We start from the raw sequence: 70,537 nt of genomic DNA, 5'->3' as shown, positions 1-70,537 counted from the left end.
GCTTTATGTGGATTGGGTATGGAGATACACTATTCATGATTATTCTGTTATTATCTTGCTATTATTACTGTTCATGTTAAGATCATTAAATTAATGGGAACATGGAGCGACCACCCGGGAAAACAGTGCTACCACAAGGGTATAATGGGACGCCCTTGGCTGACTAATTAGGAAAGCTAGTGGAAGACTACCTTACCCGAAAGGGGCAAGAGCAGTAGGGGAGAGGTCAGTGCGGGGAGGTCCCTGGTTGATTTTGCTGCGATGGCTATCAGCCAGGAACCCTTTACTGGATCTTCCCATAAACTGTAGCGGGTTTTCGGAAGCTAGTGGAACTTTGTAAAGGCCTCGTAGTGGATCCCTAGCCATTCACCTCGGTAGTGTCTAAGGGCCTTGCAAACCCAGGCGACATGGGATACACGACTTGTGGGTAAAGATGCGCAACCTCTGCAGAGTGTAAAACTAGTATACTAGCCGTGCTCACGGTCAAGAGCGGCTCGGACCCTCACATGATTAATTATGGAACTTAAATTCAATTTGACATTTGCATCGCATTTGGGATTATTTTACTATTATTGTTCTTTATTATTATTAAGGTTTGGTATTTACTTACACTTAGTAATTGCTAATAAAATTTTGACCAACTTATAAAAGCAATGCTCAGCCTCAGCCTTTATTTCATTGATCAGCCTTACACTACATGAACTCCCACCTTTGGTGAGTTCATGCCACATTATTCCCCACAACTTGTTGAGCGATGAACGTATGTGAGCTCACTCTTGCTGTCTCACACCCCCCCCCACAGGAGAAGAACAGGTGGTCGAAGAGGAGCCGCCTAACACTGAGGAGTTCGATCTGATCTAGGTGGCGTTTCTCAGTCGACATTGGCGCCGACGATCCTTAGTTCGTTTTATATTTATCTTTATTTTGTAATAAGACTTCCGCTATGTAATAAATACTCTGATGTATTATGACATTTATCTCTATACACTCTGTTATTATATATGTTGTCTTCTTGGCGCATGTATGAGATGCACCCGGCTTTGTCCTTTAAAACCGGGTGTTACAGCTGCTGCCTAGCCCGGGTGCAGCATTCCATCCTCTGTCCGGACGATGGTCACACCGCGTACGGGCCGGCCATGTCCAGGTCTTCCTCGCGCCGACAGCTGTGCCAGAGGGTTGCCCAGCACGTCGTGCGCCGCGAGGGCGGTGCTCATGTTCTGGGGCGGCCTCGGCGAGGGCGGGAGTGAGGACCTGCCGGTGCGCTTTGGGGCGCCCGGCGCCCGCTGGTGCGGTGTTGAGGTGGTGGCAGCCGGAGAAGGTTTCTCTGCCGACGAGATTGCCAACTCCGCCTTGAAAGGGAAATGTGCCCTTGGGCCATTTCTAAGTATTTTGGTGATTGAGTGTCAACACAAGTGCTTAAATGTGAATCAATGCCCATGGATGAACAAAGTGCAAACCTAGAGCAAAGGTATGTTTCTAAGTCTTAGTACATTGGTTTTGTGTACTAATATACTTGTCTAAGTATCAGAAACAGGAAGAAGAAGAAAAGAGGAGAGTTGGCTATGTATAGCCAAAAGGCTGTTTCGGTCTGGGGCACCGGACTGTCCGGTGGTGCACCGGACAGTGTCCGGTGCGCCAGGCTGCCTCGGGTGAACTGGCCGCTCTCGGGAGTTGACTGGCGACGTACGACTAAAATTCACCGGACTGTCCGGTGTGCAGCGGACTGTCTGGTGAGCCAACGGTCGGCCGGGCCAACGGTCGGCCGCGCGATCTGCGCGGGACACGTGGCCTAGCCAACGGTCGGAAGGGGGCACCGGACTGTCCGGTGTGCACCGGACATGTCCGGTGCGCCAACGGCTCCCAGATCTCCAACGGTCGACTGTGCTGTTTAAGGAAGGAAATCGGGCACCGGACAGTGTCCGGTGTGCACCGGACTGTCCGGTGCGCCCAACGACAGAAGGCAAGGATGGCCTTCTGGATTTGTTCTCAACGGCTCCTAGCTGCCTTGGGGCTATAAAAGGGACCCCTAGGCGCATGGAAGAGTACACCAAGCATTCCTACAACATCCCTAAGCACCAAGACATCGATTCCACGCATTTGGTTCATTGTGATAGCATCTAGAGCTCTTGTTGAGTTGTGAACTCATTGAGTTGTGTTGCGAGCTCTTGTTGCGACTTGTGTGCGTGGTGTTGCTCTGATTTTGAGTCTTGTGTGCGTTGCTAGTTCTCCCTTACTCCGTATTTCTTTGTGAATCTTAAGTGTAAGGGCGAGAGGCTCCAAGTTGTGGAGATTCCTCGCAAACGGGATATTGAAAGGCAAAGCAAAACACCGTGGTATTCAAGTTGGTCTTTGGACCACTTGAGAGGGGTTGATTGCAACCCTCGTCCGTTGGGACGCCACAACGTGGAGTAGGCAAGCGTTGGTCTTGGCCGAACCACGGGATAAACCACTGTGTCATCTCTGTGTTTGATCTCTTGTGGTATTGTGTTTTGTTGTGACTCCTCTCTAGCCACTTGGCAATTATTGCGCTAACACTTAACTAGTTTTTGTGGCTATAAGTTTAAGTTTTCACAGGATCACCTATTCACCCCCCCCCCTCTAGGTGCTCTCAATTGGTATCGGAGCCGTTCTCTTCAAGAAAGGGACTAACCGCCCGAAGAGATGGATCCTAAGGGGAAGGGAATCGTGATCAACGACAAGGAAAAGGAGTCCTTCGTCAACGAGCCAAAAGATGACAAATCCAACGACTCTGGCTCGGGCCACAGACGTAAAGATGGGAAGAAGAAGAAGACAAGACGTATCAAGGAGATCGTCTACTACGACAGCGACGAGTCTACTTCTTCCCACAAGGACGACGACTACGACAAACAAAAGACGGTTAACTCAAACTTTTCTTTTGATTATTCGCGCATTCCGCACAGCTCAAATGCTCATTTGCTCCCCATTCCACTTGGCAAGCCTCCTCACTTTGATGGAGAGGACTACAGATTTTGGAGTCACAAAATGCGTACACACCTATTTTCTCTCCATCCAAGCATTTGGGAGATTGTGAAAAGTGGAATGAAATTTGATAGCTCGGATAGTCCTTCGTTTATTAATGAACAGATCCATAAAAATGCACAAGCTACTACTGTGTTGCTAGCCTCTTTGTGCAGGGACGAGTATCACAAGGTGAGCGGCTTGGACAATGCCAAGCAGATTTGGGACACCCTCAAGATCTCTCATGAGGGGAATGATGTCACCTTACTCACCAAGATAGAGTTGGTGGAGGGCGAGCTCGGACGATTCGCGATGATAAGGGGCGAGGAGCCGACGCAAACATACAACCGGCTCAAGATCCTTATCAACAAAATAAGGAGCTACGGGAGCACGCGATGGACGGATCACGACGTCGTCCGCCTAATGCTAAGGTCATTTACCGTTCTTGATCCTCATCTCGTGAACAATATTCGTGAGAATCCCAGGTACACGAAGATGACGCCCGAGGAGGTACTCGGAAAATTTGTAAGCGGGCGGATGATGATCAAGGAGGCAAGATACGTGGACGACGCCTTGAATGGACCGATCAACGAGCCTCAACCCCTTGCTCTCAAGGCAACAAGAAACAAGGAGGCGCTACCTAGCAGGGTGGCACAAATTGAGGCGGCCGGACTTAATGATGAAGAGATGGCCCTCATCATCAAAAGATTCAAGACGGCGCTTAAAGGTCGCAAGGGACAGCCAAGCAAGACCAAAGCCAAGGGGAAGCGTTCGTGCTTCAAATGCGGTAAGCTTGGTCATTTTATTGCTAACTGTCCCGACAATGATAGTGATCAGGACCAAGGGAACAAGAGGGAGAAGAAGAAGAATTATAAGAAGGCAAAGGGCGAGGCTCATCTTGGCAAGGAGTGGGATTCGGACTGCTCCTCGTCTGACTCCGACAATGAGGGACTCGCCGCCACTGCATTCAACAAGGCATCCCTCTTCCCCAACGAGCGTCACACTTGCCTCATGGCAAGAGAGAAGAAGGTAATCACTCGTAATGATGTCACTTATGATTCTTCTAGTGACGATGAGTCTAGTGATGATGAAATAGATTACTCTAGTTTGTTCAAGGGATTGGATAGAAATAAAATTGATAAAATCAATGAATTGATTGATGCCTTGAATGAAAAGGATAGGCTTTTAGAAAAGCAAGAGGATTTGTTGTATGATGAACATGATAAGTTTGTAGAGGCACAAAAATCCTATGCTTTAGAAGTTAAAAGAAATGAAGTGCTTTCTAGTGAATTATCTTCTTGTCGTGAAAACATTGCTACTTTAAAGAGTGTTAATGATGACTTAAATGCTAAACTAGAAGTAGCTAGTAAATCAACATCTTATGTAGAAATTGTTGAAACGTGCACTAGGTGTAAAGATCTTAATGTTGATGCTAGTAGTAAACATCTAGTTTCAATTTCTAAATTGAATGATGAAGTGGTTAGTCTTAATGCTCAACTTAAGGCTAGCAAAAGCGAATTTGATAAGCTGAAATTTGCAAGGGATGCCTACACGATTGGTAGACATCCCTCAATTAAGGATGGACTTGGCTTCAAAAGGGAAGCCAAGAACTTAACAAGCCATAAGGCTCCCATTCCCGCTAAGGAGAAAGGGAAGGCCCCTGTGGCTACTAGTGCTAAAAGGAACCATGCCTTTTTGTATCATGATAGGAAAAATTCTAGAAATGCTTTTAGAAGTTATGATGCTTTTGATTCACATGCTTATGATTCTTGTACTATGACTGCTTCTAGTTCTCATGTTATGCATGATAGAAAGGTTGGTAGAAGAAATGTTATTCACAATATGCCTAGGAGAAATGTTGTTAATGCTCATAGGAAAGTTCATGAACCTTCTACAATTTATCATGCCCTAAATGCTTCCTTTGCTATTTGTAGAAAGGATAGGAAGATAGTTGCTAGGAAGTTAGGGGCAAAATGCAAGGGAGACAAAACTTGCATTTGGGTCCCTAAGGATATTTGCACTAACCTTGTAGGACCCAACAAGAGTTGGGTACCTAAGTCCCAAGCCTAAATTTACCTTGCAGGTTTATGCATCCGGGGGTTCAAGCTGGATTATTGATAGCGGATGCACAAACCATATGACGGGGGAGAAGAAGATGTTCACCTCCTACGTCAAGAATAAAGATTCCCAAGATTCAATTATATTCGGTGATGGGAATCAAGGCAAGGTAAAAGGGTTAGTTAAAATTGCAATTTCTAATGAGCACTCTATCTCTAATGTGTTTTTAGTAGAGTCTCTTGGATATAATTTGCTATCTGTTAGTCAATTATGCAACATGGGGTATAACTGTCTATTTACAAATGTAGATGTGTCTGTCTTTAGAAGAAGTGATGGTTCACTAGCATTTAAGGGTGTATTAGACGGCAAACTTTATTTAGTTGATTTTGCAAAAGAGGAGGCCGGTCTAGATGCATGCTTAATAGCTAAGACTAGCATGGGCTGGCTGTGGCATCGCCGCTTAGCACATGTGGGGATGAAGAACCTTCACAAGCTTCTAAAGGGAGAACACGTGATAGGTTTGACTAACGTACAATTCGAAAAAGATAGACCTTGTGCAGCTTGTCAAGCAGGTAAACAAGTGGGAGGAGCACATCACAGCAAGAATGTGATGACCACATCAAGACCCCTGGAGCTGCTACACATGGACCTCTTCGGACCCGTCGCCTATCTGAGCATAGGAGGAAGTAAGTATGGTCTAGTTATTGTTGATGACTTTTCCCGCTTTACTTGGGTGTTCTTTTTGCAGGATAAGTCTGAAACCCAAGGGACCCTCAAGCGCTTCCTCAGGAGAGCTCAAAATGAGTTTGAGCTCAAGGTGAAGAAGATAAGGAGCGACAACGGGTTGGAATTCAAGAACCTTCAAGTGGAGGAGTTCCTTGAGGAGGAAGGGATCAAGCACGAGTTCTCCGCTCCCTACACACCACAGCAAAATGGTGTGGTAGAGAGGAAGAACAGGACGCTAATCGACATGGCGAGGACTATGCTTGGAGAATTCAAGACCCCCGAGCGTTTTTGGTCGGAAGCCGTGAACACGGCTTGCCACGCCATCAACAGGGTCTACCTTCACCGCCTCCTCAAGAAGACGTCATATGAGCTTCTAACCGGTAACAAACCCAATGTATCGTACTTTCGTGCATTTGGGAGCAAGTGCTACATTCTAGTGAAGAAGGGTAGAAATTCTAAATTTGCTCCCAAAGCAGTAGAAGGGTTTTTGTTAGGTTATGACTCAAATACAAAGGCGTATAGAGTCTTCAACAAATCATCGGGTTTGGTTGAAGTCTCTAGCGACGTTGTATTTGATGAGACTAATGGCTCTCCAGGAGAGCAAGTTGTTGATCTTGATGATGTAGATGAAGAAGACGTTCCAACGGCCGCTATGCGCACCATGGCGATTGGTGATGTGCGACCACAGGAACAATTGGAGCAAGATCAACCTTCTTCCTCAACTATGGTGCAACCCCCAACTCAAGACAATGAACAGGTTCATCAACAGGAGGCGTGTGATCAAGGGGGAGCACAAGATGATCATGTGATGGAGGAAGATGCGCAACCGGCACCTCCAACCCAAGTCCGAGCAGTGATTCAAAGGGATCATCCTGTCGACCAAATTTTGGGTGACATTAGCAAGGGAGTAACTACTCGATCTCGATTAGTTAATTTTTGTGAGCATTACTCCTTTGTCTCTTCTATTGAGCCTTTCAGGGTAGAGGAGGCCTTGCTAGATCCGGACTGGGTGTTGGCCATGCAGGAGGAGCTCAACAACTTCAAGCGCAATGAAGTTTGGACACTGGTGCCTCGTCCAAAGCAAAATGTTGTGGGAACCAAGTGGGTATTCCGCAACAAACAGGACGAGCACGGGGTGGTGACGAGGAACAAGGCTCGACTTGTGGCAAAAGGTTATGCCCAAGTCACAGGTTTAGACTTTGAGGAGACGTTTGCTCCTGTGGCTAGGCTAGAATCAATTCGTATCTTGCTAGCATATGCCGCTCACCATTCTTTCAGGTTGTTCCAAATGGATGTGAAGAGCGCTTTCCTCAACGGGCCAATCAAGGAGGAGGTGTACGTAGAGCAACCCCCTGGCTTCGAGGATGAACGGTACCCCGACCACGTGTGTAAGCTCTCTAAGGCCCTCTATGGACTTAAGCAAGCCCCAAGAGCATGGTATGAATGCCTTAGAGACTTTTTACTTGCTAATGCTTTCAAGGTTGGGAAAGCCGATCCAACTCTGTTCACTAAGACATGTGATGGTGATTTGTTTGTGTGCCAAATTTATGTCGATGACATAATATTTGGTTCTACTAACCAAAAGTCTTGTGAAGAGTTTAGCAGGGTAATGACTCAGAAATTCGATATGTCGATGATGGGCGAGTTGAACTACTTCCTTGGGTTCCAAGTGAAGCAACTCAAGGACGGCACCTTCATCTCCCAAACGAAGTACACGCAAGATCTGCTAAAGCGGTTTGGGATGAAGGACGCCAAGCCCGCAAAGACTCCGATGGGGACCGATGGACACACCGACCTCAAGAAAGGAGGTAAGTCCGTTGATCAAAAAGCATACCGGTCAATGATAGGGTCTTTACTTTATTTATGTGCTAGTAGACCGGATATTATGCTTAGCGTATGTATGTGTGCTAGATTTCAATCCGATCCTAAGGAGTGTCACTTAGTGGCGGTGAAGCGAATTCTTAGATATTTGGTTGCTATGCCTTGCTTCGGGCTCTGGTATCCAAAGGGGTCTACCTTTGACTTAGTTGGATACTCAGACTCCGACTATGCTGGATGTAAGGTCGATAGGAAGAGTACATTGGGGACGTGCCAATTCTTAGGAAGGTCCCTGGTGTCATGGAACTCTAAGAAACAAACTTCCGTTGCCTATCCACCGCTGAGGCCGAGTACGTTGCCGCAGGACAGTGTTGCGCGCAACTGCTTTGGATGAGGCAAACCCTCCGGGACTTTGGCTACAATCTGAGCAAAGTCCCACTCCTATGTGATAATGAGAGTGCTATCCGCATGGTGGAGAATCCTGTTGAACACAGCCGCACAAAGCACATAGACATCCGGCATCACTTTTTGAGAGACCACCAGCAAAAGGGAGATATCGAAGTGTTTCATGTTAGCACCGAGAACCAGCTAGCCGATATCTTCACTAAGCCTCTAGATGAGAAGACCTTTTGCAGGTTGCGTAGTGAGCTAAATGTCTTAGATTTGCGAAACTTGGATTGAATTGTAGCATACTTGTATTTATGCTTTTGATCATGTTCCTTTTTGCATTTTGTTGCTTATTATGGTGCTCAAGTTGTACAAACACTCCCTGGACCTCACAAGTCCGTTGCAAAGTGATGCACATGTTTAGGGGGAGATGTGTTACAACTTGACCCTTTGAGACTAACCATGTGCTTGAGTTTGATGATTTAGTCTCAAAGAAGGATTGAAAGGGAAAAGGTGGACTTGGACCATGAAAGACTTCCACTGCACTCCGATGAGAGGGTAACTTATTCCAAGTTCATCTCATGAACTCTTATTGCCATTTGATCTTAATTGAAGACTTTGGTGAGGCAATGGGGTTATAGGGCCAAGATTGATCCCGTTTTGGTGCTTGATGCCAAAGGGGGAGAAAATAAAGGCCAAAGCGATAAATGGATCAGCTACCACTTAAGAGATTTTGAAAATAGTAGAATAGAGCGTTTTGTTTTGACAAAACTCTTTTATTGTTTCTCTTGTCAAAAGTTGGCCTCTTGTGGGGAGAAGTGTTGATTATGGGAAATAGGGGGAGTTTTTGAAATCTTTGATCAATCTCTTTTGGAATGACTCTCTTTATGCTTCAACATGTGTGTTTGACTTAGAGATAGAGATTTGAGTTATATTTGCAAAAACAAACCAAGTGGTGGCAAAGGATGATCCATATATGCCAAAATTGAATCAAAATAAACTTAAGTTTTATTTGAAGTGATATTGCACTTGTTCTAGTTGCTTTATGTTGTGTTGGCATAAATCACCAAAAAGGGGGAGATTGAAAGGGAAATGTGCCCTTGGGCCATTTCTAAGTATTTTGGTGATTGAGTGTCAACACAAGTGCTTAAATGTGAATCAATGCCCATGGATGAACAAAGTGCAAACCTAGAGCAAAGGTATGTTTCTAAGTCTTAGTACATTGGTTTTGTGTACTAATATACTTGTCTAAGTATCAGAAACAGGAAGAAGAAGAAAAGAGGAGAGTTGGCTGTGTATAGCCAAAAGGCTGTTTCGGTCTGGTGCACCGGACAGTGTCCGGTGGTGCACCGGACAGTGTCCGGTGCGCCAGGCTGCCTCGGGTGAACTGGCCGCTCTCGGGAGTTGACTGGCGACGTACGGCTAAAATTCACCGGACTGTCCGGTGTGCACCGGACTGTCCGGTGAGCCAACGGTCGGCCGGGCCAACGGTCGGCCGCACGATCTGCGCGGGACACGTGGCCTAGCCAACGGTCGGAAGGGGGCACCGGACTGTCCGGTGTGCACCGGACATGTCCGGTGCGCCAACGGCTCCCAGATCTCCAACGGTCGACTGCGCTGTTTAAGGAAGGAAATCGGGCACCGGACAATGTCCGGTGTGCACCGGACTGTCCGGTGCGCCCGACGACAGAAGGCAAGGATGGCCTTCTGGATTTGTTCTCAACGGCTCCTAGCTGCCTTGGGGCTATAAAAGGGACCCCTAGGCGCATGGAAGAGTACACCAAGCATTCCTACAACATCCCTAAGCACCAAGACATCGATTCCACGCATTTGGTTCATTGTGATAGCATCTAGAGCTCTTGTTGAGTTGTGAACTCATTGAGTTGTGTTGCGAGCTCTTGTTGCGACTTGTGTGCGTGGTGTTGCTCTGATTTTGAGTCTTGTGTGCGTTGCTAGTTCTCCCTTACTCCGTATTTCTTTGTGAATCTTAAGTGTAAGGGCGAGAGGCTCCAAGTTGTGGAGATTCCTCGCAAACGGGATATTGAAAGGCAAAGCAAAACACCGTGGTATTCAAGTTGGTCTTTGGACCACTTGAGAGGGGTTGATTGCAACCCTCGTCCGTTGGGACGCCACAACGTGGAGTAGGCAAGCGTTGATCTTGGCCGAACCACGGGATAAACCACTGTGTCATCTCTGTGTTTGATCTCTTGTGGTATTGTGTTTTGTTGTGACTCCTCTCTAGCCACTTGGCAATTATTGCGCTAACACTTAACTAGTTTTTGTGGCTATAAGTTTAAGTTTTCACAGGATCACCTATTCACCCCCCCTCTAGGTGCTCTCACGCCTGCACCCCTGGACCTTCGTCTCCCTGGCTTGAATGGCTGGTTCTCGTCCTTTGTGGGCGAGAGCTTTTCTGCCGCAGCGTTTGCCCGGAAGCCGTTGCTGCTGCTGTCTTGCCGCCCGGGACGGAGGTCGTTGCCGCTGTTGTCGGAGCGGGCGGCGGTGAGCCGCTTGGAGTTCGTCGTCCCGCAGGCCTCCTGGTATGGAGGTTGTTCATACCCGCGGGAACAGAACTGGAGTCCCGTTTGTAATGGCCTCTTGAGTGCCGGCGTATGTTCATTATGGCTATCGGGGCCTGAACATTTGTGTATTTGGGCGTAAAGTCGTGTTTCTTCCCCATTTCGTGCACCAGGACTCGCCTGTCGGCTAGCTGGACCGCTTAACCAAGTGTGAGTTGCCCTGTGCGGAAGGTGACGAGTGAGGTATCCGTATCCCGAAGGCGTAGGAGTCCCTCGGCTCGATCGGCCTTGCCGCTCAAGGCTTCTCTTGCTTAGTGAAGGAACCATCGGCTGCTCTGCGATGAGCCGAAGCCGGAGGCAGCGGTGCCAGCACGGACAGAGGCGGAGTTGGCTGGAAAAGAAACTTCATCGGCCTAGGAGTAGGGGACTTCCTAGGTCGTCGAGGCGTTGCAGTAGCGGCTGGGACCTGGCCAGGTCGTCCACTAGCGGGACCAACCCTAGAGTCGGGCTGCCGAGGCCATGAGCCGGGCTGGTGTCCTCGGGGGACAGCTGGCTGAGGCTACGGAGCAGTCGGTCCGGCCGTCTGCTTGGGCCGGGTTCCTGGAGGAGACCCTGGTGATGATGGCCCAGGCGCGGTGCTGACATCTTCCTTCGAGTTGGAGATCCTCCGACCATGTTGCTGTCCGAGGCCGGGTCGGATTCCGCCGAAGGTGGAGTCGATGCCGAGGGTGCTGCTGCTCCCCCTGCTGACGTCTAAACCTGTAGGAACCGTTTGTCTGTAGCGTGCGTATGTTTTTTGCGGCCGCTGAGGCCAAAACATACCGTCGTCGTGTTGTAAAGCTGCGTTTCTTTTCCCCTTGTTTCGAGTATCAGGACTTGTTCGTCGATAACAGAATCATTCATCCGAGCGTGAGTTACTTATCGCAGAAGGTGATGAGTGAGGTATCCGTATCCCGGAGGCGTAGGAGTCCCTCGGCTCGGTCGGCCTTGCCTGCTTACGTGTACTCTTACTCGTCCGTAGGATCCTATTATCGATATAGTCGAGATGGCACGAAAAATCGTTTCGATCGAAAAAGTTTTCGAGCGTTAAGACTTGTTCGGACGGCGGAATCCTTTATCCGAGCGTGAGTTACTTATCGCAGAAGGTGATGAGTGAGGTATCCGTATCCCGAAGGCGTAGGAGTCCCTCGGCTCGGTCGGCCTTGCCTGCTTACGTGTACTCCGTCGTTTTTAGGACTCCACTATCGAAGTAGTCGAAAAGCACGAAAGATGTTCTGGCAGAAAGACTTTTTCCGAGGAAAATTCTGACGCAGAGGGGGTTCCCCCCTTCTAGCCCCCGAGGGAGGGTCGGGCTTTGCCGAGGCAAGGCTGACCCTTCCTTAAAGGTTAGACTTTGCTTGTGTATGTAAACGAGGTACATAAACGACTTGAAAACATCTTAAGGGTAGAAGCGACGTAGCTGTCGGATGTTCCAAGCGTTGCTGTAGACCTCGCCTTGACTGTTGGCCAGCTTGTATGTTCTGGGCTTCAGAATCTTGGCGATGATGAACGGCCCTTCCCAGGGAGGCGTGAGCTTGTGGCACCCTCGGGCATCTTGTCGTAGCCGAAGCACCAAGTCACCCACCTGGAGGTCTCGGGACCGAACCCCTCGGGCGTGGTAGCGTCACTGGGACTGCTGATACCGCGCCGAGTGTAGCAAGGCCATGTCCCGAGCCTCTTCCAGCTGGTCAAGTGAATCTTCTCGGTTTGTCTGGTTGCTTCGGGCGTCGTATACCCTCGTCCTCGGGGAGCCGTATTCTAAGTCTGTGGGCAAGATAGCCTCGGCCCTATAGACTAGAAAAAACGGCGTGAAGCCCATGGCTCGGCTTGGCGTCGTCCTCAGACTCCAGACCACCGAGGGGAGTTCCTTCATCCACCGCCTACCGAACTTGTTGAGGTCGTTGTAGATCCTCGGCTTGAGTCCCTGTAGAATCATGCCATTGGCACGCTCTACCTGCCCATTCGTCATGGGGTGAGCTACGGCGGCCTAGTCCACCCGGATGTGGTGGTCCTCGCAGAAGTCCAGGAACTTTCTGCCAGTGAACTGGGTGCCGTTGTCGGTGATGATGGATTTCGGGACCCCAAAGCGATGGATGATGTTGGTGAAGAACGCCACCGCCTGTTCGGACCTGATGCTGTTTAGGGGTCGGATCTCGATCCACTTGGAGAATTTGTCGATGGCGACCAGCAGGTGCGTGAAGCCCCCGGGTGCCTTCTGCAAGGGACCAACAAGGTCCAGACCCCACACAGCAAATGACCAGGTGATGGGTATTGTTTGCAGAGCCTAAGCGGGCAGGTGGGTCTGCCTTGCGTAGAATTGACACCCTTGGCAGGTGCGTACAATTCTAGTGGCGTCGGCCACCGCGGTCGGCCAGTAGAAACCTTGTCGGAAGGCGTTTCCCACGAGGGCTCGAGGTGTTGCGTGGTGACCGCAAGCCCCCGAGTGTATTTCTTGCAATAACTCCTGAACTTCGGCGATGGATATGCATCACTGGAGGATGCTTGAGGGGCTGCGGTGGTAGAGCTCCTTTCCGTCACCCAGCAAGACGAACGACTTGGCGCGCCGCGCCAGTCGCCGAGCTTCAGCTTTGTCGAGGGGTAGCTCTCCTCGATGGAGATATTGCAGGTATGGGGTCTGCCAGTTTCGATTAGGCGTGGCCCCATTCCGCTCTTCCTCGACGCGCAGTGCCTCATCCTCAGGGGCCGAGGGTGCCTCAGGAGGGGCCGAGGCTGCCTCGGGCTGAGCTGAGGGTGCCTCGGGCTGGGCCGAGGGCGCCTCGGGCAGAGCCGAGGCCTTCTCGGGCTCGGGCGTGTCGTTGGTCTTGACGGAGGGTTGATGTAGGTCTTGGGAGAAGACGTCCAGAGGAACCGTTGTTCGCCCCGAGGCTATCTTAGCCAGCTCGTCTGCAGTCTCGTTGTATCGTCGGGCAACGTGGTTGAGCTCGAGCCCGTAGAACTTGTCCTCCAGGTGCCGAACCTCGTTGCAGTAGGCTTCCATCTTCGGGTCGCGGCAGTGGGAGTTCTTCATGACTTGGTCGATGACAAGTTGCGAGTCGCCACGAGCGTTGAGGCGCCGAACCCCTAGCTCGGTGGCAATGCGTAACCGATTAACCAGAGCCTCATACTCGGCCACGTTGTTGGACGCTGGGAAATGGAGGCGCAACACGTAGCAGAGGTGATTCCCGAGGGGTGAGATGAAGAGCAGGCCCGCGCCCGCTCCTGTTTTCATCAGCGCCCCGTCGAAAAACATGGTCCAGAGTTTCGGTTGGATCAGAGCTATTGGAAGCTGGGTGTCGACCCATTCAGCCACAAAGTCTGCCAAGACTTAGGACTTGATGGCCTTCCGAGGGGCGAACGAGATTGTCTCGCCCATGATCTCCACCGCCCACTTTGCAATCCTACCCGAGGCCTCTCGGCACTAGATGATCTCCCCCAGGGAGAAGGATGACACCACAGTCACCGGATGAGACTCGAAGTAGTGACGCAACTTTCGTCGTGTCAGAATTACCGCGTACAACAGCTTCTGAATTTGCGGGTAGCGGATTTTGGTCTCGGACAGTACCTCACTGATGAAGTAGACCGGCCTCTGGACGGGCAATGCATGCCCTTCTTCTCGTCTCTCGACCACGATCGTGGTGCTGACCACCTGAGTGGTAGCGGCGACGTAGATCAAGAGGGCTTCTCCGGCAGCAGGGGGCACCAGGATGGGCGCGCTTGTAAGGAGCGCCTTCAAGTTCCCGAGGGCTTCCTCGGCCTTAGGGGTCCAAGTGAAGCGCTCGGTCTTCCTTAAGAGGCGATACAGGGGCAGGCCTCTTTCGCCGAGGCGCGAGATGAAGCGGCTCAGAGCCGCAAGGCATCCCATGACCCTCTGTACTCCTTTCAAGTCCTTGATGGGCCCCATGTTGGTGATGGCCGCGATTTTCTCCGGGTTGGCCTCGATGCCCCGCTCGGAGACGATGAACCCCAGGAGCATGCCTCGGGGGACTCCAAAGACACTTCTCGGGATTGAGTTTTACACCTTTCGCCTTGAGACACTTGAATGTCGTTTCAAGGTCAGAGAGGAGGTCAGAGGCTTTCCTCGTCTTAACTATGATGTCATCGATGTAAGCCTCGACCGTTCGACCAATGTGCTCCCCGAACACGTGGTTCATGCACCTTTGGTATGTCGCACCCGCATTCCTCAAACCGAATGGCATAGTAATGTAGCAGTACATGCCAAAAGGTGTGATGAAAGAAGTCGTGAGCTGGTCGGACTCTTTCATCCTGATTTGGTGATACCCTGAGTAGGCGTCGAGGAACGACAGGGTTTCGCACCCAGCAGTGGAATCCACGATTTGATCGATGCGAGGCAGAGGGTAGGGAACCTTCGGACATGGTTTGCTTAGACCAGTGTAGTCTACACACATCCGCCATTTCCCACCTTTCTTTTTCACAAGCATAGGGTTGGCGAGCCATTCGGGATGGAATACCTCTTTGATGAACCCAGCAGCCATCAGCTTGTGGATCTCCTCGCCTGTGGCTCTGCGCTTTTCTTCGTCGAATCGGCGCAGAGGCTGCTTCACGGGTCGGGCTCCAGCTCGGATATCCAGTGAGTGCTCGGCGACATCCCTCGGTATGCTAGGCATGTCCAAGGGACTGCAAGCAAAAACCTCGGCGTTTGCACGGAGAAAGTCGATGAGCACTGCTTCCTATTTGGGGTCGAGCTCGGAGCCGATCCAGATCTGCTTGGAGGCATCGTTGCTGGGGTCGAGATGGACAGACTTAACCGCCTCTGCTGGTTCGAAGTTGCTGGCGTGGCGCTTCGCATCTGGAACCTCCTTGGGGAGGCTCTCCATGTCGGCGATGAGGGCCTCGGATTCGGCGAGGGCCTCGGCGTACTCCATGCACTCCACGTCGCATTCGTACGCGTGTCGGTACGTGGGGCCGATGGTGATGACCCCGTTGGGGCCCGACATCTTGAGCTTGAGGTAGGTGTAGTTGGGGACGACCATGAACTTGGCGTAGCATGGTCTCCCCAGCACTGCGTGGTAGGTTCCTCGGAACCCGACCACCTCAAACGTGAGGGTTTCCTTTCGGAAGTTGGAGGGAGCCCCAAAGCAAACGGGCAGATCGAGTTGTCCAAGGGGCTAGACGCGCTTCCCGGGAATGATCCCGTGAAAGGGCGCCGCACCGGCCCGGATCGAGGACAGATCGATCTGCAGGAGCCCGAGGGTGTCGGCGTAGATGATGTTGAGGCTTCTGCCTCCGTCCATAAGGACCTTGGTAAGCCTGCCGTTGCCGATGACGAGATCAACAACGAGCGGATACTTCCCCGGGCTCGGCACGCGGTCGGGGTGGTCGCCTTGGTCGAAGGTGATGGGCTTGTCGGACCAGTCTAGGTAGACTGGCACCGCCACCTTCACCGAGCAGACCTCCCGGCGCTCTTGCTTGCGGTGCCGAGCCGAGGCGTTCGCCACTTGCCCACCGTAGATCGTGAAGCAGTCATGGACCTCGGGGAACTCTGCCTTGTGAGCTTCCTTCTTGTCGTTGTCGGGGGCCCTGCCACCTTCCTCCGCTGGCCCGGCCTTGTGGAAGTAGCGCCGAAGCATGACGCACTCCTCAAGGGTGTGCTTGACAGGACCCTAATGATAGGGGCACGACTCCTTGAGCATCTTGTCGAACAAGTTGGCGCCTCCGGGAGGCTTCCGAGGGTTCTTGTGCTCGGCGGCGATGACAAGGTCTGCGTCGGCGGCGTCGTGTTTCACTTGCGACTTCTTCTTGCCCTTCTTCTTTGCGCCGCGCTGAGCAGACGCCTCGGGGACGTCGTCCGGCTGGCGCCCCCTGAGGCTGCTTGTCCTTCCGGAAGATGGCCTCGACCGCCTCCTGGCCGGAGGCGAACTTGGTGGCGATGTCCATCAGCTTGCTCGCCCTGGTGGGAGTCTTGCGACCCAGCTTGCTCACCAGGTCGCGGCAAGTGGTGCCGACGAGGAAGTGCCGATGACATCTGAGTCGGTGATGTTGGGCAGCTCGGTGCGCTGCTTCGAGAATCGCTGGATGTAATCCCGCAGGGATTCTCCCGGCTGCTGGCGGCAGCTTCGGAGATCCCAGGAGTTCCCAGGGCGCACGTATGTGCCCTAGAAGTTGCTAGCGAAGGCTTTGACCAGGTTGTCCCAGTTGGAAAACTGCGCAGGATACAGATGCTCCAGCCAGGCTCGGGCGACGTCGGTGAGGAACAGGGGGAGGTTGCGGATGATGAGGTTGTCATCGTCCGTTCCACCCAGCTGCAGGCCAGCCGGTAGTCCGCGAGCCACAGTTCCGGCCTCGTCTCCCCCGATTACTTGGTGATGGTAGTCGGGGCCCGGAACCGGGTCGGGAACGGCGCCCGTCGTATGGCCCGGCTAAAAGCTTGCGGACCGGGTGGTTCGGGCGAAGGGCTCCGATCCTCCTCGCTGTCATAGCGTCCCCCATGCCTGGGGTGGTAGCCTCGGCACACCCTCTCGTCGAGGTGGGCTCGACGGTCGCGGCGATGGTGCTCGTTGCCGAGACTGCCCGGGGCCGCAGGCGCTGTGTCCCGCGTGCACCCGGTGTGGACCGAGGCTTCCCGCGTGAATCGGGAAGTCGCAGCGCGATGCTCTGGGGGGCATCCCTGCCTTCGGGAGGCAGAGCTTTCGGTCCGTCGGACCGCGACATCCTCCAGGAGATTCTTGAGTTCTCCCTGGATACGCCGTCCCTCGGTGGTGGATGGTTCCGGCATCGCTCGGAGTAGGATTGCTGCTGCAGCCAGGTTCTGGCCGACCCCACTGGAAACCGGGGGCAGCCTTGCCCTGGCATTGTCGGCGATGCGGTGCCGGACGTCCTGGGCCAGATGACGTGTTTCTCCGGCTGGTGCTCGGCCTGCCCGCTCCTGCCCGATGTTCTGCCGGAGCTGCACAAGTTGTCCTGCTTCCTCGTCGAGCTTGGCCTGCATCTCGCGGATTTGATCGAGCTGTGTGTCCTGACCCCCCGTAGGGACTCGGACCACAACTAGCTCCCGAAGGATGTCAACGTGAGGCGCAGGCCTAGAGGGATCACCGTCCTCTGGCATACCAAGGTGGTTGCCTTCGTCGAGACCCTCTAGATCGACGTGGAAACATTCGCGACTTGGGCCACAGTCCTCGTCGCCGAGGCTGTGGCTATCATCGGAGCAACTGGAGAGGCAGTAGTCACATGTGGTCATGAAGTCCCGCATGGCACTAGAGTTACCGAGCCCAGAGAAGTCCCAACCGGAGTCGGGCTCGTCGTCTTCCTTAGAACCCGGGGGCCCGTAGGTCGAGACGGCCATCAATCAGTCCCAGGTTGACCACATATGGTACCCCGGAAGGTTTGGATATGCCTTTATGAAAGCGTCCACCGAAGCGGGATCGCTTGGTGGGTCGAAGCTGAATCTAAAAGGCACAGGATGAGAAACTGTCGGAACCTCTTGATCGACGGACGGTGACGAAGTTGCGTCGGGTACGGACTACACCGTTATCTCAGGTAGGAGGCTAACACCCAGCAAGTCCTTCGCGAGCGTGCTGGCGTCGTTCGTCTGCTTGGGGTTGGCGCATCGCGGGGAAACGACGCTCGTCTTCGTCTCAGACACGAGGTCAACGCCCGACGTGTCCCCCGCTGAGGCGCCGGTGTCGTCGACTCGCTCGACAGCCGACGAGGCGCCGCCTTATGCTTGGCGATGATTGCCCCGCCTCCTCCCCTGTCGACGAGGAAGGTGACGGGACAGACCCGGATGCTGCTCTTCCGCCAAGTGGGGAAGGCGTCGTCGATTCCGCCGCCGGTGGGCGGGCTGACGGCCGCCATTGTTGTTGCCACGCGGCGGAGGAAGGAGTATCATGTCATAGCTGCCGTCGAGGGACATGAACTCGAGACTCCCGAAATGGAGCTTCGTCCCGGGTTGGAGAGGTCGCTGGAGACTCCCCATCTGGAGCTTGACGGGAAGCTGTTCGTCGACACGCAGTGTCGGCGTTCCGAGACCGGGGGGTCCCTGAGCCGACGAGTGAAGTGTCGCTGCGTGCCCCAGCCTAGATGGGTCGACGCGAGGCCGAGCGCGAAGGGGGGAAAGCGAGGTGGCCGGAGATGGGCGCGAGAGAGGTGGAAATCCCGCGGCCTTCGTGTTCGTCCCACGCCTAGGTCGGGTGCGCTTGCAGTAGGGGGTTACAAGCGTCCACACGGGGGAAGGAGCGAGTGGCCTCACGCGAGCGCCCGTCTCGTCCTCGTCCCCGCGCGGCCAACCCTCTCTAAGAGGGCCCTGGTCCTTCCTTTTATAGGCGTAAGGGGAGGATCCAGGTGTACAATGGGAGGTGTAGCAGAGTGCTACGTGTCTAGCGGAGGAGAGCTAGCGCCCTAAGTACACGCCATCGTGGCGGCCGGAGAGATTTTGGCACCCGGTTTGTGTGATGTCGTGGCCGTCGGAGGAGCGTTGGAGCCTGGCGGAGGGACAGCTGTCGGGGCCGTCGAGTCCTTGCTGACGTCCTCTTGCTTTCGTAAGGGGGCCGAGAGCCGCCATCGTCAGGGAGCGTGCGGGGCGCCATCATCGCCTATCTGGCGGAGCGAGCCAGACGGGACGCCGGTCTTGTTCCCCGTAGCCTGAATCAGCTTGGAGTAGGGTAATGATGGCGCCTCCTGTTGACGTGGCTGGTCCGCGCCCTAGGTGAGGCGATGTGGAAGCTCCTCCGAGGTCGAGGCCGAGTCCGAGCCTCTAGGTCGGGCGAGGCGGAGGCTGTTGGCTGAGGCCAGGGCGGAATTTGAGTCCTGGAGTCGAGCGAAGCGGAGTTCGTCGTCTTCTAGGGCCGAGCCCAAGTCCGAGCCCTGGGTCGGGTGGAGCGGAGTTCGCTGTCTTCCGGGGCTTTGCCCGAGTCCGAGCCCTGGGTCGGGCGGAGCGGAGTTCACCGTCTTCCGGGGCTTAGCCCGAGTCCGAGCCCTAGGTCGGGCGGAGCGGAGTTCGCCGTCTTCCGGGGCTTAGCCCGAGTCCGAGCCCTGGGTCGGGCGGAGCGGAGTTCGCCGTCTTCTGGGGCTTAGCCCGAGTCCGAGCCCTGGGTCGGGCGGAGCGGAGTTCGCCGTCTTCCGGGGCTTAGCCCGAGTCCGAGCCCTGGGTCGGGCGGAGCGGAGTTCGCCGTCTTCTGGGGCCGAGCCCAAGTCCGAGCCCTGGGTCGGGCAGAGCGGAGTTTCCTATGGTGTGCGGTCGGGCCTGACTGCCTGTCAGCCTCACTCTGTCAAGTGGCACCGCAGTCGGAGCGGCGCAGGCGGCACTGTCTTTCTGTCAGACCAGTCAGTGGAGCGGCGAAGTGACGGCGGTCACTTCAGCTCTGTCAGCTAAGGGGCACGCGTCAGGATAAAGGTGTCAGGCCACCTTTGCATTAAATGCTCCTGCGATTTGGTCAGGGTTGCTTCTTGGCGAAGACAGGGCCTCGAGCAAGCCGGGAACGTGTCCGCCGCTGGAGGGGGGCCTCGGGCGAGGCGGAGATCCTCCGGGGTCGGCTACCCTTGTCCGAGGCTAGGCTCGGGCGCGGCGTGATCGAGTCCCTCGAATGGACTGATCTCTGACTTGATCGCACCCATCAGGCCTTTGCAGCTTTGTGCTGATGGGGGTTACCAGCTGAGAATTAGGAGCCTTGAGGGTACCCCTAATTATGGTCCCCGACAGTAGCCCCCGAGCCTCGAAGGGAGTGTTAGCACTCGCTTGGAGGCTTTCGTCGCACTTTTTTGCAAGGGGGCCAGTCTTTCTCGGTTGCGTTTTGTTCCGGTGGGTGCGCGCGAGCGCACCCGCCGGGTGTAGCCCCCGAGGCCTCAGAGGAGTGGTTTGACTCCTCCGAGGTCTTAATGTCGTGCGCAATGCTTCGGCTGGTCTGGTCGTTCCCTCATGCGAGCTGGTCGTAGCCCGGGTGTACGGTCGGGTCCCAAGTTCTCGGGCTGGTATGTTGACGCTGTCAACGGTTTGGCCGGAGCCGGGTTTGCGAGAGCAGCCCCCGAGCCTCTGCACAGGGCGAGAGGGCGATCAGGGACAGACTCGACTTTTTTACATGCGCCCCTGCGTCGCCTTTCCGCAAGGAGGAGGGGGGGAGAGCGCCATGTTGCCCTCGGTGGGTGCCGAACAAGGTGTCTCTGGTGAGCTGCAGGCGGGTGATCCGAGCGGACGTCCGTGCCCCATTCGTTAGGGGTCGGCTAGGGGCCCAGAGGCGCGTCCAAAAGTACCTGCGGGTGATCTGTCGGACCCGGTCCCCTGGCGACGGGGTCCGAGGGCTCGATGCCTCCCTCTGATGGGATTCCGTTACAAGATCGTTCCCGCTGGTCTCGGAAATGTCCTAGGGTACCTCGGGAGCGCAGCCCGAGCCTTGGTTATGTATCGAAAGTACCCATGGTCATCCCTCGCTCTGTGTCTGAGGCGACTGTGAACCCTTCGGGGGCCAGCCTTCGAACCCCTGATCAGTAGGGGGCGCGGAGACCGAGTAGCCTGAGGCGGCCGTTGAACCCTTCCGAGGGGCCGGCCTTCGAACCTCTGACCAGTAGTGGGTGTGGAGCCCACGTGCTCTAAGGCGGCTGTTGAACCCTTCCGAGGGGCCAGCCTTCGAACCTCTAATCAGTAGGGAGGCTCGGAGCCTGGTTCCTTCACAGGGAAGGATCCTTTTCGGGGTATCCCTTTTCCTGGTCGCTGTTGCAAGAGAGAGGAAGAGGAAAAAAGGAAAAGGATACGAAATCGAACGACGCGGGGTACCTTTTTTGACGCGGTCATTATGGCGAAGGCGAAGCGTCGCTCGCTTCTCCTGCCAGAGGCGCCGCCTGTCCTGCCGTGGAGTTAATGCGACGGGGCAAGTGGTTCACGGGGTAGCCGTTGCGCGTGCGCGAGCCGTTCGAGGAACGGTCGCTTCGCTTCGTGTTTTTGAATCCTGCGGCCGGTCCGGGCGGAACGTTGAACCAGTCTCGCCTTGGCCTTTATATACTCGGGGGAGAGTCTGGCGATGGTTCTTTGCTCCGCTTCCTGCTTCCCTCTTAAGTTTTCGCAACCCGAGAGACTTAGCCAGAGAAAAGGAAACCGCCCACCCTGTCCTTCGCGCCGCCACCCCTTCTGCTCGGTGATGGCCGACCGGGTGACCATCATCTCGCCGCGTGACCCATGGCCTTTCTCCACAGTGACGGCAGGCGATCTGGAGGATCTTATTGCTGAGGGTTTGCTTCGCCCTCTCTCTGATGAGAGGCGACCGGAATGGATCCCCCCCGTGAGCGGAGCCGCTCCGTCCCCACCGCCGGGGTACATCGTGAGCTTCGTCTCCTTCCACGAGCGGGGATTTGGTGTGCCGGCGAGCCGCTTTATGCGGGCGATCCTGCACCACTACGGGGTGGAGTTGCACAACCTCAGCCCCAACTCCATCTCGCAGGCCGCCATCTTCGTAGCGGTGTGCGAGGGGTACTTGGGGATCACCCCCCACTGGGACTTGTGGACTCATCTCTTTTTCGCAGAGCTTTTCGCTTCGCCGACGGGGGAGAGAAAGGTCCGCGCGGCAGTGTGGGCCGGCGGCTGCATCCTTCAGCTGAGGCAGTCGCGGGCCTTGCTGTACATTCCTGCCACCCTTGCGTCCTCGAACAAAGGGTGGCAGCGCCGGTGGTTCTACCTCCGGAATGACGGTGAGTTGCTCCCGCCGTTTTCCCAGCGGGTAATCACCGTCGCCGCCGATGCTTGGTGCCACAGGACCCCGCACGAAAGACAGAAAAACCTCGAACCCCTTCTCAAGGCTTTGGAGGCGTTGCGGAAAGGGGGACTCACCGCTGCGGGAGTGATTGCCGCCATCCACCGCCGGAGGGTGCTTCCCTTGGCGGAGCGACGGTTGCCGCTCTAGGAGATGACACCGGAGGCTGACTTGGAGGGCTCGCGGATGTCCTCGGACCCTCTTCCCTTCGATGTTCTCCACGGGCGGGTGGCCGTCGCGTTGGGGAAACCGGACCTCAGCGCCTTCTCCCAGCCTTTGATGCGCCCTGACCAAGGGTGCGTGACTCTTGTGAGTGTCCGCTCCTTCCTCCCTCTTGCATCGGGTTGTCCCTGGTTCTTACGGTTGGGATTTCCATCTATCCTCAGGAGGTGGGGCGGCACAAGCCTTCCCTGCCACGGGTACCGCAGGATGCGGTGGACCGAGCAGCGCGGCGGGTTGCCGCGGAGGAGAAGAAGAAAAAGAAGGACGCGGAGAAGACCCGGGCCCACGAGCGGATGCGGGCTCGGGATGCCTTGGAAAAGCTCCGTCGTCGGCAGGAGAGGGAGGGGCTCCCGAGGGAGCCGTCGCCGGAAACGCCTGATGACGAAGACGATGATGAAGATGATGACGAGGAAGACGACATGGCTGCCCGCCTCGGCTTCAGCCCTGGCTTGAGGTTAGGCCAGGAGCCGTCAAGCCAGACCCCGAGTGGGCTGATGCAGTCAGTCCCCGGAGTCGGGACGCCGAGGTCCCGGCCCGAAGAGCGGGGGCAGACCGAGAGGGTGCCTGACTCCTCGGCTGGGGGAGTTGAGGCGACCCAGGGGAGCCAGGTCGAGGCGTCCGTTCCCCGAGAGCCGTTGCCTGCGCCGGTTGCGCAGGAGAGCGACCCCCAGGCCGCCGTGGTGGTGCCTGGGCAGCCCGCCTCCCGGGCATCCGAAGCGCCCGAAGCAAGGGTGGTGCCGATGCAGTCGGCGAAGCAGACCTTGGCGGCGGCTTCGGGGGTCGAGATCCGAGAGACGTCCCCTCAGGCACGATTGATCATGGCTCGGAGCGGGTAAGTATCTTGGAACGTCTTCGTCCTGGCTTTTCATTCGCGTGTCCCGACCGTGACTTTTCTTTCCTCCTCAGCAAGCGAAGCCATGGCCTGACCGATCTGGCTCCCCGAAAGGCCCTTAAGACGGCGTCGGCTTCCGCAGCCGGCGCCACTCCGGGCCTTGCCGTTCAGTTAACCTTCTCGCAAGGCGCTCCATAGCAGGGGGCTCAGGCGGCACCAGTCACCGTGGAGCGAGTTCCCGAGGCCGGCTCTTCTGCCGAGGCGGCCATCGTGCTAGGGGAGGTGGCTGACGCGGACGTGGCCGAGGCCCCACCAGTCGCGCCGGTGGTGCCGGCACCTGCTGCTACTGAAGCCGCTGCCGTCACAGTCGGGGAGCGAGATATCGTTGCCGACGCTGAGACGGCCGAGGCGTCGGCGCTTGGTGCCTCGGAGGAGGGGGGCGTGGAGACGCGATCCGTCCCGCCGAGCGGCAGCCTTGTCGCTGTGCGGCGGGGTTCCGAGGGTCGGCGCCAGTTGCTCCGGTTCCGGACCCGCGAGGCCTCGGATCCCTTCTTCGTTCTCGACGATGAGCGGGAGGAGCAGTCCTGGGACGAGCTCCGCGAGTGTGCCGAAGCAACGGTGGGGTCGCTCCGGTCGTCACTGGAGGTTTTCTGTAGGGACGTCTCCAAAATCCTCCAGGTAACGGTCGTAGGCATACCTTTTCTTTTTTGTGGTCAAGGCGTCTTTTGTGACACCCCGCTTCCTTTCCTCAGGATCTGACGGATCTGAGCACCGCCAAGTCGTCGTTCATCCGCCTCGAGGTCGACGTCTGGGGCTCACTGCGATCCCTGAGGACCTCGCTCGCCGGGGCTACTGCGTGCCTCTCTCAGCAGGGCGCCGAGGCGGCGGACCTTCGGTTGCTCTGCACCGATCTGAGAGCCGAGGCGGCAGCGGCACACGCGGAGGCGGCAGCGGCGCGCGCAGAAGTGCAACGACAGCAGTCGGAGTTCGACCGGATCGTCGATGAGCGGGACCAATCTCGGGGTCGGGCTGCCGAGGCCGAAAGCCGGGCTAGAGCCCTTGCAGCCGACCTAGCCGTAGCCCAGGTCGCAGCCTCGGAGCAGCGTGCCCGAGCCGGAGGTACGCCTTGGCCACTTTCGGTTTTCGTTTTCAGCTTGTTTCCTCCGCTTGTGTTTGAGATCTTTCGTTCTGGCTGTTCGCAGAACTCGAGTCCGCCCTTGACGAGTCCACCAAGGCGCTTGCCGAGGCGCTTGCCGGGGCGGCCAAGCAGAGGGAGGCCGACCACGTGGCCATGTCTGAGGTCGTCTCGGACTTCTGCCGGGTCCTTGGCTCCAGCGACGTTCCCTCAGGAAGCTCCCCTCAAAGTCGCCTGCAGGCCCTGGGTGATCATGTGCGCGGCAGACTCCGCGAGGCGCTACACCATGGCGTCAGGCGGGCCTTCGCCGTGCTCGCTTCCCACTACGTCGTGGACCTGGAGCGGGTCAGCGAGGGGTATTGCCTTCCTGACGAAGATGAAGCCGCCCTGGCAGAAGTCCGGAGGCTCGATGCGGCCGCCGCGGGTCCAAGCGCGGTGCTGGCGACCACCTTCGAAGCAGAGATCCTCCTGCCTGCGCCGTCGTCCGAAGCCGGGATGGACTCTGCCGAGGGTGGGGACGAAGCGGACGGCGCGACTCCTTCCCGTGGCGACGCCTAACTCTGTTGGAACAGTTTCTGTTGGATGCACGTGTGTCTTTCTGCGGCCGCTGAGGCCTGAACACTTTATCACCGTTGCATGAAGTCGCGCTCCTTTCCTTTTCACTTTGCGTGTCCGGCCCCGCGTGTCAGTAGCAGGGTGGCTTCATCAAGTAGGGGTCACTTTTCATGGCGGGTGACGAGTGAGGTGTCCATAACCCAGAGGCGTAGGAGTCCCTCGGCTCAGTCAACCTTGCCACTTACATGCACCCGCATTCGCTCCTTGGGGTCCTGCTTCCGACATAGCCGGGGGAACATCAAAGCCTTTTCGATTGAAAAATTTGACGCAAAGGGGTTTCCCCCTTTTTAGCCCCCGAGGGAGGGTCGGGCTCTGCCGAGGCAAGGCTGACCCTTCCTTAATGACTAAAAGCTTGCGTGGGGGCAAGGTAAGCGAACGACTTGAAAGCATCTTAAGGGTAGAGGCGACGTAGCTGCTAGACGTCCGAAGTGTTGGTGCAGATCTCGCCTTGACTGTCAGCCAGTCCGTTTGTTCTGGGCTTCAGAACTTTGGCGATGACAAGCGGCCCTTCCCAGGGGTGCGTGTAGCCCCCGGGTGTCTCCAACGAGGGCTCAGGGTGCAGTGGTGGAGCTCCTTCCCTTCTCCCAGCAAGACGAACGACTTGGCGCGCCGCGCCAACCGCCGAGCTTCGGCTCGGTCAAGGGGTAGCTCTCCTTGGTGGAGATATTGCAGGTACGGGGTCCGCCAGTTTTGATCAGGCGTGACCCCGCTTTGCTCCCCCTCGACGCACAGCGTTTCGCACTCGGGAGCCGAGGGTGCCTTGGGCCGAACCGAGGGTGCCTCGGACTGCGCCGAGGGTACCTCGGGCTGGGCCGTGGGTGCCTCAGGCTCGGGCGCGTCGTCGATCTTGACGGAGGGTTGATGCAGGTCTCGGGAGAACACGTCCGGGGGAACTGTTGTTCGTCCCGAGGCTATTTTAGCCAGCTCGTCCGCAGTCTCGTTGTAGTGTCGGGCGATGTGGTTGAGCTCGAGCCCGTAGAACTTGTCTTCCAGGCGCCGAACCTCATCGCAGTAGGCTTCCATCTTCGGGTCGCGGCAGTGGGAGTTCTTCATGACTTGGTCGATGACGAGCTGCGAGTCACCGCGAGCGTCGAGGCGTCGGACCCCTAGCTCGATGGCGATTCGCAACCCATTTACCAGAGCCTCGTACTCCGCCACATTGTTGGACGCCGGGAAGTGGAGGCGTAGCACGTAGCGTAGGTGCTTCCCAAGGGGCGAGACGAAGAGGAGGCCTGCGCCGGCCCCTGTCTTCATCAGCGACCCATCGAAAAACATAGTCCAAAGCTCCGGTTGGATCGGAGCCGTCGGGAGCTGGGTGTCGGCCCATTCAGCCACGAAGTCCGCCAGGACCTGGGACTTGATGGCCTTCCGGGGGGCGAACGAGATCGTCTCGCCCATGATCTCCACCGCCCACTTCGTGATCCTACCCGAAGCCTCTCGGGAGTGGATGATCTCTCCCAGGGGGAAGGATGACACCACCGTCACCGGATGAGACTCGAAGTAGTGTCGCAACTTCCGCCGCGTCAGGATCACCGCGTACAGCAGCTTCTAAACTTGTGGGTAGCGGATCTTGGTCTCGGACAGTACCTCACTGATGAAGTAGAATGGCCTCTGAACGGGCAATGCATGCCCCTCTTCTTGCCTCTCGACCACAATCGCGGCGCTAACCACCTGAGTGGTCGCGGCGACGTAGACCAAGAGGGCTTCTCCGGCAGCTGGGGGCACCAAGATAGGCGCCTTCGTGAGGAGCGCCTTCAGGTTCCCGAGGGCTTCCTCGGCCTTAGGGGTCCAAGTGAAGCGCTCGGCCTTCCTTAAGAGGCGGTACAGGGGTAGACCTCTTTCGCCGAGGCGTGAGATGAAGCGGCTCAGAGCCGCGAGACATCCCATGACCCTCTGTACGCCTTTCAAGTCCTGGATGGGCCCCATGCTGGTGATGGTTGCGATCTTCTCCGGGTTGGCTTCGATGCCCCGCTCGGAGACGATGAACCCCAAGAGCATGCCTCGGGGCACCCCGAAGACACACTTTTCGGGATTGAGCTTGACGCCTTTCGCCTTGAGACATCGGAATGTCACTTCAAGGTCGGAAAGGAGGTCAGAGGCTTTCCTCATCTTGACTACGATGTCATCGACGTAAGCCTCGACCGTGCGGCCAACGTGTTCGCCGAACACATGGTTCATGCACCGCTGGTACGTCGCGCCCGCATTCCTCAAGCCGAACGGCATGGTGACATAGCAGTATATGCCGAAGGGTGTGATGAAAGAAGTCACGAGCTGGTCGAACTCTTTCATCCTGATTTGGTGATACCCTAAGTAGGCATCGAGGAAAGACAGGGTTTCGCACCCAGCAGTGGAATCCACGATCTGATCGATGCGAGGCAGAGGGTAGGGAACCTTCGGACATGCTTTGTTCAGACCAGTGTAGTCTACACACATCTGCCATTTCCCCCCTTTCTTTCTCACAAGCACAGGGTTGGCAAGCCATTCGGGATGGAATACCTCTTTGATGAACCCTGCCGCCATTAGCTTGTGGATCTCCTCGCCTATGGCTCTGCGCTTCTCCTCGTCGAATCGGCACAGAGGCTGCTTGATGGGTCGGGCTCCAGCTCGGATGTCCAGCGAGTGCTCGGCGACATCCCTCGGTATGCCGGGCATGTCCGAGGGACTCCACGCGAAGACGTCGGCGTTCGCGCGGAGAAAGTCGACGAGCACTGCTTCCTATTTGGGATCGAGCCCGGAGCCGATCCGGACTTGCTTGGAGGCGTCGCTGCTGGGGTCGAGGGGGACAGACTTAACCGTCTCCGCTGGCTCGAAGTTGCCGGCATGACGCTTCACGTCTGGCACCTCCTTGGAGAGGCTCTCCAGGTCGGCGATGAGGGCCTCGGACTCGGCGAGGGCCTCGGCGTACTCCACGCGCTCCACGTCGCATTCGAACGCGTGTTTGTACGTGGGGCCGACGGTGATGACCCAGTTGGGGCCCGGCATCTTGAGCTTGAGGTAGGTGTAGTTGGGGACGGCCATGAACTTCGCGTAGCAGGGCCTCCCCAATACCGCGTGGTAGGTTCCTCGGAACCCGACCACCTCGAACGTCAGGGTCTCCCTTCGGAAGTTGGAGGGCGTTCCGAAGCAGACGGGAAGATCGAGTTGTCCGAGGGGCTGGACGCGCTTCCCCGGGATGATCCCATGGAAAGGCGCAGCGCCCGCCCAGACCGAGGACAGATCGATACGCAGAAGCCCGAGGGTCTCGGCATAGATGATGTTGAGACTGCTGCCTCCGTCCATGAGGACCTTGGTGAGCCTGACGTCGCCGATGATGGGGTCGACGACGAGCGAGTATTTCCCCGGGCTCGGCACATGGTCGGGGTGGTCGGCCCGGTCGAAGGTGATGGGCTTGTCGGACCAGTCTAGGTAGACTGGCGCCGCCACCTTCACCGAACAGACCTCCCGGCGCTCTTGCTTGCGGTGCCGAGTCGAGGCGTTCACCGCTTGCCCGCCGTAGATCATGAAGCAGTCGCGAACCTCGGGGAACTCTCCTGCCTGGTGATCTTCCTTCTTGTCGTCGTCGTGGGCCCTGCCACCCTCCGCGGGTGGCTCGGTCCTGTGGAAGTGGCGCCGAAGCATGACGCACTCCTCGAGGGTGTGCTTGACGGGCCCCTGGTGATAGGGGCACGGCTCCTTGAGCATCTTGTCGAAGAGGTTGGGACCTCCGGGGGGCTTCCGAGGGTTCTTGTGCTCGGCGGCGGCGACAAGGTCCGCGTCGGCGGCGTCGCGTTTCGCTTGTGACTTCTTCTTGCCCTTCTTCCTGGCGCCACGCTGAGTTGACGCCTCGGGGACATCCTCCGATGGGTGGCCCTGGGGCTGCTTGTCCTTCTGGAAGATAGCCTCGACCGCCTCCTGACCGGAGGCGAACTTGGTGGCGATGTCCATCAGCTCGCTCGCCCTGGTGGGGGTCTTGCGACCCAGCTTGCTCACCAGGTCGCGGCAGGTGGTGCCAGCGAGGAACGCGTCGATGACATCCGAGTCGGTGATGTTGGGCAGCTCGGTGCGTTGCTTCGAGAATCGCCGGATGTAGTCCCGGAGAGACTCTCCCGGCTGCTGTCGGCAGCTTCGGAGGTCCCAGAAATTCCCGGGGCGCACGTACGTGCCCTGGAAATTGCCGACGAAAGCTTGGACTAGGTCGTCCCAGTTGGAGATCTGCCCCGGAGGCAGGTGCTCCAACCAGGCGCGAGCGGTGTCGGAGAGGAACAGGGGGAGGTTGCGGATGATGAGGTTGTCATCGTCCGTTCCACCCAGTTGGCAGGCCAGACGGTAGTCCGCGAGCCACAGTTCCGGTCTCGTCTCCCCCGAGTACTTTGTGATAGTAGTCGGGGGTCGGAACCGGGTCGGGAACGGCGCCCGTCGTATGGCCCGGCTGAAGGCCTGCGGACCGGGTGGTTCGGGCGAGGGACTCCGATCCTCCCCGCTGTCGTAGCGTCCCCCACGCCTAGGGTGGTAGCCTCGGCGCACCCTCTCGTCGAGGTGGGCACGACGATCGCGGTGATGGTGCTCGTTGTCGAGGCGACCCGGGGCCGCAGGCGCTGTGTTGCGCGTGCGCCCGGTGTAGACCGAGGCTTCCCGCATGAATCGGGAAGTCGCGGCATAATGTTCCGAGGGGTACCCCTGCCTTCGGGAGGCGGAGCTCTCGGCCCGCTGGACCGCGGCACCTTCCAGGAGATCCTTGAGCTCTCCCTGGATTCGCCGCCCCTCGGTGGTTGATGGCTCCGGTATCGCGCGGAGGAGCATTGCTGCTGCAGCCAGGTTCTAGCCGACCCCACTGGATGTGGGTGGCGGCCTGACCCTGACATCGTCGGCGATGCGGTGCTGGAAGCCCTGGGGTAGATGACACATTTCTCCGGCCGGAGGTTGGCCCGCACATGCCTGCCCGACGTCCCGGCGGATTGGCTCGAGCGCTCCTGCTCCCTCGTCGAGCCTGGCCTGCACCCCGCGGATTTGCTCGAGTTGTGGGTCGTGACCCCCCGCCGGAACGGGGACCACAGCTAGCTCCCGCGGGATGTCAACGCGAGGCACCGGCCTAGGGAGATCACCGTCCTCCGGCATGCCGAGATGGTTGCCTTTGGAGGGACCCCCTAGATCGACGTGGAAACATTCGCGGCTCGGGCCGCAGTCCTCGTCGCCGAGGCTACGGCTACCGTCGGAACAGTCGGAAAGGCAGCAGTCGCATGCGGTCATGAAGCCCCGCATGGCACTAGGGTTGCCAAGTCCGGAGAAATCCCAACAGACGCTGGGCTCGTCGTCTTCCTCGGACCCGGAGGGCCCGTAGGTCGAGACGTCCGTCAGCCGGTCCCAAGGCGACCGCATATGAGATCCCAGAGGGTTCGGATTCGCCTCTACGAAAGCGTCCGCCAAAGCGGAGCCGCTTGGCGGGTCGAGGCTAACTCCGAGAGGCGTGGGATGGGAATCGGTCGGTACCTCTTGGTCGACGGACGGTGATGAGGTCACATCGGGGACTGACTGCACCGTCTCTCAGGTACGAGGGTGACACCCAGCAAGCCTTTCGTGAGCGTGCTGGCGTCGTCCGTTTGCTCGGGATTGACGTGTCGTGGGGATACAGCGCTCGTCTTCGTCTCAAGCGCGAGGCCGATGCCCGGCGCGCCCCCCGTTGGAGTGCTGGCGTTGTCGACTCGCTCGACGGTCGACGAGGCGCCGCCTCCTGCTTGGCCTTGGTTGCCCCGCCTCCTCCTCCTCCGTCGACGGGGAAGAGGACGGGGCGAGCTCGAAGGTTGTTCTTCCACCACGCGGGGAAGACGTCGTCGATCCCGCCGCCGGCGGGCGGACTGTCGGCCGCCACTGTCGCTGTCGCCCGGCGGTGGAAAGAGTATCATGTCGTAGCTGCCGTCGAGGGACATGAACTCAAGGCTCCTGAAACGGAGCACCGTCCTGGGCCGGAGAGGTTGCTAGAGACTACCAATCTGGAGCTTGACGGGAAGCTGTTCGTCAACACGCAGCAGGCCCCTACCTGGTGCGCCAACTGTCGGTGTTCCGAGACCGGGGGGTCCTTGAGCCGACGAGTGAAGTGTCGCTGCGTGCCCCAGCCCAGATGGGTCGACGCGAGGCCGAGCGCGAAGGGGGGAAAGCGAGGTGGCCGGAGATGGGCGCGAGAGAGGTGGAAATCTCGCGGCCTTCGTGTTCGTCCCGCGCCCAGGTCGGGTGCGCTTGCAGTAGGGGGTTACAAGCGTCCACACGGGGGAAGGAGCGAGTGGCCTCACGCGAGCGCCCGTCTCGTCCTCGTCCCCGCGCGGCCAACCCTCTCTAAGAGGGCCCTGGTCCTTCCTTTTATAGGCGTAAGGGGAGGATCCAGGTGTACAATGGGGGGTGTAGCAGAGTGCTACGTGTCTAGCGGAGGAGAGCTAGCGCCCTAAGTACACGCCATCGTGGCGGCCAGAGAGATTTTGGCACCCGGTTTGTGTGATGTCGTGGCCGTCGGAGGAGCGTTGGAGCCTGGCGGAGGGACAGCTGTCGGGGCCGTCGAGTCCTTGCTGACGTCCTCTTGCTTTCGTAAGGGGGCCGAGAGCCGCCATCGTCAGGGAGCGTGCGGGGCGCCATCATCGCCTATCTGGCGGAGCGAGCCAGACGGGACGCCGGTCTTGTTCCCCGTAGCCTGAATCAGCTTGGAGTAGGGTAATGATGGCGCCTCCTGTTGACGTGGCTGGTCCGCGCCCTAGGTGGGGCGATGTGGAAGCTCCTCCGAGGTCGAGGCCGAGTCCGTCTTCCGTGGCCGAGGCCGAGTCCGAGCCTCAAGGTCGGGCGAGGCGGAGGCCGTTGGCTGAGGCTAGGGCGGAATTTCAGTCCTGGAGTCGAGCGAAGCGGAGTTCGTCGTCTTCTGGGGCCGAGGCCAAGTCCGAGCCCCGGGTCGGGCGGAGCGGAGTTCGCCGTCTTCCGGGGCTTTGCCCGAGTCCGAGCCCTGGGTCGGGCGGAGCGGAGTTCGCCGTCTTCCGGGGCTTAGCCCGAGTCCGAGCCCTAGGTCGGGCGGAGCGGAGTTCGCCGTCTTCCGGGGCTTAGCCCGAGTCCGAGCCCTGGGTCGGGCGGAGCGGAGTTCGCCGTCTTCTGGGGCTTAGCCCGAGTCCGAGCCCTGGGTCGAGCGGAGCAGAGTTCGCCGTCTTCCGGGGCTTAGCCCGAGTCCGAGCCCTGGGTCGGGCGGAGCAGAGTTCACCGTCTTCTGGGGCCGAGCCCAAGTCCGAGCCCTGGGTCGGGCGGAGCGGAGTTTCCTATGGTGTGCGGCCGGGCCTGACTGCCTGTCAGCCTCACTCTGTCAAGTGGCACCGTAGTCGGAGCGGCGCAGGCGGCGCTGTCTTTCTGTCAGACCAGTCAGTGGAGCGGCGAAGTGACGGCGGTCACTTCGGCTCTGTCAGCTGAGGGGCGCGCGTCAGGATAAAGGTGTCAGGCCACCTTTGCATTAAATGCTCCTGCGATTTGGTCGGGGTTGCTTCTTGGCGAAGACAGGGCCTCGGGCGAGCCGGGAACGTGTCCGCCGCTGGAGGGGGGCCTCGGGCGAGGCGGAGATCCTCCGGGGTTGGCTACCCTTGTCCGAGGCTAGGCTCGGGCAAGGCGTGATCGAGTCCCTCGAATGGACTGATCTCTGACTTGATCGCAGCCATCAGGCCTTTGCAGCTTTGTGCTGATGGGGGTTACCAGCTGAGAATTAGGAGCCTTGAGGGTACCCCTAATTATGGTCCCCGACACGCAGCAGGCCTCTACCTGGCGCGCCAACTGTTGGTGTTTCGACCCCGTGGGGTCCCTGGACCGACGAGTAAATTGTCGCTGCGTGTCCCAGTCTAGATGGGTCGACACGGGACGGAGACACAAGGGGGGAAAACAGTATGGGGAACCCGCGACCTCGTGTTGTCCTGCGCCCAGGGCAGATGCGCTTGCAGTAGGGGGTTACAAGCGTTCGCGAGGGAGAGAGAGAGCGTGAGACTGCGCGTCAGCCCGTTCTCCCGCGCGGCCACCTTTTCGTACGAGGGCCCTGGACCTTCCTTTTATATACGTAAGGTGAGGGTCCAGGTGTACAACGGGGGGTGTAGCAGTGTGCTAACGTGTCTAGCAGAGAGGAGCCAGAGCCCTATGTACATGCCGATGTGGCTGTCGGAGAGGTGTTGGAGCCCTGTTCATGTGGCGTCGTGGCCGTTGGAGGAGCGCTTGATCCCTGTAGAAGCACAGCTGTCGGGGCTATCGGATCCTTGCTGACGTCTCCTTGCTTCCGTAAGGGGCTGAGAACCGTCGTTGTCATGGAGCACGCGGGGTGCCATCATTACTTGTTTTACCGGGGCGAGCCAGATGGGACGCCGGTCTTGTTCCCTGTATCCTGGGCTAGCTAGGGGTAGGGTAATGATGGCCCCCCCTTGTGGCGTGGTCGGCCCGAGCGAGGTGGTGGCTCCTCCGAGGTTGAGGTTGAGTCCGAGCCCGGGGGCCGGGCGAGGCGGAGACCGTCGTCCGTGGGTCGAGGTTGAGTCCGAGCCCGGGGGTCGGGCGAGGCGGAGACCGTCGTCCGAGGTCGAGGTTGAGCCCGAGCCCTGGGGTCGGTCGAGGCGGAGACCGTCGTCCGAGGTCGAGGTTGAGTCCGAGCCCAGGGGTCGGGCGAGGCGGAGACCGTCGTCCGAGGTCGAGGTTGAGCCCGAGCCCTGGGGTCGGGCGAGGCGGAGACCGTCGTCCGAGGTCGAGATTGAGTCCGAGCCCTGGGGTCGGGCGAGGCGGAAACCGTCGTCCGAGGTCGAGGTTGAGCCCGAGCCCTGGGGTCAGGCGAGGCGGAGATTCCTATGGCGCCCGAGGCTGGACTTGGCTGCTGTCAGCCTCACCCTGGCGGGTGGCACAGCAGTCGGAGCAGCGCAGGCGGCGCTGTTTTCCTGTCAGGTCAGTCAGTGGAGGGGCGAAGTGACTGCGGTCACTTCGGCCTTGTCGACTGGAAAGCGCGCGTCAGGATAAGGTGTCAGGCGATCCTTGCATTAAATGCTCCTGCGATCCGGTCGGCTGGCGAGGCGATCTGGCCAAGGTTGCTTCTCCGTGAAGCCTGCCCGAGCTGGGCCTCGGGCGAGTCGAAGGTGCGTCCGTTGCTTGAGGAGACCCTCGGGCGAGGCGCGAATCTGCCTTGGTCTACCGTTCCTGCTCGAGGCTGGGCTCGGGTGAGGCGAGATCGTGTCCCTTGAGTGGATGGAGCTTTGACCGGAATTGCGCCCATCAGGCCTTTGCAGCTTTGTGCTGATGGGGGTTACCAGCTGAGATTAGGAGCCTTGGGGGTACCCCTAATTACGGTCCCCGACAAGTGGTTAGCCCTAAATTTTTAAAGCAGGGGGCGTGCGTTCGAGTGCTCGCTCTACACAATTTTCACATTAGATTCTTAATACAGTAGTATAGAATAATTATTCTAATCACTAAGGTATGTGTGGTCTGGTGGTTAGCTTCAGATTTCTAGAGTAGTGGGCGTGGGTTTGAGTGCTTGCCCTGCACTTTTTTTTTGCGCGGTGTGGTAACTGCGAGGGCGGCATCGGGTGTTAGAGCATCTCCAAGAGCTCTCCAGAAAATGACTCCTAAAAATTAGTTTTAAGAGACATCTAAAAAATTAGTGGGTGGAGATTTTAATCTTTTTTCCAATAGATCTCTTAAAGTGGCAGATTGTTTCTGGGTAGCCTAAAAAACCCTATTTGTAGCTACAATTGAGGGAGCTTTAAGGGTTATGAAAAAGTTGGGACTAATTTAGGGGAACTGTTGGAGACATATTTTATGTTTTTGCAAAAAAAAAAACTTGATTTAGGGGAGACTTCTGAGGAGCTATTGGAGATGCTCTTAGACAGACGCAGTAGCTAGTTGCGTGGGCTGAGCATGGGGGGCCATAGGGCACGACGCCGAGGCCAAGAGCGTCAACGCAAAGGGTGAAATAATAGTAGCACGAGGTATTCACATTATATTCTTAGTAGAGTATAATTTTAATATATTAGTATAAATAACCGTCTTGTCTAGCATCCACACGGTCCTAAATAACAACACATAGTTTGTGCAATACTGACTTTTAGAATTATTAATATTTATATGAGTGAAGTCCATAAAATACTAATACTTACTAATAATTAGCTATCGTCAAGTTTAGACCACAAGAAATACCGCACAATTTTCCCTGGAATATTGCTATAACCATGGATGCATCGTCCTTTCAATACATAAAAGACGTATCGGTTGTTGGGATGTCACAGAGAGCACCTAAATCTGCATCGTTTTCCCGCAAACCTTTCTTATGACCCGTTCGTTTTTTCGTGATGCAGAGATGGAGAAGCATCGAGCAAAAGCTCGGACCGTCACACAGAGCTCGCCTTCACCGCGCTCATGGCAGGCTGAGCCGCTGAGGGCCTGCCGTTTGGGCATCTTTTCTCGTGGGTTCAATTTGAAACGTGCAAAAAGCAGTGGTCGTCAGGAGCAGGAAGTTCCTTTCTTGAGCACAAGGGAAAATCATGAAGGCTGCAAAAGTGAGAGAGTACTGCAACATCTTCAGTAATGAGATGTGGGCAAGCAGTTTACATGGAGCGCATTTTAAGATCGGATCGTACACCTTTGTTTAAGTCGCGGATCCGTCATGAGGACTCTGAACTCTCCTTAAAAATAACATTATCTTCCCTTGGAGTTTTTTTCTCTCTCTCTATCTCTCGACGTTTTCGCCTCTTTTCTGAACTTGAGGAAAGAACAATGTATGATTATGCTCATGCATGATTCAAACAGGTCAGAGATTGGCTGCTGCCAGCGGGAGCATGTGGCTGATCTAAAATTAGCGCTGGAAAGACGAGCGTCGTGAGAAAAAAGGAATCTGGCTTTGATTGGAGAAAACGCTTTCCGGTGGTGGTGGCACTCGTTTTGGAGCTGCTTACTGGTGAGGCTAGCTAAGCTGAACGTAATTCCGAACCAATTCCTCTCCTGCCAATAATTGTTCTCCTTAATCCTATTTGTAGTTCACTTGCCTGCATATTTAAATTGCCGTTCGTTGGGGGCAGATTCATCTGTGCACCGTGCGTGTCATATAAGAAAAGGCAGGAACCGAATGCAATCTTTCAGACCTCAGAAGTGCATGTGAAAAGTCTGCAGTCATAGTGGCTCAAGAAATCACCAGTTCCTTGCAACCCGCCGAATATGTGGTATACTCCATCGACATACACAACAAGACAAATTGACACTCGATGGCATGACAAAATTTTCTATCAGAGATCTAGTGATTCTAAAACCTCATCTCACTGCGCCAATTCTTGTGGCTAACTACCCTCAACACAATTATAGCACCATCAAGGACATATTTACACTCTACTCCATCGGCATCTAACTTAGGACACCATCTTGCTTGCGGTCGACTCTCGATCCAGCGGCGGAGGTCTTCTCCTGGAGCACGCGCACCACGTCGGCCATGGACGGGCGGAGCCCAGGGCTGTCACTGACGCACTGCATGGCGAGCTCGGCCACGGCGGCCGCCTCAGCGGCGTCGTAGTCTCCTCCCAGCCTCTGGTCCAGAACGCCCGGCAGTTGATCACCATCGCTGAGCTTAGGCCTCACCGCGGCCGTGAGCCGGTGCCCTGTCTCGCGGCAGACGGCCTCCTTGCCCGTCAAGAGCTCGAGCAGCAGCACGCCAAAGCTGTACACGTCGCTCGCCTTGGTGGCCACTCCGGAGCGGAGGAGGTGCGGGTCGACGTAGCCCGGGGAGCCCATGACGGCGCGGTCCGAGGGCCGGCGGCCGCCCATCGTGGCCGAGACGCCGACGTGCGCGAAGCCGAAGTCGCAGAGCTTGGCGTCCATGCCGGCGTCTAGGAGGACGTTGGAGGCCTTGATGTCCCCGTGGACGACGGCCGGGTCGCGGCCCTCGTGGAGGTACTCCAGCGCCGAGGCCACCTGGAACGCGACCGCCACGCGGCGCGCCCAGGGGAGGGTGCCCGCGCCGCCGTGGAGCCTCTCGTGGAGGTCGCCGTTGGGCGCGTACTCGAACACCAGCACGCCCTCGTCGCGCTCGTCGCAGTAGGCGAGGAGGCGGACGACGTGCGGGTGGCGGAGGGAGAGCAGCACGTCGAGCTCCCGGCGGAACGCGCGGCGGAGGCGCTCGCTGCTGCAGTGCACCTTGACGGCGCCGAGCCGCGAGGAGGAGAGCGAGGCGAGGTACACCGTGCTGAAGCCGCCGCGGCCGACCACCCTGGACGAGAAGCCGCCCGTGGCGGTCTCCACCTCCGCCCACGCCAGCTGCCGCGCGGCGCCGCCGTCCTCCGCCTCGTCCACGCACACGGGCTCGGCCGGCGCCACCCGCGAGCTCGCGCCGCCTTGCTCCCCGCGCTTCCTGAGGTCGCCGCCGCGCCCCCGGCGGGCGCCGGCGAACAGGCCGCAACCCCTGAACATCTCGAGACCCGCGAGTTGTGGGAGGAGCGTCCGCGACTGGTAGTGGTAGGTGGGCAGAGAACAAAGTCCTCTGGTCGCTTCTTTGTAGCTGGTGTGTGAGACTGACGATGCGTTCTTGGCTGTGCCTTCCTGGATAAGCTGGGCACAGGGTGGACAGGACAGAGGAGGAGGCGGCAGATGGAAGAAGAGCGGCGAATCACGAAATGCTGGGCTCCCAGTCAAATGCAGTGCCAGTGCAGTGCATATATATACGCTGATTGTTGTATCTAAACCCGGTGGGCCACACCTAATCATTGTGCGAAAAGAAAAGCAGCGACCAGGACGTCAAGCATTTTCCGTCTTTTTGTAGTTCCATATGATATGCCGTGTGCGTCGGTCACCAACGTGCCATTGACCGCTCTTGGGATGATTATTAAACGACGATCATTCTAAAATCGTGCCTTCGTTAGAATGTTTGTGAAGTGCAACTTGTTTCTGTTTTGTTTGTTTTCTCGATACGAACGGGATTGCACTAGCTCCTACTTTGAAATAACGAACCTAAACCATTTTTTTATTTTCTCTTTATTACGAGGCTAGCCCTGTGCTACTCTCAACGACATCCGCCAGTTCAGCCTTTGAACTTTTTTCATACTCAAATGTTATATCTATTGTAAAATTCGGTGGAAGTTTTGTCTTCTGATTTCATGGCTGCGTGTTAATATAGGCTAGAAAAAAAACTTCGGCGTAGTTTACATCTTGAACAAGTCACAACAACTTACAAGAGAAAAAACTAAAGTTTTCATATCTTATGTTATGAATCATCAAGATCAACCTTGATTAAGGGATCAAGGTTTCCTCACTATGAGATATGCAGTATCTTAACATTATTTGAACATCCATGCATAGAGAGGTGCACAACAACAAAATGTGTTGTGTAGCTTGACGTAGGTGAGGTGGTGGTAATGACCATTTATGGACCAAGATATGGTTTTCATCACACAATATAGAGGAGAAAATAGATGTAGATGAATGAGGCGGCTACATCATAAGAGATAGAGGAGGAGGTGAAAGATGTGGTTGTGTGGCGGCTACCTCACTAGAGATAAAATAAATAGAGGGGAAAATGAGGCAAGCTATTGGCTTCGTAAGTGACACAAAGAGAAAATTAACGTACATCTCTCTCCGCTAGAGATAGATAATATTAGCTAAAAAAAGTTGTAGCCATATAATCTTGTAGAATTGTCCCTCTCTATAGAACGATATATATTTTTTATGAATGGATAGATGTCCTATTAACATGCAAGATGTTTCTGAACCTTGGATTATTTGTGTGGGGGGGGGATTACCATGTTAACTTTTTATGTTTCCTATAGCTCTTTGGAGGTCGTGGAATGTTAGAAATAAAATAGGGATTGAGAAAAAGGTTTCCAAAATCGTACAACAAGGTTTTTCATATTTTTAGTTTTTGCAAAAGTTTTTGGACATTTATGCAGTATTATTAGAGAATAATATCAAGAGAATGAAGATGTGGTTGAAGGGTTTCCCGAGGCGAATTGAAGATCGAAGGAGTCTTTTGGTTAAGAGTTTAGATGTTGCTCAAGTGTTTCCTCTCTCTTAGCTTGTTAGTTTTTTGAGTGGATTCAACTTAGTTGTTCATTCGTTTGGTCTTAGTGGCGAAATCGAAGTAGTCTTTTGACTAAGAGTTTAGAGGTTGCTCAATTTTCTCTCTTAGCTTGTTAGTTTTTTTAGTGGACTGAACTTAGTTGTTCCTCGTTTGGTCTAAGTGGTGGTTGTAAAAAGGTTGGTAGGTCGAGGGTTTAGGCTGGTGGGGTTTTGATCCTCGAAGGTTAGCTTAGTCAAACTTTGAACTTTTAGTTTGGATGGCCTTCCCTGGTGAGATTAGTATGAGCCTGTATCTATGAGCATTCGCTTTTTTTTTAATAAAAGCCATATTTACCTATCTAAGAAAAAGATATGAAAAATTCGTATAGAGCATTTGTTTCAAGGCTAATGCTCTTTTGCGTCTCATTAGTTCAAGCATGTCCGTCATTCTATCTAGCTCAAAGAGACTAAACTCATTCACATCTCGCTCCCTGAAAAGCTCGTGGTTAGCCTATCTCCTGGACGTTTATGTCGTTCTCGACGCATGGTTTCATGAGAAGTTTTATACATTAATTAGAGTGCCACATCAGATTTTTTAGATAAAATGGCACCATATTTACTATGAAATGGATGGAATTAGTTTGACCACCACGAAACCAATATCAACTCATATCCAAAGACATTTGAAACCAGCGTCGAGAGCAATTTGTTTCATCTCCACTCATTTCATACATTTGTATTGACTAGTTAGATACAACATTTAATTGGCATTGTAGCTTACGAAGATGTGAAGTGAAACTTTGTATCGAGAGTGTATGTTTCATTCTTGATGACGAATGCAACGAAACAAGAACGACCATAACAATCCACCTACGATGACCGTACCCCATTCATGCGCCTTGAAAACAAAAGCGTGCAAAGCAAGCGAGACTCCCCCGCCCCCCCGGACGGACCCCTACTACAGCTGAAGGCAGCAAAACATAAAGCAGGGGAGGGAGGGGGTGGAGTAATTAGCGCAGCGGCCGTGCACTAGTACCGGCGAATCATGCGTCAGGCCGCGGCCTCAGAGCAGGCACGCCGTCGCGCTCGTGCAATGGCAATGTGCGGCACAGGGAGGAGGACCATGGGAACCATGCGATCCACAAGGTGAGCAGAGCCGACGGCCGGCCTGCAGGCCACCACACGGACGGCAACACGTTGATCGAGAGCACTGCACCTGCCCCCCGGTGCTGCTGATTGGACTGGGAGGGTTAGCGCGCGACGTGACGCTCCACCCGTGCGCGCATCGAATCCAACCTGCGCGGCGCCGTCCGGTGCGGTTCACTGGCATTGCGAATGATGAGCAGGTAGGTGAGGAGACCCGGACGGAGGAGGAGCAGCCGAGCAGGCAGCCAGCAGCACCGACGACGTACGCGCGCGTGCGGGGTGTGTGGCGCTGGCGCGGCACCGGCGCGCACGCGCATCGGCGCGGTGACCTCCTGTTGGTGCGGCAGGGGAATCTGAGACCAGACAGAAGCTTCGTGCCAACTGCGCCAGGGGACAGGGGAGAGGAGCGTTCCTGGCTCGGCGTCCAGTTGAACGAACGTGGCTGGCATTGGCAACAACCTTGCATTGGTTGGGGACGGCACGACGACTTTGGGCATGGAACGGGCCCCTGCCTTGTCGCTGCTGCAAGGTTTCAGTCAGAATCAAAACATCGTTTTCCTTAGTCTGGATGATTCGATTCGACGAGGATGCGCCTGTGCTCGAACCAGCAAGCAAGGCACAGGCTCGTGAAGGGAGGGGAAGATGCCTGTCGGTGTCGCGCTCTGGTCGTGAAACACAAGCTCCAAATACACTAGGTCGCGCTCTGGATTTGGCGACCTAGTGCCTGGGAGCTCAGAGAGATCGACTGCGGTGCGCTACTACAGAGAGGAGTACAGTACAGACGGGAAGAAAACCCGTCTGAGGTTGCCTGGATGCTACTCTATTGCCCATTCATTCATTGTTCGACGACCCAGAGCTGCTTTTTCCGCAGCTTCATGTCATTGAACGTGCATGGCCCAATGATGCCGTAGAAATGCAGTCGTATCGTATGGTATAGCTTAGCGCTAGGAAGGACGATACCACCTACTACTGTGGAACTGGTAAAGACCGCGACAGCGGCAGAGAAATCAAAAAAAAAAGAGGAAAATAATCATCACGGCGTCTGTGCATAAATCAAATTTTAAGGTCTCCAGTTAGAATACATATACCAACCCCGTGTGTGAACTTCGTATGCGCAACCAGAATCGGAATCGTACGTCTCGGTACCGACGGTTCAATAGGAAACCTCATGTGTCCGGGTTGGATTGGATGGCACGATCGGGCTGGTGCAATAGGAAACCTCCACCGGGATGCTGCGTGCTGCTTCTTGGTGCTATGATACTTGTTCGTCACCTAACCAGGGACCAGGTTCAGGAAGAAAAAAAAACGTTGTTCATCAGATCAGATCAGATATTGGAAGCCCCGGATAACAAAAACAAAGGCTTATCCGTTTGCACGTCTGTATCCGTACCGTTCCGTTAGGAGAGGCAAACCGATGACAAAGAAAAAACATGTCGGCGAAACAAAAATATACTAATACAGTGGGTGCGTTTTTTGCTTGTGTGCTTATATATGGGAGATAGGATGTTAGATTTGACATGACCATTGTTTATGTTTTATTTAATTACAATAAATTAATCTAGATATATGTTAAATGTGTTTGGGAGGTCTCGTGATTTTCGGAACGTCTAGGACGACGTGACCATTAGAACGTACATCAGGACCTATGGGCTTTGAAGACGTTCCGGATCTCTTATAACCTCTCTATGGCGTCAGATGCGAGGGCCCTATAAAGCTGCTGAGTGCTGACATAGCCCCCGGTTGTTCAGGTGATCAGGTCCATTGTAACATACTGTAACTTTGTCTATGACCGTGCTATGTAGATGAGCTATTTTTTCCACTTGATCAAGTTAATGAATGAGGTATAATGGACACGTAACAATGAATTAATGGGTGTACATTAAACTGAACTGTCCATCTTTTAATCTCACAGCACCTAGCTCGTACTATTAGATCTAGCTCTAGTAGAACGATCATGATACATAATACAATAACACAACCTTTCTTACTTCTCGATTAAGTTACGTCTCAGTCTGAATCTTCATGTCATAATCCAATACACCAACATAGTGTTAGGAGAGCTAACCTTTAGAACCACCCTATGCATCTGCGATACTTGATCGGTTGTGCGAACAATCAGCTTTTTAGGAAGCATCTGGTGTTATCCGGATCATAGCATGGTAATCTCAACAACGTGGCATATTCAAGACAAGTCATCACGTACAGCTCCACGTGCACAAAAAGATAGGGGTAGTTGGACTTCTACTGAGCAGGGTCCACTGCCTAGAAGTCGTGCATCACTCTATCCTTCCTTGAGCCATAAAAGGTAGGGGTAGATCAACATAAAAATAGCTTTAATTTTGGCCTTCGGACAACTTTAGAGGCTTCAGACTTGTAGACCTTTTACTTCTAAGCTTCATCCTGACCTATAGTTGTCAGGATATATATAAGTGAAACAAAGACCTACTAAACTAGATTTCTCACTACAACCAAAGAAGAAAGAGAGAGCTAATTTGTCATCATCATATTAGATATGTGAGTTTATAATGTTTTTACCCTTGACTTTATACTAGGGAACACACTATACCAGGATTTGGGCGCTGGTTAAAAAACAGGAGGAGCAGAGCTCTCTGCGAAATACATGATGTATTTTGGAAACCTTAACAATGAAATATTCGTTTCTATTGTTGGAGGTTTAGCAATACGCTAAGGGCATGTTTGGATGTACTAGAGTTAATAGTTACCTGGCTAAACAGTTGCTAGTGGAATTAGCTGACTAACTATTAGCTGATTTTAGTTGTGTTGAACATCTAATTAACTAATGGGTAGTGGAAGCTGTAGATAATAGTTAGCTGGAATATTTGAAAGCTCTCTTGTGGTTTTGGTGTTTGGATGACAACTCAATTAAAGGACTAACAAGTGTGTTAAGTGTTGAACAGGTGCTTAGTGTAAAGCTGACAGGGTTCAACACAAGTGAACAAATGTGATGGTCCAAGAACTGGATTATGGATACATGATGGACATCACAAGTAAGATGGACAGTGCAAAAGTGATACTCGGGTGAGTAGCTCGGAGACAACTGATCAAGCCAAGGACTGAGGCAAGAAGAGCTTCGAGGTACCAAGTGCACGGGAGAAGGTCAAGGAGACTGAGGAACCCAAAGCCAAGGGTGAAGAAGAAGGCTTGCAAAGTCAAGGGTGATCGAGTTGAGAACAGCTACGACACATCAAGGATCACTACATAAGGACGTGACTTACAACCAATGAGGCAAAAGCTACAGTCATGTGGTGTAAGTCATAAGGCTCAAGATCAAGCTCTAAGAAGGAGATCAAGGTCACTAGAAGGAGAACAAGTGTCAAAACCAGAACTGGAAGCAACCCAAAAGAGCTAAGTTCATCTTGATCTTTAGTTTGGGTTGTTCCTATGTTTGGAGATGTTCTATGTGACCTTTGCAGGATGTTGGAGCGAAGAAATGTCAATCTAGATCAAGTCAAGCCAACTTGATGATTTATGAGTCCAACATCAAAGCTCAAGCATGTGGAATGCTATAGATTTAATGGTTAAGAGAAGGTATGTTTCTATACTTAGTACATTGGTTTTGTGGACTAATATACTTGTCTAAGTGTTAGAAACAGAAAGAAGAAGAAAAGAAGAGAGGTGCAAAGGGCCTGGCTATGTACAGCCAAGGCAGCTCAGTCTGGCACACCGGACTGTCCGGTGGTGCACCGGACAGTGTCCGGTGCGCCAGGCTGAACTCCAGTGAACAGGCCGCTCTCGGGAGAAGTCTGGCGACGATCGGCTATAATTCACCGGACTGTCCGGTGTACACCGGACTGTCCGGTGAGCCAACGGTCGGCTTGGGCAACGGTCGGCCGCGCAACCCGCGCGTGACACGTGGACGAGCCAACGGTCAAATGGGGCACCGGACTGTCCGGTGTGCACCGGACATGTCCGGTGCGCCAACGGCTCCAAGACTGCCAACGGTCGGCTTCGCCATAGAAGGAAAGAAATCGGGCACCGGACAGTGTCCGGTGTGCACCGGACTGTCCGGTGCGCCACCCGACAGAAGACAAGATTTGCCTTCCTGGTTTGCTTCCAACGGCTCCTAGGCCCCTTGTGCCTATAAAAGGGACCCCTAGGCGCCTCAAGCAATATACAAGTGCAGCCAACAAGTGTAGACATCACTCGAATCAATTCTCACTCTCCCTCGTGTGTGTAACTCTATAGTTTGTGTAGAAGGCACAGCTATAAGCCTTAAGAGAGAGGAGAAGTGCTGCTTAGAGCTAGAGCAAGGTCTTGAGCGTATCGTTACTCTGCCGGAGTGCTGCCAAGAAGTTTGTAAGCAGCCGCGGTTCTGTTGTAACCCCACTCAATAGTGAAAGGCTCTATCTGTCATATTGACAGATCTGAGCAAACGGAGGAAGGAGTTGAAATAGACTCCAAGCCCAGGTGTGGCTAACTCCAACGAGGACTAGGCAAGCATTTCAGGCTTGGCCGAACCTCGGGATAAACCCTTGCGTCTGTGTGCTCTGTTCTATCCTGACTCTCTGCCTTACTCGTTTTTATATCTGCACTTCAATACTTATCTGTGTTATAAGCTTGATTTGAAGTGCAGGACATATTGAGACAGGATCTTCCATTCCGCTGCGACCTACTCGAAGAGTCTTCTCATTCCACTGCGTACTAAGTCTTCGAGTAGAGTAAGAATTTAAGTTTTAAAGTAATAAGTTTTATTCGCCTATTCACCCCCCCCTCTAGGCGACATCCAGATCCTGTTCCCGGGCAAAGGGAACTTTCAATTGGTATCAGAGGTAGGCCTCTCCAGTGTGGGCTTAGCCGTCCGGAGATAACGATGTCGTCACAAGAGGTAACTGTAGAACTTCTTTTAGGCGATGGCTCTAATTACAAATCTTGGTCTGTCTCTATTTATAATGCTTTCATGAGTGTTGATCCTGATTTGAGACAGATCTTTAGGAGAAGTATTTTTCCATCTGATATTAGTAAAAATCCCTCTAATGATGAACTAAGATGTTTTTCTCTCAATCACCGTGCTTGCAGCATCTTAGTTGATTCTCTTTCTAGAGGTGCTTATTTTGCCATCATGAGTAGTGGTAATAATTTAATTGTTGATGCTCATGATTTATGGAATAGAATTAAAGAAAAATATTCTATGGCAAACTGTGATGCTCCTACTCCCTACATTACTTGTGATACTAACCATTCAAAGGGAGAAGAACAAGAACGATGGCACCCAAACGATGAATCCACCTCGTCGACAGGTTTGTTCTCCACTAGTGATAAATGTTTTATTGCTAACAATGACGGTGGAGACGAAAGCCATGATGAGGAGGAATATGAGGATGATAGCGAGGATGAATCTTCATCATCACAAGGTACATTTTCCTATATTGCTTCCACTGACATTAATGACAAGGAAAATGAGACCGATGATATGGAAGAAGAGGAGATTCGCCGTTTCTACAACCATCTCAACAAAGCAGACAAAGCTCTCCTGGTTAAGTTGTTGAGAAGGAACAAAGAACAAGGCGAGACGCTTCTCAGGCTAGAGGAGACTCTCATCAAAACCAATGACAGCCTGGAGAAGATGACCAAAGAACATGAGGAGCTGAGGTGCTCTCATGATGTCTTGGTCCAACGGTATGATTCAATGTTAATTGAGCAAAGTAATAATTATGACGCTCTATCTAATGTTGCTCAACTTAAAACTGAAAATTCTATGCTTAGAAGTCAAGTAGAAACAATGAATTTAGAAAAGCTTGCTCTTAGTGAAAAGTATGATATGTTGTCATACTCTCATAGTAAATTAGTTGATGACCATATCATGCTTAATGTTGCTCATGAGGTTGTAATTTCAAACTTAAATTCATGTGAACCTCATTCTCGCACGTGTGCGCATTTAGATTGTATATCATCATGTGCTAACCCCTGTTGCTCAAAAGAAAGCCAATCATTGATTGAGCAACAAGTTTTAGGGTCACAAAAGAAATTCTGTGGGAATAAGAAGCAACGACAACTGAGGAGAAGACGCTTAGCTCAACTCTCTCAAGATATCCACGGGCGCGTGGTGAAGAAGCTTGAGAAAGGAAAAACTGCAGCAAGTGTTAAGCTCAATAAGAAGAATGTTCCCAAAGCTATAAATGAAGAAATCAACATGAACAAGGAAAAAGGTAAAAATTCAATTAGTCATGTTGTTTGCACTGATCATCTCTCCATGTCATTCAAGTACAAAAAGGGAAAAGGAAAAAGGAGGTGCTTCAAGTGCAAGAAGTTAGGCCACCTCATCGCGTCTTGTCCATACAAAGACAAGGATGAAGGGACAAGGAGTTGTTTTGGATGCAACAATAAGGACCACATGATCACTTCATGTCCGGTCACGAAGAATCAAGAATGTGCATCCTCCAAGATGACTCTCACCAAGGAAAATGACAAACAGCAAGCGTCATGTCAGGTTAAGCGACGTTTCTGCTACAAGTATGGTGAGCAGGGTCATCTATCTAAGGTATGTAATAAAGGTGAGGTTCCTAAGCAAGTAAATTTGTCTCAATCTTATTCGCTTAGGAGACCCAAATCATACACTTGTGCTAGATCTATAATGAGATCACCTAGAACTAGCACAAAGACTATTTGGGTACCAAAGGCACTTTTAGTTGAATGTCAGGGACCCATCCCTAGGTGGGTACCAAACTGTGCTAACTAGATCATGCAGGTGCCTTGAGATGGACTGGAGACCATGGGAGAGCTTAAGACGGTTATATCAAACTCTATGCTTAAGCTTTTAATTGTTTATTCATTGACCCAAGGATGAATTATTGTGAGACACTAATCCCATGTTCATCTCAAGTAAAATAAGGTGAATAGGTCCTTAATCATTATTGGTGAATCAAACAAAGGACCTTGATGAGAATCTGCAACTTGCTCTCCAAAGGACGGTACCCGTGAATTTTAAGTACATAACTGCAATTTAGTATTGCTCTTAAGTTGGCTTGTTGTGCTATCTGTCCTTGGAGTAGTTATGCTTTATGATTGCCTGTGTTAAATGGATCATAATAATGTTTGCTTAATCATGACTGGTGCTCTATAGGATATATCTTTTGAATCATTCATGGGTAGCTCTTTCATTTGTTATATCCACAACGATTAACTCTCTTGGTGTATATGGATAATCATGTAACTTTTGTAAGTCATGCTATGTGCAAATATGACATTTTGTCTAGTCCATGTTCACATGATTACTTTGTCTTGGTACTCTGTGTATACCAAAACAAGAAATCCATGTTGTGTCTCTAATGCACCCTCTCGAGCTATGAGGTGCATGAGCAAAAGGAGCCCTAAATTGGCGACAACATGTGCTCTCACTACACAATACCTAAAAGAATGAATCTCATGGCATTCAGGTAAAAGGCAAAGGTATGGAGAATGGAACTATGCAATTTCATTGAATATCTTGAAGTTCCGTTGATTGTGATCATAGCTATGTTCTTGCCTTTCAATTGGTAGTATCTTGGCTTAGGTGCTTTATGCTTTAAAATGTTGTTTCCTTTGGTGTACCTAAGAAAATACTTCTTAATCATGGTGTGCTTAGACATCGTGCTTTATATGTATGATCTTGTCGTTTTTCAATTAGTATATGTGTTGCAATGATCATCATGTGTGAAGCGTGCCTTGGTGTTTTTAAATGTTATATATCATGAGGCATGCATTGTTTCCACTAGTCATAAGTTGTATTATCTCATCTATTCAATTGGTATCTTTTTGTGATATAATTGATATATTATGCCTAGACCAGGTATGTTTCCCCTTTACTTCTGAGGATGCTATAACGTGCAAGGTGCAAGTCATTCAAATACTTGATGCACAACTTTAGGGGGAGCACACATAACTTGTGTCTTTTGAGACTAACTATTTTTTTTGAGTGATCCTATATAGTCTCAAGGTGGAAAAGGGAAGATGAGCAAGAAATGGAGCGATCAGGACTTGGGTACCTCCACAAGTCTAGTAATTGGTATCTAAAGTTGTAAGTAATTACGTATTTAAAGGTTGCTCGTACTCTATAATAGTTGGTGATCCTAGATGCGTATCTTGAAATATCATGGAGCTATGACAGTGATGATTTTTCAATTGGTAGCCTTGGTAGTGTGCTTCAATTGATATCTTTTGGTAATCACTAGAATAGAAGTTTCTTCTTGTGCCCAATACTATAACTTGTTCTAAGTTTGGTGTATTAGCAACAAGAAAAGGTTAGGATAAAGAATCAGGCACAAGTGTGGAGAAGCTCTCGAGAGATTAAATACTCTCAAGATGGGAAGTACACTACAACATGGTAAAGGTACAAAAGGAAGTAGTAATCTTTTTGCGTATTTGTATCTTACTTAAATGTTGGTAGTGCATATGCTCAATAAGTAAGGGGGAGTTTTGATAATGTGTCTCTCCTCCTTAACACCCTGCTGTCCCTTGACATCATCCTATGTTCTTGCTTGAATATGGTTTTGGTGTTTGATGTCAAAGGGGGAGAATATGTGCATTAAAGCTTATCTCAACCTGAGAGGAAAGTTTATCCTAAGGGGTGATGTGTTAGTTTGAGCTTTGGTGATGTGTTAGTTTGAGCTTTGCTAGTGTGTTATTCATATGCTTCTTGCAGTATTATATGTGTTGCATCATATGGACTAGTGCTTCCGTTGCTATGAATTAATTGGCATCTATTGTGTTCATTCTGAAATAGACAGTCATGTTGATAATGATGCATATGGTTTATGGTGCTTAAGATTGCTTTAAATTAGTATCTGAGTTTAAATTGGTATCTTAATGGTGAATAGTGGTAGGTTGATATTCCTGTGATATATCCACTAATTTGAATGGTGCTTAACTCTGATTATGTGCATTTGTGTGTTATAACATCATGGTTTGATTCTTGACACAATGCATTCCAAAAAGTGCTAAGGTTTAGAAATGCTTCGAATTGCCTAAGTATGTGCAAATTGGCATATTAGGCCAAAATTATGATTTTGAAGTAAGCACATATTTAGGGGGAGCAATTCTATAAACTTAGATTTCAAAGTTTGTGCTTTAAATCATATTCTAATGTAAGCTTTAATTGCGTTGCCATCAATCACCAAAAAGGGGGAGATTGAAAGCTCTCTTGTGGTTTTGGTGTTTGGATGACAACTCAATTAAAGGACTAACAAGTGTGTTAAGTGTTGAACAGGTGCTTAGTGTAAAGCTGACAGGGTTCAACACAAGTGAACAAATGTGATGGTCCAAGAACTGGATTATGGATACATGATGGACATCACAAGTAAGATGGACAGTGCAAAAGTGATACTCGGGTGAGTAGCTCGGAGACAACTGATCAAGCCAAGGACTGAGGCAAGAAGAGCTTCGAGGTACCAAGTGCACGGGAGAAGGTCAAGGAGACTGAGGAACCCAAAGCCAAGGGTGAAGAAGAAGGCTTGCAAAGTCAAGGGTGATCGAGTTGAGAACAGCTACGACACATCAAGGATCACTACATAAGGACGTGACTTACAACCAATGAGGCAAAAGCTACAGTCATGTGGTGTAAGTCATAAGGCTCAAGATCAAGCTCTAAGAAGGAGATCAAGGTCACTAGAAGGAGAACAAGTGTCAAAACCAGAACTGGAAGCAACCCAAAAGAGCTAAGTTCATCTTGATCTTTAGTTTGGGTTGTTCCTATGTTTGGAGATGTTCTATGTGACCTTTGCAGGATGTTGGAGCGAAGAAATGTCAATCTAGATCAAGTCAAGCCAACTTGATGATTTATGAGTCCAACATCAAAGCTCAAGCATGTGGAATGCTATAGATTTAATGGTTAAGAGAAGGTATGTTTCTATACTTAGTACATTGGTTTTGTGGACTAATATACTTGTCTAAGTGTTAGAAACAGAAAGAAGAAGAAAAGAAGAGAGGTGCAAAGGGCCTGGCTATGTACAGCCAAGGCAGCTCAGTCTGGCACACCGGACTGTCCGGTGGTGCACCGGACAGTGTCCGGTGCGCCAGGCTGAACTCCAGTGAACAGGCCGCTCTCGGGAGAAGTCTGGCGACGATCGGCTATAATTCACCGGACTGTCCGGTGTACACCGGACTGTCCGGTGAGCCAACGGTCGGCTTGGGCAACGGTCGGCCGCGCAACCCGCGCGTGACACGTGGACGAGCCAACGGTCAAATGGGGCACCGGACTGTCCGGTGTGCACCGGACATGTCCGGTGCGCCAACGGCTCCAAGACTGCCAACGGTCGGCTTCGCCATAGAAGGAAAGAAATCGGGCACCGGACAGTGTCCGGTGTGCACCGGACTGTCCGGTGCGCCACCCGACAGAAGACAAGATTTGCCTTCCTGGTTTGCTTCCAACGGCTCCTAGGCCCCTTGTGCCTATAAAAGGGACCCCTAGGCGCCTCAAGCAATATACAAGTGCAGCCAACAAGTGTAGACATCACTCGAATCAATTCTCACTCTCCCTCGTGTGTGTAACTCTATAGTTTGTGTAGAAGGCACAGCTATAAGCCTTAAGAGAGAGGAGAAGTGCTGCTTAGAGCTAGAGCAAGGTCTTGAGCGTATCGTTACTCTGCCGGAGTGCTGCCAAGAAGTTTGTAAGCAGCCGCGGTTCTGTTGTAACCCCACTCAATAGTGAAAGGCTCTATCTGTCATATTGACAGATCTGAGCAAACGGAGGAAGGAGTTGAAATAGACTCCAAGCCCAGGTGTGGCTAACTCCAACGAGGACTAGGCAAGCATTTCAGGCTTGGCCGAACCTCGGGATAAACCCTTGCGTCTGTGTGCTCTGTTCTATCCTGACTCTCTGCCTTACTCGTTTTTATATCTGCACTTCAATACTTATCTGTGTTATAAGCTTGATTTGAAGTGCAGGACATATTGAGACAGGATCTTCCATTCCGCTGCGACCTACTCGAAGAGTCTTCTCATTCCACTGCGTACTAAGTCTTCGAGTAGAGTAAGAATTTAAGTTTTAAAGTAATAAGTTTTATTCGCCTATTCACCCCCCCCCTCTAGGCGACATCCAGATCCTGTTCCCGGGCAAAGGGAACTTTCAATATTAGCTAGGGGTGTTTGGATGTCTCTAGCTAAAAGTAGTTAATAGTTAAACTATTAGCTTAGTTGTTTGCATATCACCATCTACTTTTAGCAAAACTAACTATTAGCTTTAGTGCATTCAAACAACACTAAGGCCCTATACCAAACCTCTAAAACTAATAGTTATCGGCTAAAATTACCTGAGAGGTTTAGAATGGATCAACTAATGGACAAACTAATTGTTAGTTATACCCCTCAAATATGTAACACCCTGAATTTGGGGGTATAAAATTTCTTTTCTAATATCCACCAAATTCAGGTGTTACTCTCTCAGTTCTTCGCTTTCCTTTCTCTTTTCCCTAAAAAATGGAGAATTATTTTTGTTTTATATTAGCGTAAACCTAGTGGAATGAGCCCTAGAGGCACTTTGGTTGTTGCATTCATGTTGTTGCATGGTGTTTCTAAGTGCAAAATGTGTTTGAAACATGTTAACATATCTTATAGAAGCGCTCGGTAAATTTTCATATTTTTCGGAATATTTTTCTATTTTTCGGAAACCAAAAACTATTTATTTGTGGAACTTAAAAATATTTTTAGAAATTCTAATTATGTTTTTTGAGTTCATTAGGTGCCAAAACATTTATAGGAATTTTTCTGGAATTTTTTAAAACATCTATAATATTTTGAGCACAAAATATGGATTTCTAGGCTTTTTCGAATTTTAAAAATAGTAAAATCCGAATTTTAACCGAATTTTTATCTCGTCCAAACCCTAGGTATATATACATGTCCGGCTTCATCTCGTCGAGCCCGTTCCAGAACACCAAACGTTTCCCCCAAATCCAATCCCTAGCTCCCGGTATTGCTCGCCGAAGTTCGGGGCGGTTCCAACTCCGGCGACAACTCCGACGAGCAATTACTCCCAATCCGTGCATCGTCTGCCGAATCCGAGGGTACCGCTGCGTTCGTCTCGTCGAGGGCTTCGTCGCAGCGCGTTCGGTTCGTCGATTGGATCCCCGAATCTCCGGCAATCGACGGATTTCTCCTCGGCTCCGGCGAGGGTCTTCTTCCCCGGTGAGAAACCTCCATTGTTGCACCTAGGGTTTCTTCGTTTCTTCGTTTTCCCGTCCGTGCAGAGCCTCTCCCGCTCTCCCCTCACCTTCCCCGGTGGCGGCGCCCCTCCCTCCTCCGTTTCCCCTCCTCGACGGCGCCCCTTTCTCCCTCCCCGGCGGCGGCGGCGGTGGCCGGCGGTGGCGCCCGCGTCCCGTGCTCCCGCGCCCGCGCGCACCCCTCCCCGACGGTTGTGGCCGCGCCCCGCGCCCGCCCCCGGCCGGCCCAACCCCGACCTCCCCTGCGCAGCCCCCTCCCCTTCCTCTCCTCTCTCTTCCATGGATGGGAGGAAGGAGATGAAGAGAGGAAGAAGATGGCAATTCTGTAAATTTAGTCCGCGCGAATTACAGTATGATTTAAAACATTCATAACTTTTACGTTTTAAACCCGATTCGATCCATTCAAGTTGCGTTAGATTCGTATTAAAATTATCTTAATTTAGAAATATTTATCCCAATTTTTTTACATTTTATTTAATTTAGTTAAACGTTTGTTTAACCAGTGGCTACTAAAACAACATTTCAATTTAAAAATCTAATTTAGGAATTCGATTCGCGCATTTATAATTAGTCACCAATATGATTAACCTTAACTGAAATGTTACTTATTAATAATTGTTTAGTGTAATCACGTTGTCATTTATTTATTAGTTTCGCATGTCGGTCCGCGCGTACCGTGCGCGTGCCGCGGTGCTGTTTCACGCATGTCGTTTGCAAGTGTCGCGCGTGTTGTTCGCACGCGTTGTCGCGTGCCGTTCGCGTGTGTCGCGCGCATTGCCGCGTGCCGTTCGCGCGTATCGCGCGTTGTCCGCGTGCTAAGTCGTTTGTGTCCGCGCGTTGCGCACATCGTGTTTGCACGTCGTCGTTAATTCGTCTCGCTTAGAATCGTCCATATTCATTAAGTTACTTGCTTAACTGTCAACTATTAAAATAGTAAGTTAGTCAAAACTAAGTAGTAGTATTAATTTATATTTGATTAATATCAATTAATATAATTATGTTGAATTAGATGTTCTAATTAGTACTTGTTTAACGTAAACGCGCTAACCCCTCGACCGTAGCTTCGACTATCGTGGTTCTTTTCCTCGCGTAACCGTAGAGGCGCTCTCTATTTTATATTGCTCGCTTTTATAACATTTTATCTTGTATGGTGTAATGTTCTTATGCATATATATGTTTGTTTGCTTGTGTCTGTTTGTCTTCGCTTCGCGTTGCGATTGGATCGCGATTCGTTTCCGAACTTCGAGGAATCGACGGTCAAGCTTCGGCGACCAAGTGATCTAGCTCTTTGGGTTCCACGAAGTTGAAGACCCTGAGCATCTGTTTGGTGAAGGCAAGTGTCCTCTGACCCATTATGTCCTATTTACTTTATAATTCATTGTCCCGCATTACTCAATTGAAACCTAAGAATTGACTAGCCTTCTATTTACCTTATCCTTGTTTACCTTTTGGGTTATCATGGTTAGCATTATGCTATTGCTTTACTTTAATCAATGAACATGATGTGAATATTATGATACGATGATGTTATCCCGATGATGTTCTTGTGACATTTAAGGGGGCTCGAGCGGTTTCTCGAGTGCCTCTCCGTAAGGACCTGTTCGTTGAGAGACCACCCGGGATAACAGTGCAACCATGAGGGTGAAATGGGATGCCCTTAGCTAATTAATTAGAGGAACTAGAGGTGTAGTTGCTTCGCCGTCGTGCCGTCAATGGGGTCCAGGCACAGTGCTTGCTCTGCCGAGGCTGGGTGCCGAGGTCCTTTCGTTTTGCTTTTGTTAGTCACCCTCCTGCGGGGAGGAGTACTGTGTTTATCAAACTGGAGAAACCTAACGGGCGGCTATGACCTCTAGGGAATCTTTGTAAAAGCTACGTAGTGATACCCTGCCGGACCACCTAGGAAGTGATCAATGGGGAGTCATGATCCCCGGGCAAAACGGGAATCACGGCTCATGGGTAAAGTGTGCGACCTCTGCAGAGGGTAGTGAAACTGATATATCAGCCGTGCTCACGGTTAAGAGCGGCCTTGGGATCCTCTTTGATTAGAGATACAGATGGTTCAATATACAATGGTTCTATTTATGGTTTTGGCTCGATGACGATAATGATGTTCCTCGATGAGGAAATGATTCACGGGTTGGTTATATGATAAAACTTGGCTTCCACTAATAATAAATACCTGACCAACTAAAAGCAACTGCTTGAGCTTAACCCCACATAAAGCTAGTCCACCTCAGCCAAACGGGACATTTGCTGAGTACGTTGATGTGTACTCACTCTTGCTTTCACAAAACACCAGGTTGCCTTTGGTGCAACCTATGCTCAGGTAAAGAAGAAGGCGTCGAGGCGGATCTCCAAGAGTTCCAGGACTTCGACGAGTTCGAGGATTAGGCTAGCGATCTCCCCCAGTCAGCTGCCTGTGGTGGGTTGTTTACGTTGGCTACGTTTCGATTCTGTGTACTTTGATTTATATTATGTAAATGACTCTAGTCTCTAATATTATTACTTACTCTTTATTGTAATTCGAAGCATTGTGCTATGATGAGTCATTTATGTAATCGCTGTGTACGTGAATTACTGATCCTGGCACGTACATGGTTCGCATTCGGTTTACCTTCAAAACCGGGTGTGACAAAATAACTATTAGTTTTGTTAGATGCCTTAATCCAGCTAAAACCAGCCAATAACTTATTAGCTGGTTAACAATTAGTTATAGAGGTTTGGAACATAGTCTAAATCTTTGATGATCTTTTTTGCTTTATCTCAGTCGTTTTATGTGGGTCTGCTTACTTTGTGGGAGATGGAGGCTACCCTAGAGTATAATAATGTACTCCCTATGTCCCAAAATAGTAATCGTTTTTTAGCTTTTGTTTTTTATGTCTATATTCAAATGGATGGTAATAAATATAGACAGTTGGGTCATTTTTTCCAATTGAAATAAACTTCCTTTATCTAAAATGTGACTAGTGAAATGAAAAAAAGAAGAGAAAGTGGTATTTTGGGCCATATTTTGGTTAAAAAAACTGAATGGGCCAAACGAATCTTGTGGACACTCCTAACAATACCTTAGCCATTTCCTGATCGTTCTGATTTTTTTCGTCTGGCCCAACAGAATTCTCCAGTTGAGGCTGACAACTGGCCTTAAAAGGCCTGGTCATACAGTACTTTTTCGATTTGGTTAACGGACTAACACCGTCTTGGCCCCTAGGCCCATTATCACACTCGAAAGAGTCGATAATGTTTATCGCATTGCTTGTGCTCCTACTTGTATGGGGGAGCGTTCGTGCGAAGCTGCGCTCCTACGCGACCGCACAAAACTCTGACACACAAAGCGTTGTGCTGCTAATGCTGTACTGTACCACAAGATCGAGTGCTTTCACAGTTTATATACCTGCAAACCCAGCATTCCGAACCAGGTACTTCATATATGACCTAAACAGATCTGTTATTGGTTACTGCTGTCCCGATAAAGCTAGAACAAGGTGAAAGGAGGGGAGGGGGGGGGGGGGGGGGGGGGGGGGGGGGGGGGGGGGGGGGGGGGGGGGGGGGGGGGGGGGGGGGGGGGGGGGGGGGGGGGGGGGGGGGGGGGGGGGGGGGGGGGGGGGGGGGGGGGGGGGGGGGGGGGGGGGGGGGGGGGGGGGGAGGGAGAGAGAGAGAGAGAGATGACAGATCCATAGAAAAATTGGAAAAAAAGGTGGGGGAGCAGATCTGTCAATGTCAGAAGAAGCCACGCAGCGACGGATCAATCTGTTGACATCATCACCCATGCAGTCCGGCGACCCATATATAAAAAACTCAGTTGCGGATGCACTGGCTGACGCTGAAAGCGAGGGCAATCAATTGTTTCCCCGGCACTTCCATGTTGGAGTTGCTGCTTGCTTGCCTGCCGCCGATCGGCACTACGGGGACGCATCGTCGACGTCACAAACCGCTCATGCCCGCCCGACTTTAAAAGAAGGAGAGAGAGCTAGCGTTCAAGCAGAAAAGAAGCCACCAGATGGCTTTCTTTGTTTATTGCCCGATGCCGCCCCTGGTGATGCTGTCAAGGGACGGCGATGGCAGCTAATAACTCACATTACCAGCGCGCGGAGGAGCCCAGCTATTCGAGTTCCATGGGCACGCACGCACGCATGTGATGCTGACTTTGGATCAAAGCATCACTCTCCCTCAGATGCCAAGCTAAGCACACTAGTTTATCACAGGCCAACTCCAAAAGCAGCAGCCGATATGATGTATGCATCAGATGAGAGATGTGGAAATCATTATTATAAGATTTCTACCTGATAAGGCATGGGCATGGGCCTGCGCCTGTCCCCCCCCCCCCCCCCCCCCCCCCCCCTGAATCCCCACTGTAAAATGCAAGCAGTTTGTGATGCATGTCAGTATGTCACTACTCACTACTTGCAAAAGTCTGTACTGTGGCTCCAATATTTTATTTAGGATGCTCATCAATGGCTCCAGAAATTCTTGGCGCTGAACTTGTTGCCATGTTGAAGGTACTACGCTATCCAGTTGGTGTCCATTATCCAGTTCATCTGCAACCACTGAAGATCACTGAGAGGATGAAAAGAAGTATATCAGTACCTTTCTACATGGAGATAACTATCATCATGTCCTGGTGTGTCTGGACTCAGCGAAATAATTGGGTTTTTTTTCAATTCAATACCACCAACAGTTCAAGGCTGCAAACAATTTTTTCGAGGAGTTCGCTTTGTTGTTACATATATAGTAGAGCGAAGCCAAAATATTCCCCGCTGATCGAATCAAGGATAGACCAAATCTCGTAGAGCTAATTTGGGAACCTATTTTCCCAAAGGATTTTCATTTTCTTAACGGGGCGTTTAGATCCCTTCATTTTAAAGAAATTGAAATTCACTCAATAAAGTAACTTATTTAGTTTGGAAGGCATTCCACCACTTTCCAAAGGTCAGATATAAGTCTATCTCAAATTCATAGGGTGAAGGATAGGAAATGATTTTATGCATGAGTAGAATTTGTTTCTACTCTGTAACTTATATGACACTCTTTGTTCCACTCCTCTATAGTAAAAATGTAGCGCATAAATATTTAGGACATCTTGCTAATAATAGTATATAAATATATTTTATACAAAAGCGAATTAGATTAATTGATACATGCCTAAATTACTATTATTAGAATGTAATTCAATTCCAGTGATCCAAACGGGGCGTAAGGGAAAATAAACTAATTTTCCTTACGGGGCGTTTGGATCCCTTCATTTTAGAGAAATTGGAATTCACTCAATAAAATAACTTATTTAATTTGGAATTTGATATTCCACCACTTTCCAAAGTTCAGATATAAGCCTATCTCAAATTCATGGGGTGGAGGGTGGGAAATGATTTTATGCATTAGTAGAATTGATTTCTAATATATAACTTACATGACACTATTCGTCTCACTCCTCTATAGTAAAAATGTAGCACATAAATATCTCTGACATCTTGCTAATAATAGTATACAAATATATTTTGCATAAAACCGAATTAGCTTAATTGGTATATGCCTAAATTATTATTATTAGAATGGAATTCAATTCTAATGATCCAAACGGGGCGTTAGAAAAATATGGTTCTCAAACTAGACTTTAATGCTATTTTTTCCTTTTTTCTGTTCTTGTGTCTTCGTAATTTGTTAAGACTCTCTTTTCCTTCCTTTCTTTTAATATATATCCAGTAGGGGGTGACCCTCCTGTTTTTCATCAAAAAAAGCTACGATCAACAAATGAACAAAAGCTATTTACGAAAACCTTTTCCAGCAGCAAAGAACCCAAATGTTACAATAACAGCTAGCTATCCCGTGGGATTTGTGGTCTTGTGGATGCCGCCTTTTGCGAGTTTTGTTATTGTTTTAGATTAAGCATATGCTTATACTTTGTGGGGTCAAAAAAAAACTTGTCCCACATGACTTTACATGGTCTTTTGATGTGTATTGTTGGCCACTAATTTTGTCTTAAATATTTCCTTAAGACCCTTCGAATTAATATGATTTTACAAATATTTTTTTTGTTTATAAATCTATACATTAAACTTGCATGTTTTTAAACTGAATAGTTTAGTTATTTGTGTTTGTATCTTTCTTTAAGAAAAGTTTGACTGAAACAACGATATGTTGTATGTCATGTAAGGAATATATATCACACTTTAGTTTGTTTTATCTGAACTCGAAATTTTACATGTATATCGTACCTATAGAGCTATTCAGGGAGCACATATGTAAACTAAGATAAAAAATCAGTAGGCAAGCTATGGCCCCAAGTGGAAGGAGTGAACGAGAAGGGTGCCATGCCGCCAAGGGCCTGCAATTCTGGAAAGCGAAAATCGACGGGTTTCATGTGGAAGAGCGGTCCTGTCCCCAGCAATTCCTCATCTCTGCTTCCACTCGTTGGTTCTTTTGGCGATCGCGGCTTCGACACTTCTTCGCTTGAGCGAACCACTGATGGTACATTGGTACCACGGCGGTCAGCGTGCGGATGGAATTGGTTGGATTAGAATTAGATTGTTAAGGCCTACCAAATGCGCCCTTACCTGATTTCTGAATTACAGGCTTACAGTAATCAATTTTGGATTTAGTGACAGTGGATTACTATGCATCCCTTGCGACCCCACTCATTTTCGTGACCAATAAAATCACTCGATCTATATCATCTATGGCTTGCTTGCTACTGTATTTGTTTAGCATGTTAGGTTGCCATGGCCCGTTTCTGTTAGGGCTATAGCTAGACTTGTAACTGTAGATAACGTACTTACTTCCATGTTTTATTTATTAGGTGTTAGAATGTCGCCTTACAACTCCTTTATCAAGGAGAAAAATAAAAGCATTGTTGGCTTGTTTTTAGATAATCATAATATAGTTATTTTATTAGTATTACCTTCATTCTCGAATATTTGTCGTCCGTTAAATCATTTTTTTAAACTAAAATGTGACAAATAAAAAAGACACAGGAAGTCGTGGAGTATATATGTCTTAAAGTTGACTTTGTCTTTTTATATGAATGTACGCTAGTACACGTTAACTCTTACTGATACTACTCTATATATTCTATTTATCATACTAAAATTGTTTTTTTTTTTTGGGTCTAGTCTTGAAGGCCCACACAGTGCCATGAAAACTGTAGAGACGGACGGACAGAGAACGAGCAGCTATCCTTTCCTGTGGCCCGCTGCACCCCGGGTCCCACGGGGCCGGATGCTGCTTCTGGGGTGCGTGTCGTAGAAACAGATGTATCATCAAAGCTCAATGGAAGCAAGTTGACGCGGTGACGGATTAAGCAACCGAATATTAGCTTGTTATGGGTGATGCTGGTCCACTCCCATTAAACTGAGACTTGCAAGTTACATCTTCCAGAGCCCGTGCCCGTTCTCACTCATCCGCATGGGACCATTATTTTTGTTGCCAGCCAGACAAGGAAGATACTCGCTACGTCTACGTACAGAGGCGATTCCCTATGTTTGGCCTATACTACTGAAGAAAACGAGATAATAATATACTAGCTCCATACTTACACCTAATGGTCAGTACTTTCCTCCTATTCGATGGCAACAGCAACGACTATTCAGAGGAGATGCATGCATGTCTGTCTGTAAGAAATTTGAACGCCGCTCTGCTGTCAGGTTGGTACGCCACGCTAATAGCAGTACAGCGCTAACATCCTCTAGCAGTTAGCACAGCTGTTTCATGCGCATACAATTATTAAAAAAAAAGGATGACGAGGATGACCGAGGACGCGAGCGAAACCGGCGACGCGCATGTGGCCGACGCATCGAGGCGGCCGAACACAGCACCACTGCACCACCAGCCGCCCCCGCCTCGCACGCACAAACAACAGAGAGCACTCCGGTGACGCCCGGCCCGAACAGTGGCGTGCAACTGCGGTGCAGAATCTCGTACAGTATAGCTGTGGCCTTCCTGGCCTACTACTAGAGGAAGGCGCCGTCTGCACCCTCCGTGGCTCCGTCTCCGTCGTGCGCACGCCACGCCACCCCACCGAACCGCGCGGCTGCTGATAGCAGCCAGCGAATCGGGCCGCGCCCCGTTCGCCGTTCGGTCGCGGACTGTTTAGGGTTTACGTTAATTAATTACGGGCCGGAATTGTCGTTGGATGTATGGCCACCGGACTGATGCGTGTTATTACTCCGCTTGTGGGGGGTAGCGACTAGTGATGCATGGGTTGTGATAATGCACTGTGCGTGTGTGTTAGTGTGTATGTACCTCTCGCTCTCGCGCTCCAGCCCGCATATGCGTGTGCTTGCGCGTGCCCGACGACAGCGGATCATGGGACGGAGTCATGCAGTTTGCGTTTAGTCCGATCCCTGCAAGGACGACTTTGCCCTTGTGGTGTTTTAGGCATGTACAGTGGTATTTAATCTTTAATGTAAAGGCTCTTATGATATTTCAAAGGGGTATTTACAAAAAACTCTTATAGCCGTCTCTTCGTTAAGAGACGTCTCTGTCTCGTAAATTAAGTAGCAACAGACGCATCACTTTCTACTGTACGAATTTGTCGTATGTTCTATCGATCTGATGATGCTGTACAAATGCATGTAATTCTGTATTTATTAATAGACTATATTTATAGACACTCTATTATATAATAGTTTCTTAGTTGTCTCTTTTGCTTAGAAAACCGTTTTGATGTCTCTTTACTGTACCTGCCCTCACACCGTAACAGTGTCAGCGTGGATATATACGAAATGACCTCTATTGTTGAGCGCCGCGGGTGGCTCAGTGTGAACGGGTGGTGTCGTTTTGTCCGCACGGCATGGACTGGACGCCGTCATTATCGCTCACTTACCACCAAATTTACCGTCACTTTCCGCGTCCTAATGATTCCCCCGGCTCCGATCCAATCGGGAGTCGGGACTCACGCCAGCCATGCGCATCTTCCCCCTGTTTACAGTGTACAGTTCTTCACATGCCGCGCTACTGCACCCATTACTTTTCAGTTCTCCATCCATCCACGCAAGTCATGACCTGTCTGCCCTTTCTTGGTTTACAGTTTAATCATCTAAATCCTATTATATATATATATATATATAGTTTATATATTAGGAGCCCTGAACTTCCAATAACTAGAGGAAGCCCAGATCGAACGGTGCAATCCGGTCGAGCCGGACCACATCCGGACGTATATAAAACAGGACCCGAAGTGATAGGGTTCAGTTTTTTACGCTCCATCCCGATTTATTAGCGACACGGGATGATCGACCTGGGTTTCCTTTAACTATTATAAACTGAGGGCTCCCGTTATATATATATATATCTTCTTATTTGCTACTGCTCCTACGGGCTCTAGTTTCTCCACTGTAGAGATATTGTAACTAACATATATATCGTGTTGACGCTACCATCCTAAGGAGACGAGACGAGTCAACGACATCCGCGATGCGAGTAAGGGGATGAGGGGAACGAGGGCGGTGGTGTCACGGGAGGAGGTTGGGGGCGATGGAGTCGCGGGGTAAAAGAGAGGAGGGACGATCAATGATCTAAATAATATTGTCAGCTAAATTTGATTGAGTATAGCGGAGAGATTTATCAACGATCTGAACTAAAGGTTGTATAATGTTTTATTATATTAGTGTTTTTATTGTTGGCTCTAGATGTTACCGTAAGAAATTAGAATCTCCAATCTCTATTATTAACCTTGCTCCTAGGGAGCGAGATGCAAGCTGCCACTGAGGGACTAGGGAAGGAGGACGTGAGTCAGCTGCACGTGCCGACATGCACATCACTTCCTGCCTCGCTGTCCTAGATCGAGAGAAAATCAGAAGAGCTGTGTATGTATGTTAGCATGTCTCCATTCCTAGACCGCTAGACGGCTATATACGTATGCAGGGGCTGGATCCAGACCCCGGCCTGTCCGCGTTGTAGTCTATTCGGTTAAGATAGTTTGTAAAAAAATAGAGTATGTTTAAGTGTTTAACTCTATCTCATATCGTCTAAAAAACTCTTATACTATTTTCAGCCCCTGCACTTTGGGGTACGGACTGTATAAACAGTTACAGTTCAATGCATGGGACGGTTCCTTTCGCTAGCCGTGGAGAGGTATAGTATTAAAGCTGTCCGCTTCGAATTAAAGTTAGCTATTTATAATATTATAGCTGTAATATAGAGATAAAAATATTACTCCCTCCGTTTCTTTTTATTTGTCGCTGGATAGTGTAAAATTGCACTATCCAGCGACAAATAAAAAGAAACGGAGGGAGTATAAAATAACATTAAAACCAAGCGAAAAGGCTGATGATAACTTTGTAAAGGTAGGCCATAGGGGATGGCAACTACTACTGGTAGGTGTGTACGCGGTACAGTACACCAACTGCGCAGGTCGTATGGTTTTATCTAGTTAGATGCTGACAAGACTAGTCCTTATTGCGCTGTCAATCAGTCATGCATGCAAGCCGAAATCACAACTAGCAGCAACCGGCCTTTGAGGCAAAACCTTTTTATCTTAGCGTTTTTAGTAAAGTCTAGTGCCATTTTCGATGGGTCTGTGTCTATATATATATATAACTCACTGGCGGGCAATTCAAGTCCATCATCCATCATCTCATATTAAGGCCGCCACGCGGTACGGTTGATCCAACGACTTGTGTTTGTCCTCGCTGTTAACTGTACTAACCCTAATTTGATCTTGTTCCTTCTCTTGCACGGTCAATTCAAGTCTATCATCCATTGTCACACAATGTTAGGCCCCTATACTTGCGGTTGATCCAACGACCTGTCATTTTTCTCGCCGTAAACCTTTTTTTCTTCTTCCTTTTCCTACACAGTACACCGGACAGCTCCGCAGAGGATCACCGTGTGTCAATTAAGCTTGAGCACCGACCCAAGTTGCCAACTGCCTAATTTTTTTTACTCGACTCTAACTCAAGCAACCACCTGCACGGTGTTCATGTCATTGGTCCACCATTGTTCTCCAATTCACTCTACTGTTATTTACTTCTTCTATATCCCAGGTACTCGACTCAAACTGAAGCAACATCAAGTTTTATCATTGTTCTTTTAATTAATTACACTAGTTAATTGTGTACGATTACTGTCGTCTAAATCTCTAAAATCCAGGCACCTAAAATTACAAAGCAGCTTATGTTGTTCTTAATCTTTTCTCTGGTTCTTTTTTTTATCCAACTGGCAACGGTAAAACTGCTCATGTATATTTGCCACAAAGGGCAGAGTACTGGAATAACAACACGATTAATGTACACTGTAACAAGTAACAGGATTTAATTATATCCACTGTTAAAAGAAAAAGGATCGACAAAAAAAATGTAGATTCCCAACGGCAAAAACACCTTCTCACCTCCGCAAGCTCCAGGTTGCTTGAACTGTCTGTAATTCTTGTATACTCTTATACAAACTTGTATACTGCCGTCCCGGGAAGGGAGTAACTAAAAAAAAAGGGAGGAAAAACATCATGGACTGACTGTTACATCGATGTACAGTTCTCGTTTAACGCGATCGACGATGACCTATAAATAAGTTATTACTGAGGGACTGGACTCTTCCTTTTTGCTCTACCACCACAGCCTCACTCTGCATCCTCCGCAACGGTGGGGATCTTATTATACACGAAACAAATCAATAAATAATGGAATGGCACGGGGGATTACAGGATGAACAAGAGAACAGTGTGATGGACTGATGGTGCATGCTTGGTGGACTGGTAAAGTAAAGGAGGAGGTGACGGTGACGGTGATGCGCGCAGGTTTTTGGTTTGGACGCATATACGTACGTACGGTTTGAGAGGGGTGCCGCCCGCGCCCCTATTGAACCATGGCGAGGAAGGTGCTGGTCGGAGCCGAAGTCGGCACCGCTGGCGCAGCCGTCGTCGCTGCTGCCGGTGCTGGCGCGGTGTTGGTGCCGCCCGGGTTCGGCCTCTGGAACTGTATCCTGTACTGCATTTTGCCGTCGTCTTCGCCTTCCTCGCCGTCGTCGGTGTACTCGTCGCCCATGTCGTCGCTGTCCGTCTCGTCCTCCGTCGTGAACTCCCGACGCGGGTGCTCGTTCAACTCCCTGACGATGTCTTCTGGCTTCACAGCAAGCACATATCCGGTCAGCCTGCGCGCGTCGGTCTATCCAGCACGAAACGAAACGACAAAAGGGGACGAATGAAGAAACAGGTTGGCGCGCACGGTGTCGTTACCTTCTTCATGCCGGTGTCGGCGTCGAACGCGACGAGCGTCGTCGTCGTCGTCGTCGTCGCTGTCTCGCCATTGCTGGTCGGCACCTGCGTGCCTCCACCTGATCCACCGTTGTTCCTCTTGTCATCGTTGATGTTCTTCCCCTCTATCTCTTGCCTGCTCGGGTTCAGCTGATCTGGGTAGGCGGGACGAGGAGCGGCGGCGGCGGACGATGTGGCCGCGGTTGTGAGGCTGCGGAGGTGCTTTCTGTTGTAGATGGCCTCGAGCTGGTGGAAGTATGGGCAGGTCTTGGAGTCCTCGGGCCGCTTCTTGTTGCTCTCCTTCACCTTCTTGTAGTACTTGTTGATGTTCTCCCACTTCTCCTTGCACCGCTTGGAGCTCCGGTTGTATCCCAGCCGCCGCATCCCGGACGAAATATCCTCCCAGAGAGGACCCTTGGGACCTGTCTCCTGGTAGCGCATGTCCAGGTCCATGCGCAGCTGGATGAGCGCGTGCACCTCGGTCTTGGGCCACCGCGATGACGACGCCGCACCTCCATCCCCTCCTCCTAGCCCGGAATCGACGTGGTGCTCCGTGGCGGCGACGGGCACCAGCTCGAGTGACTGGCTAGACGCCGGGGGCAAGCTGCGCGGCGTGCCGGCGTCCTGCTGCGACGTATCCTTCGGTTGCTGCTGTGGCGGTTGCTGCTGGAGCGGCGCGGCTGAGATTGGCTTCGACTGCGGTGTCGCCTGGCCGGCCTGGGGCGACGGCGGCGGCGGTTGCTGCTGCTGGCGAGAAGGTTGTTTCGGCGGCGTGGTATGGACTGACACCGGTGCTGGCATTGGGACAACAACGGCGGTAGCAGGGGGCTGCACGGACTGCCCGCCGATGCGCTGGAGGAAGGCGATGATGGCGGCGTCCCTGGAGGCCGCGGCGGCGCGCTCCTGAGCGAGCTGCTCCTGCTCGCGGTTGAGGCGGGCGACCTCCTGCCTGCGCCACGCCTCCTCCCGAGCCGTGCGCTCGGCCTCCCGCTTCTCCATGGTCTCCAGGAACCGCCGCTGCATTTCCTCCTGCCTGTCGACGACCTGCTGCATGAGCCCCTCGAAGAAAGACATCATCTTGTTGCTGCTGCTGCCGCCGCCGTCGCCGCGCTTCCGCTTGCCGAGGCGGTCCTGGTTTCCGCCTGTCTCCGCCGTCATGTCGTCGTCCTCGGACTCGTCGTCGGACTCCGAGTCCGACATGGAAGAGAAGCTGAAGCCTTGCAGGTTGAGGGGCTGGTGGGCCACGAGCAGATCCACCGGTGCCGGGGCTGGGGCCGCCGATGATATGGGCGCTGGCTGCATCGGCCCTGTCAGCAGTGGCATTGAACTCAACGGCGGCGGCGCGGATACTGGCGCGGGGAAGGCGTGCAACGGCGGGGCGGCGCTGGATGCCGGCAACTGCTGCTGGGGCGTCGGGGATACTGGCGCGGCGAGGGCGTGCAACTGCGGGGCGGTGCTGGCTGCCGGCAAGTGCTGTGGTGGCGGCTGCGGCGCGGCTGCGTGCAACGCCTCCAGCTCCTCGAAGAAGCGGTAGCTCTTGCCGTCCTGCCTGCCGGCGCGGCCTTCCTTTGTGCGCTTGTAGTACTTGTGCACGTTCTCAAACTTCTCCTTGCACTTCTTGGCGCTCCTCTTGTAGCCCAGGTCGGCAAGCTTCCTGAAAGCCACAGCAGTGACAAAGACGCGTACACAAAGGTTCCGGTCAGCCATTACTTACGTGCAAAGAATCAAGTGATCGGCGAGGAAGAAGAATTAAATGATGGGCAGTGGCAGCGTTTACTGGAGGAAGCATCTAATGTAGTGGCATAACACATCAAGGCCTCTGGAGGAAAGAGACAAGAAGATGGGAAGAATTGGAATTTTGGAAGGACAGGCGAGAGCGAGGAGAGAAGAGTGCGAGCCGAAGGAGGTGGAGGTACTGCAGCAGAATGGAATTATAGTTAATCACAAACCATCTCGTATTTTTAGGGATCAGAGGGGATGTGAAGCTGATGATGCACTGGTGAGTCATGAAAGCAAGGAGGCCGCATTGGGATGGGAGAGGAAGGCTGCCTTCCTTCTTTTCCCAAAAACTGGAGCCATGAAAGCAGGAGACAGTGGCAGCCTGCAGCCTGCAGCGACGGCAGCAGCTGCCTGCACTCCCGCACTCACCACCGTGGTACGATCCCCAGGCGCGCAGGCGCCCAGATTCCTTCACCGGTTCACCCTACTGGCTACTGCACCTAGGAGTACTGCCTTCCAGCTCTCTCTCTCTCTCTCTCTGTCTCTCCCCTGCCGTCTCGCTGAAATCGAGACGCATTTGATTAGACTGGGACGGAAACGGGAAAACAAAACGAAATTCGAGGGGAATTGGGCGCAGCGAGCGACGCAGGATAATTATCCATCATTTCATGTGGGCGCGGCTGCTAAATTCCACGAAACCGTTAGCCGCTTTCCGCAGGGAAAAAAAATCATGCCGGAGACAGGCTTCTTGAACCAGACTGCAAATGCGTCTGGACGAGGACGACGACGAGTTCCCCTGTCTCTCTCTCTCTCGCTCCTTTACCTGGAGACGTCCTCCCATAGGGGGCCTTTGAGCGTCGCGTCGCGGAAGGTTGCGTCCATCTCCGACCGGATCCTGATGAGCGCCTGCGTCTCCTCCCGCGGCCACCGGTTGCTGGACGCGCCCGACGACCCGCCGCCGCCGCCGCCACTACCCATCGTCTCGTCGTCGAAGCCACTGGCAGCGGCGGCCCCAGGCACCATGGGCGCCAATTCTTCGTAGCTGGTCCTCGGTTGCTGCTGCGGCTGCGCCGACGGAGGCCTGCTGCTCAGCGGCATGGGACCGGTAGCAGCCGGCGTCGGCGAGAAGGGGCCCATGTCCGGCGGCGGGGCCCCGAACTGTGAGCCTCCGCCACCGCCGCCGCCGCCACCCTGGTGCTGCTGCTGCATGGCGGGTGCGCGCACCCCGGCCCGCCGCGGCGGTCCTCGGAAGGAAGGCAGAGGCAGGGAGGGATTAGTATAGCCGCCCTGCTGGGTAGCTGCGTGCGTACTTGTAGAAGTGACTGCCGGGACGACGGGATGGCTAACTCAGTAGAAGTAGCAATTGGGGAGGTGTTACTCCTACCTAGCTTGCTTTGCTAGTACTGGTACTGAATTGTAGGCATGCGCAGCTCAAGCGGCCGGCCATGCCAGCCTAGCTCCCTCCCCTCCTCTCTCTCCCACACACCGAGCGAGAGTGGTGCGGGTGGCGAGCGAGAGAGAGAGAGAGGGATGGTGGAATTGGAGGGAGAGGATGAAATTGGAAAAGAGGGGCTGGTACAAGTAGGGAAGGACGGGACGGGCGCCCGGCCGGAGGGCAAGCGCGCGGTGGGAGAAGGGCGAGGGTGGGGGGGAGAGAGAGAAGGAGAAGGGGTGGTGAAAAAGATGGGAGCGTGGACAACTGGAAAGGGTCCAAAGGGAAGAGGGAGAAAGAAAGAAGCAAGCAAAGAGGCCAGCGGCGCCGAGTGTGTGTGGGCGGTGGGCCTGTGCCTGTGGGGAGGGACGGGAGAGGAGAGGACGCCATGGCTGGCTGGCGGCCGATGGAGAGAGAGGGCAGGGCAGGGCAGGGCGCCTACAAAAGGAAGGGCTGGTGGCGCATGTACTGTCGTGTCGTACGCATGTGTATCTCCATCTATCTACCCTTCCTTCCCCCAGCACGAAACGCAACGCCGCGCGCGGCGCGAGAGCAATGACCTCTGCAGACTCGATGGATCCACGTCTCTATCTAATCCTTTCCCTGCGTACGTGTACGTATCGTATGCAGTGCTGGCCGGAACAACCAACCGATCAATGGTACGTATAGTGATCAGCGACCGTCGGGTACGCACAGCCTGTAACGGGGCCGGGGGTCGGGGGGCGGTGCCGTTTTATAGCGTGGGCCCCGTCCGCACGCCCATGGTGTGGTGCTGTGCATGGACACATGACGACGGAATTGATGAGCCGGGGCATGCGGACAAAACAGGGAGGGTGTGGGCTGCGCGGTAGCTAGCTAGAGAAGTAGAGAGTGAGTGAAACGGAACGGCCTGCGCCGACCGCGGCGGACACGTACGTACGTACCCTCCCTCCCGTGCCCAGTGCCCTGGTGGGGAGGGCGCGCGCGGACAACTAGGGCCACGCTGACATCGCCCTCGTCCCCGTTGGAGCACAGCGCATGCACGCGCCCGGGGCCCCCCTCACGCCCTCACGCCATTCACGCGCTGTATGCATGGGGCTTGTTTGGTTGAAGGCCTCCGCAGGCATATGGGCAGAAAATCTCAGCCATCATGCACTCATGAAGGCTTGTTTGTTGGTTGACATCCAGGCCATCGGTTTTGAGTGCCTCGCGGTGGGATCTATCTGCCTGACCGGCACTAGACCAGGGTTCCAACCAAACATGCCCTTCAGAGTCGATGCCTCGATGGCCTTGGACGATGCTTGGCTCAGGCAACTCTTTGCCACGCTCGCAACCAAACAAGCCGGGGTCCCCCGGCCCGCACGCCGTGACGTGCACATCCCACGTCCGTTCTGCATGCCCATGGCCATCTGTACCATCGGGCCGGGCTCCTCTATGGCTCTATGCCTCTATCTATCCGGTGTCCGCCGCCGTCGTCATGCACGCAGCGCAGCCCGCGTACTATAACTATACTACACGTCCGTGGCGTGGCGATAGAGTGACTGCGCGCTGCTGGTCAGCAATTAAGACCCGTTGCGTGAGCCACATCCCCTGGACAGAGGAGACATATACTGGAGTTTGCCTTCATCTGACTTCATGCAATGCAGGAACGCCGAGTACGTGTATATCGATCTTTATCTCTATCTATATATCCTCAGGCTAGCCTTTGCTACCTCCTGTATTACTCACTGCCGCTGGTGTGTGCTTGGCGTGGATATGGATAGACACGTACCTCTCTCCAGTCTAGCTAGCAAGCATCGGCGTCACACCAGAACTCGGCATGCAGGTGCCGCGCTTGCGCGCGCGGTCAATTATAATAATATCGACCAGCAAACATGAATGCAAGCAAAATGCACAACATAGCTTTTGCACATCTTGTTCGATCCTATCTCTAGCAATTTATTCATCCACATCTACTATTTCAAACTCCACTCTCTAAATATGACAGTGCACGGTGCAAAACAGTGTTTGGCAAGTTATGCGTATATATCTCTCCATCTCCTCGTTGAAGCTGTGTATCTGACGAGATCTACCACACAGCCGCCGCGTCGTCACGGCGACACACGTACGGCATGGCCGCATGACTGGCTAAGGAGTTGAACAGTCGCCACGAAGCCTTGCATTGCATGAGCCGACAGGCGACAGCGCGCGGCTGCTGTAAAAAAAAAAAACTCGGTGCTGCCGGGACGGGGGAGTGTCTCTCCGCTCTCCGGTTCCTAGAGCCGGCGTCGTCGCGACGTGCTTCAAACGGCAGAGGCCAGGAGACGGGCGCCCTAATGCCATATGGGTCCCAGCTGAAGCGGACGGTTGCGAATTTGCGATGAGGGGGACGCGGCAGTACAACGTGGTTGGCTGTGGGCCGGCCCGTCCCCGTACTTGTAGGCCCATGCGATGCAATGGTGCGTGGGATAAAGCGGTCATTTTCTCTTTTATTTGTGCGCGCGCACGTCCTTGTGCTCTATGTATGCCTGTATCCGGACAAACCATGTCTACGAAATTATTACCCGAAAAAATCTACCTTATGTATACGTACACGTACACGCACCTCACCTGCACGTATACGCAAAACTTCACCTGTATGTATCTCAGTATACCTGCACTTATGTCTTACCGGGTTTTTTTCTTCTTATTTTAGCCCTGCTTTTGTTAAGATTCTGTGTTTAGACATTTGGTAGAACTAAAACCAGATTTTTGACCCTGGGGATTGCGTCCGTAACCTGTACCACGGAAGTTATTATGGGTGCGTTTGGTTGAATGTACAAAGAGAGATGGAATGATGCGGCCACGTTTTCTATAATGTTTGGTTGAGAGTCAACCAGGGGCGAGGTGAACACCGGAGTGATTTTTGGGGGCGGCGTGATCCCAAAAAATCGAGGGGAC

General features: G+C 52.3%; 2 protein-coding genes across 3 annotated transcripts; both read right to left on the bottom strand.

The window, feature by feature from the left end:
• Nucleotides 1-36,146: 36,146 nt before the first annotated feature.
• On the bottom strand, nt 36,147-37,640 carry LOC103646134 (putative protein kinase superfamily protein). The gene has a single exon (NM_001364915.1). The coding sequence runs from the start codon at nt 37,426-37,428 to the stop codon at nt 36,370-36,372; it is 1,059 nt and encodes a 352-aa protein (NP_001351844.1). The 5' UTR covers nt 37,429-37,640; the 3' UTR covers nt 36,147-36,369.
• A 25,887-nt stretch (nt 37,641-63,527) lies between these two features.
• Nucleotides 63,528-67,725, bottom strand: LOC100279868 (uncharacterized). 2 transcript variants are annotated; one of them, NM_001357861.1, is made up of 3 exons: nt 67,031-67,725; nt 64,471-66,142; nt 63,528-64,357 (listed from the first exon to the last, which is right to left on the bottom strand). In NM_001357861.1, exons 1-3 carry the CDS (start codon nt 67,414-67,416, stop codon nt 64,091-64,093), a joined length of 2,325 nt encoding a protein of 774 aa, NP_001344790.1. In that variant the 5' UTR covers nt 67,417-67,725; the 3' UTR covers nt 63,528-64,090. The 2 variants fall into 2 exon arrangements, with proteins under 2 accessions (NP_001344790.1, NP_001146293.2); NM_001152821.2 differs by having other exon boundaries at nt 63,528-64,353.
• Between the last annotated feature and the right edge of the window lie 2,812 nt (nt 67,726-70,537).

This window comes from Zea mays, chromosome 2 (assembly GCF_902167145.1).
Source record: "Zea mays cultivar B73 chromosome 2, Zm-B73-REFERENCE-NAM-5.0, whole genome shotgun sequence".
Classification (NCBI taxonomy): domain Eukaryota; kingdom Viridiplantae; phylum Streptophyta; class Magnoliopsida; order Poales; family Poaceae; genus Zea; species Zea mays.
This window is presented reverse-complemented; position numbering and strand designations above follow the sequence as displayed.

Excerpts from the sequence above, each read along its gene's own strand:
- LOC103646134 (NM_001364915.1), bottom strand. The coding sequence starts at position 37,428 with ATGTTCAGGGGTTGCGGCCTGTTCGCCGGCGCCCGCCGGGGGCGCGGC.
- LOC100279868 (NM_001357861.1), bottom strand. The coding sequence starts at position 67,416 with ATGCAGCAGCAGCACCAGGGTGGCGGCGGCGGCGGTGGCGGAGGCTCA. Across the intron at positions 66,143-67,030 it reads CTATGGGAGGACGTCTCCAG|GAAGCTTGCCGACCTGGGCT; the intron begins GTAAAGGAGCGA and ends TGTGGCTTTCAG. Across the intron at positions 64,358-64,470 it reads CCGACACCGGCATGAAGAAG|CCAGAAGACATCGTCAGGGA; the intron begins GTAACGACACCG and ends CTTGCTGTGAAG.